Consider the following 67687-nt stretch of genomic DNA (forward strand, 5'->3'; position numbering starts at 1 on the left):
TACATAACCATAATTTTACCTTGAGTCTGTCAGCCTTTTTACATATCTGCCCTCATTACTCTTCTGATAATGTGGACTCTAACACTGTTCCCTTTAAGTCTCAGGCTCCTGACAGGAATGCTCAGGCTAGGAAAGCCCGGGCACCCCCTGCACCCCTGTGCTTGTGGACATTCCCACAGATGCTTCCCTGACCAGAGCCTCTGCTGTGGCTGCACCAGCCCTTGGGTTCTTACTGTGACTGCAAGACAGGCCTCAGCAGCACCGATCAGAGAACTCTAACAAAACCAGGTTTATTCCTTACAGGTCCTGGAGGGCACAGGGAATCCCAAAGGCCATTCAGGGAGGTCTCAGAAGGGTGAGAAAGACATTGAGAGGGAAAGAGAGAGTGGTGCGGAGGGATCTGTCTTTACTGGGAACATGGCCAGAGTGGTTAAGGATTTGTGGGTTTCATATTTTGTAGGACAATTTTATATGAGTAGAATTTGGGTGCTGAAGGGGAAAGCAGGGTCACTCACGTGTCCATATGGAGGTGACCCAGGTCTTTCTGAAGAGGTACTTCATGGCTGGGGCAGTCTCAGGGCTTATCTGGTAATAGTGTCCCACACCTGATAATATGTTTACTCAACATGGTTGTCTATGAAATGGATGCCTCAGAAATTCAAAGATTAAAGTCAGGCACCTACTCTATAAACATTCTCCTGTGTTTCCTGACTGGTCTCCTGATTTTATTCTGTGATTCAGCTCAGTGTCCTGAAAGACTATGGTAGCCACCAACAAACACTGATGAGCAAACATTTCTCTTCCAGTGGAGTCTACATGGAAAGGCAAATTTGAATAAACAGATCAACCTGATGTGTTCTAAGTGTCAGGATGACCACAAATACTAGGAAGGAAAATTTCAAGACACTCATTTTGTTACTAAACAAAATATTCCTTTTTTTCATTTTCTCTTCTTTCCCATCAAAGTTCATGCTTTGCCTCTATTTATTGAAGCATGGAAGGTTAGTGTCCACGACTGAGGGGGTTTATTTATTTATTGAGTTGAAGGGTCGGTTAGTGTCTTGTATGTTTCATCACTGAATCATCTTCCTTTCCTACTTGAAAACTTCCAATATTACCTGCTATTATGACTCAATTGTTCCACAAAATATCTCCTTTTTCCTAATATTTGTCACAAATGCTAAAGGATGGTGAATGAACAGTATCGGTATCATCCAACTCGTGCCTCCTTCCTGCTCAGAAATCTCTTCCCCCTGCATGATCAGAGGACACTTCACAGGAGAGCTTTATGTCTTGCTGGTCGTGTGGTTCAGAGTCACCAGTTCTTCTGCACAAACATCCTTCAAACTCTCCCAGTGACTCAGAAGGGAGCCCACATACAATCACTTGTTCATAACGTCAATGGAAAGAAACTTGAGTAACAGAACGATCACGACTGCTGTCCTCTTTTGTCAGATCATGTGCCACAAATAAAATGCAGCCCTTGTTTTAACTGCCTCATATCTGTTCATTTGGATTACTGTGTCAGTCACCTATGGTGCATAACAAGCTGTCCTTGTCAAATGGGACATCTCTATCATGTGGGTGGCCAAGTGCGAAGGTCAAGAGAGAATTCTTGAGACATTTTACGGTGCAAAGAAGTGCTTTTACTTTAGCATAAGGACAGGACCCATGGGCAGAGAGAGGTGCACCAGAATTGTCAGCAGTGACTGATTCTGTACTTTGGATTTTGTGGAGGGAGGGGCTGGAGATAATGTAAATTTCTAGGGAATTTCTGTCCATGACATTTACAGGACCTTGGGGGTTGGACTATTGTCAAGATAACATTGCTTTTCGTCTGATAAAACATGTACATTAAAGCAGCCATGAGTTCCTGGAGGAGTGTCACACTCTGCATGTCTCACGGTTTTATCAGGGGCTGCAGGTTGTAAGGAGATTGACTTTTAGCTACAGTTTCTCTTGTCTTTGTTCTCCTTATGAATAATTCCTTTACAATGAAATGGCATTGTATTCTGGGAAGCATTTCTGATCTCTGCTGGGCTCCATGGGTCTGGAGTCAGGAGTGAATCTCTATGTTGTATTTCTAAGGCTCATCAATGGTGTTGTATGAGGTGGTAGTGTTCTTCTGTCTCAGCTAATTCATGCTCTTATTACTACATTTCCATATGTAAGGTATTCTTCTATTTATAACTAAATGAACTTATGTGAATTATTTGAATTTCTTCCCACTGTTCCTACCTCCATGTAACACTTGCTTTCCTTCCCTGTTAAAAGAGCTCTCTCCCACACCTTCAATGGAGAGTCAGCCACCTGTGATCTAGATCCTTCCTTTAGCCATGCACCGTAGATATTTTCCTACCTAATTAAATCATTGGAGTATAATTACACACAATTAGCTGCAATTTTAATGTGTACAATTTGATGACTTATAGAAGCTACATGAAAATGAAGAGCACATGGTGCAAGTTCCTGTTTCTGTCTAATTAGAGGCTGTTACATAATGTTTATCTGCTTTGTTAGGTAATTGTTAAAAATTTCAGATCCCTGGATCTCTTTCCTTGTTTCTGAAAGCAGTGTGGAATTCTAAAAATAACTTCATATGAATATTGTAAGAAAATAATGAAATACATGGAAATTAATTTTTACTCCAAAGAAAACATACCAGTGTAGTGGTTGTGAAAAGAATGAATGGTCGAATCAACATGAAATAAAAGGATGCAAAATATGGGCACAAAATTGCAAATTACAATGGGTAGCCTTAATTTTGATCCTAAGCTCCTTTCCCATGTCACTGCTTCATAGGCCTCAGTGTCAGACCAGACATGCCATGAGGAATTCATGGCACCAGCTGATGGGGCAGAATATCTCCAAACCAATTCAATTCTCTTTTTCTTTTTTTTTTAAGATTTTATTTATTTATTTGACAGAGATAGAGACAGCCAGCGAGAGAGGGAACACAAGCAGGGGGAGTGGGAGAGGAAGAAGCAGGCTCATAGCAGAGGAGCCTGATGTGGGGCTCGATCCCAGAACGCCGGGATCACGCCCTGAGCCGAAGGCAGACGCTTAACCGCTCTGCCACCCAGGTGCCCCTCAATTCTCTTTTTCTATTTAATTGGGTTCCTTAAATGCAAATTGCCCTTCTCCAAGAGAAGCTGATGAGTGAATTGAGAGGTTTAAAGTCAGTGTCCTCGAATAGTTTGGTTGACTATGTCTATATGAGATGCCTCCTGCTGCTGTAAAATATCCCCACTAGTTGCTTGAAACAAACACGTATGTGATCTTATAGTTTTGGAGTCAGAAGCTTGGAAGGAGTCTCATTGGACTAATAGCAAGATGTCTGCAAGGTTGACGTCCTTCTTGAGGCTCAAGGGAGAATCTGTTTTCTTTCCAATTACAGTCTCTCTTGCTGGTCGCCTGATTCCTGGGCGCCTGGCTCGTCAACATTTGGAGGACCATTGTGATTACCTTCGTCCCACCTGGACAATGATAGGTAAGCTTTGTATGTTAACACAGCTGATTAGCAACCCTGTACAGTCTGCTACCTTAACCCTTCTTTGCTATAACAAATAACACAGTAAAGGCCCTGCAGATTAGGGCGGGGACATATTTGGGAGGGCCTTCCTCTGTCTACTACAAAGTCTTTATCATAAGTGTACTACTCTGTTCAGTTATGAAAGCAATAAACACGGAATTTACAGCCTCGAGAAGGAGTGAATATACTATTTCTTCAAAATTTCATGCCATGACAGTATTTGGTGACAAATGCCTAAAACTCCCCATACTTACCTCTAATGCAGGATCACAGCTTTGTTAATCAAAGAGTGGTCCATACACCAGTGTTACACGATTTCTATTCCCTTAGGTCCCCACAGTTCTTGGTCACACCACTTTGAAGAATGAAAAGGTAGACCAGATGAAGAGTGGTAGACAGCAAAGCAAAGTTTATTGAGCAACAGTATAAAGCTCCAGAGAGCGAGGGGGCCCAAGAGGCTGGGCCCCAGAGTTTCTAGGTTTAGGGGTTTGTATGACTCTTCTGCAGAACTATCTTAAGTAATCAGGGTGTAGTGAGTCATGCCAATCAGGCTTTGGTCATGTATCTGTCTACCTATTAGGTTAATGTCTCTATGATGATGGTCTTTTCTTTTTTTTTTTTTAACATTTTATGTATGTATGTATGTATGTATGTATGTACGTATGTATCTATGTATTTATGAGATAGAGAGATCGGGTCCCTGTGTACAAGCAGGGTGGGAAAGGACAGAGGAGACGGAGAATCTTAAAAAGATTCCACTCCCAGTACAGGACACAATCACAGGACCCTGAGATCATAACTTGAGCCAAAATCAAGAGTCAGATGCTTAAATGACTGAACCACCCAGGGACCACCAAAAGTCTGTATTTTAATTCATGGCCATTCCTTCTCACTGAACCCACGATAACCCTACATCATTGATGGAAAGAAATAAAATGCAGGCAATATTTATCAAGAACTTACAGTGTTCCAGGTCCTTGTATCAACCTCCCTCCCCCACCCCAGACAGAGGGAGACATTCTTTTCCTAATTTTGTAATTATAGAAGTACATTCAGCAATTTTAACTAAGCCACCCAACACCACACAATTAATAAGTAGCCAAAACAGTATTTGAACCTAGGTCACTCTGAATAAAAATTCATATTTGTTGAAAATACCCCTTTTTTTTTAAAGATTTTATTTATTTGACAGAGATAGAGACAGCCAGCGAGAGAGGGAACACAAGCAGGGGGAGTGGGAGAGGAAGAAGCAGGCCCATAGCAGAAGAGCCCGATGCGGGGCTCGATCCCAGATTGCCAGGATCACGCCCTGAGCCGAAGGCAGATGCTTAACCCTGTGCCACCCAGGCGCCCCTGAAAATACCCTTAATTGGAAAGGAAAATGTGAATCGCTCTCTCTCAATCTTTCTCTCTCCAACTCATTTCCTTTTCTGAAGTACTATCTTAGTATCAGCAGAATGCATATGGCATATACTAGAATTTGGAGTTTTAATTTTTATTTCTATTTTATTTAAATTCAACTAATTAACATAAAATGTATTATTAGTTTCAGAAGTACAGTTCAGTGATTCATCAGTCTTCTAAAAAACCCTGTGCTCATTACCTGACAAGCCCTTCTTAATGTCCATCAACTAGTTACCACAACACCCAACCACCTCCCCTCCAGCAACCCCCGGTTTGTTTCCTATACTTAAGAGTCTCTCATGATTTGTCTCCCTCTCTGATTTCATCTTGTTTTCTTTTCCCTCCTTTCCTCTATGCTCTTGTTCTGTTTCTTAAATTCCACATATGAGTGAGATCATATCATAACTGTCTTTCTCTGATTGAGATATTTGGCTTAGAATAATATCCTCTAGGTCCATCCATGTCATTGCAAATGGCAATAATTCTTTTTTTTTTTTTTTGATCGCTGAGTAGTATTCCATTGTATATATGTACCACCTCTTCTTTATCCATGCATCTGTCAATGGATATCTGGGCTCTTTCCATAGTTTGGCTGTTGTGGACTTTGCTGCTATAGACATTGGGGTACATGGGTCCCTGTGGATCACTTCATTTGTATCTTTGAGGTAAATCCCTAGTAGTAAAATTATTAGGTCATAGGGTAGCTCTGTTTTCACCTTTTAGAAACCTCCATACTGTCTTCCAGAGTGGCTGCACTGGTTTGCAGTCCCACCAACAGTGTAAGAAGGTTTCCCTTTCTTCGCATCCTTGCCAACATTTGATGTTTCCTGATTTATTAATTTTAGCAATTGTGACCAGTGTGGAGAGATATCTCATTATGGTTTTGATTTGTATTTCCCTGATGACAAGTGATGTGGAGCATTTTTTCATGTGTCTGTTGGCCATTTGTAGGTCTTCTTTGGAGAAGTGTCTGTTCATGTCTTCTGCCCATTTTTTTTTTGTTTTATTTTGTTTTTTTTTCTTATTTTTTATTTTTATTTTTATAATAATTTTTATTATATTATGTCAGTGACCATACAGTATATCCTTAGTTTTTGATGTAATGTTCCATGTTCATTATTTGCGTATAACACCCAGTGCACCATGCAATATGTGCCCTCCTTAATACCCATCACTGACCTGTCCCAGTCCCCCACCCCTCTCCCCTCTGAAGCCCTCAGTTTGTTTCCCAGAGTCCATAGTCTCTCATGGGTCATTCCCCCTTCTACTTACCCCCCCCTTCATTTGGTTTCTGCCCATTTCTTGACTGGATTATATGTTTTTTGGGTGTTCAGTATGATAAGTTCTTTATAGATCTTGGATACCAGCCCTTTATCTGTAGTGTCATTTGCAAATATATTCTCCCATTCTGTAGGTTGCCTTTAATTTTGTTAACTATTTCCTTTGCTGTGCAGAAGCTTTTTATCTTGATGAATTCCCAAAAGTTCATTTTTGCTTTTGTTTCCCTTGTCCTTAGGAATGCATCTTGCAAGAAGTTGCTGTGACTGAGGTCGAAGTGGTTACTGCCTGTGTTGTCCTCTGGAATTTTGATGGATTCCTGTCTCACACTGAGGTCTTTCATCCATTTAGAATCTATTTTTGTACATGGAATAAGAAAATGGTCCAGTTTCACTCTTCTGCATGTAGTTGTCCAATTTTCCCAATACCAGTTATTGAAAAGACGCCTTTTTCCATTGGAAATTCTTTCTTCTTTTGTTGAAGATCAGTTGACCATAAAGTTGAGGGTCCATTTCTGTGTTCTCTATTCTGTTTCAATGATTTATGTGTCTGTTTTTGTGCCAGTACCATGCTGTCTTGATGATGACAACTTTGTAATATAGCTTGAGGTCAGGCATTGCGATCTCCCAGCTTTGTTTTTCTTTTTCAACATTCCTCTGGCTACTCAGGATCTTTTCTGCTTCCATACAAATTTGAGGATTATTTGTTCCAGCTCCGTAAAAAACGAAAAAAAAAAGTTGATGGTATTTTGATAGGGATTGCATTGAATGTATAAATTACTCTAGGTAGCATAGACATTTTAATAATGTTTATTCTTCCAATCCATGAGCATGTAATGTTTATCCATTTCTCTGTGTCTTCCTCAATTTCTTTCATGACTGTTCTACGTTTTTTTGAGTACAGATTCTTTACTTTGTTGGTTAGGTTTATTACTAGGTATCTTACGGTTTTTGGTGCAACTCTAAATGGGATCAACCCCTTAATGTCTCTATCTTCTGTCTCATTGTTAGTGTATAGAAATTCAACTGATTTCTGTGCATTGATTTTATATCCTGCCACTTTGCTGAATTCCTGCATGAGTTTTAGGAATTTAGGGGTGGATGCATCCTTAGACACATATAAACTACCAAAACTGCAACAGGAAGAAATAGAAAACCTGAACACACCCATAAGCAATAAGGAAGTTGAAGCAATAATAAAAAATCTCCCAGCAAATGGGAGTCCACAGCTGGATGGCTTCCCAGGGGAATTCTACTAAACTTCTAAAGAACTATTACCTATTTTTCTGAAGCTGTTTCAAAATATAGAAATGGAAGGAAAAATTCCAAACTCTTCCTTGAGTCTAGCATTACCTTGATCCCAAAACCTGAACAAAGAACCCTCCAAAGAGGAGAATTACAGACCAAGATCCCTGATGAACATGGATGCAAAAATTCTCACCAAGCTATACTACAAAGGTGTGATCACCAAGAAATCTTGGTACCAGCACAAAAACAGACACATAGACCAATGGAACAGAATAGAGAACCCAGAAATGGACCCTCGACTTTATGGTTAACTAATCTTTGACAAAGCAGGAAAAAACATCCAGTGGAAAATTCTCTTCACTAAATGTTGCTGGGAAAATTGGACAGCTATATACAAAAGAATGAAACTTGACCACTCTCTCACACCATACACAAAGATAAATTGCAAATGCATGAAAGACCTCGATGTGAGACAGGAATCCATCAAAATCACAGAGGAGAACACAGGCTGTAACCTCCTCGACATTGGCCACAGCAACTTCTTTCATGACATGTCTCCAAAGGCAAGGGAAACAAAAGAAAAAATGAACTTTTGGGACTTCATCAGGATGAAAAGTTTCTGCACAGCAAAGGAAACAGTCATCAAGCAAAGAGGCAACCCACAGAATGGAAGAAGATATTTGCAAATTAAACTACAGATAAAAGGCTGGTATCCAGGATCTATAAGGAACTTCTCAAACTCAATACACGAGAAACAATAATCAAATTAAAAAAATGGGCAGAAGATAAGAACAGACACTTTTCCAATGAAGACATACAAATGCCTAAAAGACACATGAAAAAATGTTCAACATCATTAGCCATCAGGGAAATTCAAATGAAAACCACTTTGAGATACCACCTTACACCAGTTAGAATGGCAAAAGTTGACAAGGCAGGAAACAACAAACATTGGAGAGGATGCGGAGAAAGGGGATCCCTCCTACATTGTTGGTGGGAATGCAAGTTGGTACAGCCACTTTGGAAAACAGTGTGGAGGTCCCTTAAAAAGTTAAAAATTGAGCTATGATCTAGCAATTGCACTACTGGGTATTTACCTTAAAGATACAGATGTAGTGAAGAGAAGGGCCATATGCACCCCAATGTTCATAGCAGCATTGTCCACAATAGCTAAATCATGGAAGGAGCCGAGATGCCCTTGAACAGATGACTGGATTAAGAAGATGTGGTCCATATATGCAATGGAATATTACTCAGCCATCAGAAAGAACGATTATCCAACATTTGCAGCAACATGGATGGGACTGGAGGAGATTATGCTAAGTGAAATAAGTCAAACAGAGAAAGACAATTATCATATGGTTTCACTCATTTATGGAACATAGGGAATAGCAGGGAGATCGGTCAGAGTGGGAAGGGAAGAATGAAGGGGGGAATGAACCATGAGAGACTGTGGACTCTGGGAAACAAACTGAGGGCTTCAGAGGGGAGGGGCTGGGGGATTGGGATAGGCTGGTGATGGGTATTAAGGAGGGCACATATTGCATGGTGCACTGGATGTTATATGCAAGTAATGAATCATGGAACATTGCATCAAAAAGTAATGATGTACTGTGTGGTGACTAGCAAAACATAATAAAAAATTAAAAAGAAGTTCTCCCCAAGATACTAGCCAATAGGTTCCAATAGTACATTAAAAGGATTTTTCACCCTAACCATGTGGGATTTATTCCTGGGTGGCAAGGGTGGTTGAATATCTACAAATCAGTGTGATGACTATATTATTACAGAAAGGAACCATATGATCCTCTGAATAGATGCAGAAAAAGCATTTGAGAAAGTATAGCATTCTTTTTTTTTTTTATGAATGCATTCTTTATTTCTTGAGAGGCATGAACCCTCAAAGGCTCTGATAATACTTTTTTACACTCTGGAACAATTCATTGTATGCACTTTTTAATTGCAGGTATTTATTTTATGTGTGTGCTCTACTATCTTTTTTTTTTGGGGGGGGTCTTTCTCTGCTTGACTTATTTCACTCAGCATAATACCCTCCAGTTCCATCTGTGCCAATGCAAATGGGTGTTATATGCAACTAATGAATCATTGAACACTATACCAAAAACTAATGATGTACTTAGAGTGCCTAAATGAACATAATTTTAAAAAAGAGCATTCTTTCTTAATTAAAACTCTTCACAGTGTAAGGATAGAGGGAACATACCTTAATATCATAAAAGCCATATACAAAAAGCCCACAGCTAATATCATGCTCAATGGTGAAAAACAGAAGTTTTCCCGTAAAGTCAGGAACACATCAGAGATGTCCACTATCACCGCTGCTGTTCACACAGCACTAGAAGTACTGGCCTCAGCGATCAGACAGAAAAAGAAATGAAAGACATCCGAATCTGCAAAGAAGCAGTCAAATCCTCACTCTTTGCAGATGACATGATACTCTACATTGAAAACCCAAAAGATGGGGCTTTTTTCTTGCTGTCATCTGGGGCATATGGCCTAAGTGCCCCTTACCCGTGATATTGACAAATGCTTTGTGGTTAATTATCTTATTTAGGACATTTTGAAGAAGTTATTTCTGCAAGGGCTGCAAAGCAGAATGTCAGTGAGGTCCTGTCAACGCTGCAGAACAGGATCTGAGTGCTATTTTATTTTAGCTGTCTTGCTTTGAAAATAAAGAAACCTAATCCAGGCAGGTTACTGGGTTTTAGACTTTATAAAATTATAGCTTCGATCTAACGTAAGATACTAGGAGATTCACAGAGAAAGAAGAGAACAAGGTCAAGGAAGAGCTGTAAAAAAAAAAAAAAAAAAAAAAAACACCTGAAAGCTGGATTCACATGACCTCTAAACTAGTCTTTTGGGAACCAAATTCATTAGGAAAACATCCTTTCTGTCCAAAGAACTTTTCCACTTGGGAATCATGTGCATAGAGGCTGGAGTAACAAGAGGGAAATGAGCCTAATGAACAGATACAGGGAGCTACAAAAAGGTCCTTATCTCCAGTCCGTCAGCCTGTGCAACCTTGGACAGGAAGGGCCATGCTTCTTGTCTGTTTGTTCCAAGTCCTAATTCAGGCTGAGGGCCAATGCTTCTCCTGCTGCCTCGGCTGAGGACAGAGTTTAAGTCCCTATCATCTGCTGTCCAGGGAGGAATTCAGACTTCCACAGGACACCTTCCTGTCACACACCCAGCCAGGTGAGTCCAACACCCCAGTGGACCATGGATGACACGGTCAGAGAGAATGGAAGCCAAGAACATTGACTAGTCATCTCCTGAGAGCCAATTCAACTTAGCTCAGAGTGAGGGATCCCTATGTTTTTTGGTTTCCCTGATTAAGTTATTGATTTTTTTGGTAAGATCTGAGGTATTTCATATTCTTCCAGATAGATGTCCCTTATGCCATCATTTATTTAATAATTCGACCTTTTCCAATGAAATTGAAATACAACCTTGGCATGTCATAAATGTCCTTATACATTGAGACCTAATTTCTAACTCATTTAACAAATAAAAACTGAGAATTCTAGGAACATTATATATTATATTCTTTTATGTTTTTGACTTTGGTAATTTAATTATCAATCTATCTTGACATCATTAATGATTGCAATGTTTTATCCTATTTCAGTTCATTTTGGATTTTCATACAAATTTGCCTGGGACAGGTATTTTGAAACTACTCATTTTATGTTTTAACCAGGTTTTGTGATCCCTTCATACTTTCCATTCTATAACTTTTCATATTGTAGGTCTTTATATATTAAATGCATAAATCCACAGAACTTAGTGAAAACAACAAGTGTGAACAAAGAAGACAAAGTCCCTGCACTTTTGAATCATGAATCATACCAGTGAGGACAGAGAGCAATGCATTAAGTGTGTGTATGATATGTTGTCCACAGACAAAATGATATGAAGCAAATTATTGAGAACAAAAAGATAGAATTGTCATGGTGTGGGCAGGATTTACAGACCAATGTCTGGGGACGCCTTTGCACATTGGATGAAATCCAGAATGAGGGTTAGAGTGTGCCCATTGGGATTGTCAAAGGAGAGATCAATACACAAAGCCCAAGAATGTCAGTAAGTGATGCCGTGGAAGAAAAGGGAGGGGCTAACCTCACCTCCTGTCAGACCCCATAGAAATGAACCGGCCAAATAATGATGCAGGAGATACAGGAAAAATAAGTCTTCTATGTTGGATATAAAAATGCCCAACTTTTGTTGTATTGTGTATACTTTCTTTTGTGAAGTGTTGGTTAATCCATTTCTCATTTTCGGGGGTTTACACTATTAATACATATTTATTTATATATATATATATATATATATATATATATATAAAATTTATCCATGGGAGACTTAAGAATTGGCAATTCTGCACTTTGCAGGAGAAAGATCAGTGATCTGGCTACTTGGGTTAGATCCATTCCCAGCATAACCAGGATGGTGGGGCTGAGAAAGACAGGGGAATAACACCACATAGGGGGCCATGGTGTCCTGTGTGTGTGTGACTTTAGAGTGTAAGAAGTCCCCACAACAAGGTGCCAGGACTCATGAATCCCAAGGTGATACAACACAGGGGCCAGAACTTGATCAAGAGAGGCCACTCAAGAGGAGATCTGGTTCCATTCACGGGAGGCCTTTGCAACACAATGAACACAGAGGGAGAGGCAGTGTGGACAAGGAAGTCCCTGTGCCTTAAGGGTTCAGAGGTAGCAGAGAGGCCACTTCCCTCCTCAGCATGTCTGACAGTGTCTCTCCTCAGTCTCCCTCCTGTTCATTCCCCCTGCAGCACTGATTTTGCTTCTTTGAATTGAACCTTGGAAACAAGTACCTTCCTCAGGGCCTTTGCACTGGCCATTCCCTCTGCTGGGCACACACTTCCCCCATAATCCTTGATCTGCCTCCATCTCTTACTTGAGGTCTGTGTTCCAATGTCACAATGTTTGCAGAACTGGCCTCCACACCCATGAAAATAGCATGCCCCTTTCACTCTCTACTTTATCCCTGTTTTCATATTACCACCTGCCACATCACAAATGTAATTAATTTTCTTATTTGTTAATTTATTCTTTCTCTGTCATTGAGTGATAGGGATTTTTTTTTTCTCTAGCACCTTATACTCCTTGCCTATAGAATTCCTAAAACATTGCCAACACTCAATTTATATATCTGAAATTGGGAATAATATTTTTAATTAAAACTGAAGGATACATGGCCTTTTGGGGAAAAAAGGGGTTGGAAAAAAATCCATTACTCTCCTGATATATGGGATTCATTGAAGGGGACCAGATGCATGCACGACATATTAAAATGAACTTCTAGACTACAAAATTTAAAAAGTAGCATTGAAATCTGTGACTAATACAAGTTTGTGTTAGAATTAGTCATGCATTTTGCTTCCTTCCTTGAAGTCAACCCCACCACATGGGACCAGGCAATGGCACCCAAATTTCAGAGTTTCTTCTTCTGGGATTATCAGAGGAACCAGAACTGCAGCCCCTCCTATTTGGGCTTTTCCTCTCCATGTACCTGATCACTGTGTTTGGAAACCTGCTCATCATCCTGGCCGTCAGCGTGGACCCCAACCTCCACACCCCCATGTATTTCTTCCTGGCCAACCTGTCCTTTGTAGACATCTGTTTCACCTCTACCACCGTCCCCAAGATGCTGGTGAATATACAGACACAGAACAAAGTTATAACCTATGCAGGCTGCGTCACACAGATTTATTTCTTTATACTCTTTGCTGTTTCAGACTTTTTCATGCTGAGTGTGATGGCCTATGACCGGTTTGTGGCCATCTGTCACCCCCTGCACTACACGGTCATCATGAACCCCCAGCTCTGTGCACTGCTGGTTCTGGTGTCCTGGATAGTGTGTATCCTGAATTCCTTGTTACAAAGTTTAATGATGTTGCGGCTTTCCTTCTGTTCACACTTCCACATCCCCCACTTTTTTTGTGAACTCAATCAGATGATCCAACTTGCCTGTTCTGACACCTTTCTTAATAACTTGGTGATGTATTTTGCAGCTGTCCTGCTGGGTGGGGGTCCTTTTGCTGGGATCCTTTACTCTTATTCTAAGATTGTCTCCACCGTACATGGAATATCGTCAGCCCTGGGCAAGTATAAAGCATTTTCCACCTGTGCATCTCACCTCTCAGTTGTCTCCTTATTTTATTGCACAGTCCTGGTAGTGTACCTTAGCTCTGCTGCTCCCCAGAGCTCCCATGCAAGTGCAGTGGCCTCGGTGATGTACACGGTGGTCACCCCCATGCTGAACCCCTTCATCTACAGCCTGAGGAACACAGACATGAAAAGGGCTCTGAAAGCACTCTTTGGGAAGGAAACACTACATGACCAATTGTCAAAGGACTGAACACTTGCCTGCAATTGCTTAACCTCAGTTTCCTGAGCAAAATTTTATTGTATAGATGTTTGCATTCATTTCCTGCTACTACGTAAAATGATTATGTTAGTGTTTTAATACACATTTATGTTCTTAGCAGTCAGGGAATCAGGAGTCTGAAATGACACTCATCGGGCTAAAAACATTTCCATTTGCAAGACTTGGTTCATTCTGGAGGCTACCGGGAAGAAAGTACTTTACCATTCCAAGATCAAAATATAGTGCAAAATATGTCTAAATGTATTTCTTACTTTTTTTAAAGATTTTATTTATTTATTCAACAAAGATAGAGACAGCCAGTGAGAGGGAACACAAGCAGGGGGAGTGGGAGAGGAAGAAGCAGGCTCATAGCGGAGGAGCCTGATGTGGGGCTTGATCCCATAACACTGGGATCACGCCCTGAGCCGAAGGCAGACGCCCAAATGCCGTGCCACCCAGGCGCCCCTGTATTTCTTACTTTAACAAATGCTTCACAGGGAAGGACTAAATGACAGGTCTTAATTTACAAGAATGATATTCCTAATTGTTTGGCAAATGAGTGCTGCCGCTGAGGTAGGTAGTGGTTCAAGGTTCATACCAAATAAACAGTTGTCCTCATTGTTGGAAAGGAAAACAACAATTTTTGGTAGATAGCAGGGCAGTGTCTGCACCACAAATCAACATTTTGGAGATCTGAGGGGACTAATCCAGACAGCTTGCTCAGTCCTAGACTTTGGGGAATAGTTGAAGTCAGGGTTGGGGTAAGGTGCCAGGAGGTCTGAACTCTGGGAGCAGTGGAGTTCCCCAGGAAGGAGTAATTAACTCTGGATTCACTCAGCTATAACTGGTCTGTTGGGCACATACAATCTCCAGGATACTTTCCTTTGTGTCCACACCAGTGTCCCACGGGGAAATCATGTCCTTAGAGGTTGGGGGAGCAGGAGCAGGAGGGAAACGTGCCTCATGAACAGACAGAGGAAGCTGTAAATACCTCCTGTGCTGCAGTCCCTCTGCCTGTGCCACCTTGGGCTGGATGGGACCTGGTTGTTGCTTCTGGAGTCCTAAGGTTGGATGGATGACTTACAGCAGCCTCCTTCCTGCCGTCTTGTGTGGGGACAGAATTTAGTCACCTACATCCTCACCCAGGAGGAGCTCAGACTGCCACAAGGAGACTCCTCCTTCAGAGTTCCCATTCAGGTGAGCCCAAGAGCCCAGCAGGTCCTGCAGGAAAGGGTAAGAGACAATCCAAGCCAGGGGCATTGACCTGAGGTCACCTGACAATGACCAGCCTAGCCCAGAACCTAGAAGTCTCTATGCTCATTTGCTTGCCTGATGAGCTGATTAATGGAGTCATTGATGATGTTAAAGAAAGAAGAGAACATTGAGCTTAGCAGCGCATGGGTGATTGTTGGCAATGAAGTGAGGGGGCGGGAGGCATAAAGTACGTCCAGTAAAATTGAACACAACCAGTGAGTCTTGCAATTAAAGGGAGTAGGAATATTAGGGATGGCGGGATGTCCAATGAAGTCAGGGCATTTCATTTTGTCTTTAAATGTGGCATATTGGACTCTGTTTCCATACTGATGAGAAAGACTTAGACCAATGTATTGCTTGCAGATAGGACCTTGCAACAGTAATTCATGAAACATACTTTTCACAGCATCCCCTGTTACTCTGGGTATTCACATGAAAGCAATGATCTGACGAGGAAAACAATGTGAAGGAGCTTTGCTTTGCAATGATTTCATTACCTGAGAAGCTGAACATATTTGTGTATTAGTTATTCATTGGTTTTCTGTATTGTTCATTGTCTTTACCAGGTCTTTGCATTTGTACAGTGGGGTTAGGGGTTTTTTATTCCTGTTGTTGATTGCATTCATTCAAACAAGGAATTGAGCTGCTTTTTTTTTCTGTTTGTTTTTTTTTATTATAATAATATTTTTTATTATATTATGTTAGTCACCATACAGTACATCCCTGGTTTTTGATGTAAAGTTCCATGATTCATTCGTTGTGTGTAACACCCAGTGCACCATGCAATACGTGCCCTCCTTACTACCCATCAACAGCCCATCTCATTCCCCCACCCCCACCCCTCTGAAGCCCTCAGTTTGTTTCTCAGAGTCCATAGTCTCTCATGCTTCATTCCCCCTTCTGATTACCCCCTTTCTTTATCCCTTTCTTTCCCTACTGATCTTCCTAGTTCTTATGTTCCATAGATGAGAGAAAACATATGATAATTGTCTTTCTCTGGTTGATTTCACTTAGCATTATCTCCTCCAGTGTTTTTATTTTACCAGCTTTGCTGTTTCCATTAAGTTCTATTGTGTATGTATAGACGTAAATGTGGGGAATTGTGTATTAGTAGTGTGGGCTCAAATCAATCACTTGGTTATATGGTGTTTTCTTTATTGCTTTTTTGATTTATTATCAATCCTGAAAAATTGAGCTGTCACTAATATTCTTCACTTGCCAATCCTTGCAATAAACAAAATTGAAAATTAATGGTAACTTGTACCCTGAGTGCTAATAAATCCCCTGTATACGTATCTCCCATTTGTTTCTGCATCTCTGTCATTACCCAGGGGTCCTTTTGTCTCTGTGTGATGAGATCCATTTCTAACAGTTCCATCATCTTTGACCATCATCTCTTCTTTTCATTTGACTGAAGATACCACCTTTAGTTTCCATATTAGTCTTTATATCTTTATGTAAGAAAAAAATGATCACTTAGAGAGTGCTTGCTCCCAAGTTGTAAAAGTCATTCTCTCATATTCTTTTTATTCCAAGTCTTTGGACATTAAACTGGAAATAGTGACCCATCTTCATAGCACACAGTTATTCTTTTATGTGTTTATATACATTAGTTTTAGATTCTCATAGAATTTTGTTTCACACAGTTGTTTTGAAAACACTACACTTGACCTAATTTCATTCCTCCTGACAATCTTTATTCCTTAAGTTCTTAGTGTCTAAAACTTCTCTTCCTAGATGATGCACACATACCCATTCATCCACTGTACAAATGGATGAGTGGTATCCTGTGCTCATCATAAATGCTCTTTACCTTGTAGGGAAGTCTTTTTTTCTACCTGTTTCCATTCTTCTCTCTCAATAATATCTCATGGACTTGGCTCCAGTCAGCTAGAGATGAGCTGATTCCTCATTTCGGGGTCTGCATAGTATTTCATGATGTGGCCGTGCTACTCACACTGTGAAAGCATTTTCTTTCTTAATACATTGCTATTCTAACAATCTACAAAAATATTTAGAGATTATTACATTAAAAATCTGCTTCTCCACTGGAGGAAATATTGTTCTCTAGGGGGCACTGAAGAATGCGGAGTCCTATGAGAGCTGTCAGGAGAGGCCAGGGATGCTCTAAACATCCTACAAACCCAGGACACAGGCCACCACAGAGAATAGACTGGACCAGAATGTCAATAGTGTTGAGACGCAAACTTCTGAGCTGAAGAACATGTCTCTTTTCATGTTAATAGCTGTCTTTAGGTGTTTTCCCCATTGTAACAGTTCACATTTCTGACAACAGAATTTGAGAAAATTTTTTTGCTACCTGTTTAAAAATTCCAACCAAATCAGTGCTGGAGAAATTTCTGTGTCTCACAGGCTGATGAGTGTGCAATAGATCTCTTCTTGTTTTCTTAAACCATTACTAAACTGGAGAAAATATTTCTGCACTTGACCCCCATGTTCATTATTACATTCCCCTGATTATTATAAATCTACAATCTCTATGTCTATTCTGCAGCTCACAGCAATTCAAACGCAGTGACAAACTATAGTTTGTTGACTTTAGGTTGGATATATTCTCCATAAAAAGTTTTAAATTTTGTATAGGTAAATATGTCTGTCCATGGGAAGCTTGCAAATTTGAATGTCAGGTAGCATTTTACATTGTTTAGGGGAATGATCAGTGATCTGGACAGCCTGAGTTACTGCCGCTCCAGGTTCATCCTTGCGGCTGGGGATGAGGAGTCATGGTAGGAACACAGCCTAGGGAGCAATAAATTGGGGTGTGTGTACGTTTGTGTGTGTGTGTGTGTGTGTGCCCTGTGGAGTGAGAAGAGTCCAAGAGCTCGGGTTCATAGTCTAATATATTCCAAAATGACTCTTATAATACAAAGGTCAGAACTCAATCATCAGATGGTTCTGAGGAGGGGCTCTATTTCAATTTAAGGACACCTTTGCAAGTAGATTATAAAATACAAGAAGTATACAGTGTGGGTGAGTGACTCCTTTTTCTTGAAGTTTAACCAGCAACAAAGTGACCTACATCTTTGAAATTGCCTGACACCATTTCTCATCCCTTTTCTGCTTATTCCCCTTCGAACACTTGGTTCCATTTTTGGACTCAGTAGCTCAAAGTCGCTCAAAATAGCTCAATCCTCAGGGTCTCTGCAGACGGCATCCCCTCTGCCAGCACACACATCCCCAGACATGCTCGTGGCTCCTACCCTCTCTTGCCTAGGGTATCTGTTCAAATGTCATCTTGTTTACTGGTCTTGTCTGAACTCCAATTACAAAATGACGCTCATATCCCCTCTCTTCTTGATACCTACTCTTGTTTTCTTCATACCAATGACACCCTCTGATTTATTATTATTATTATTATTATTATTATTATTATTATTATTATTTTATGTTATGTTAGTCACCATACAGTACTTCATTAGTTTATGATGTAGTGTTCCATGATTCATTGTTTGCATATAACACCTAGTGTCCATGTAATGTGTGCCCTCCTTAATACCCATCAGCAGGATAACCCATCCCCCCAATCCCTTCCCCTCTGAAACCCTCAGCTTGTTTCCTGTAGTCCATAATCTCTCATGATTCATCTCCCCCTTTGATCTCCTCCCCTTCATTTTCCCCTTCCTTCTCCTAATGTCCTCCATGCTATTCTTTATGTTCCACATGTGAGTGAAACCATATGATAATTGTCTTTCTCTGCTTGACTTATTTCACGTAGCATAATCTCCTCCAGTTCCATCCACATTGATGCAAATGTTGGGTAATCATCCTTTCTGATGGCTGAGTAATATTCCTCAATTGTATATATGGACCACATCTTTATCCATTTATCTGTTGAAGGGCTTCTCAGCTCCTTCCACAATTTAGCTATTGTGGACAATCCTGCTATGAACATTGGGGTGCATATGGCCCTTCTTTTCACTATATCTCTATCTTCAGTGTAAATACCCAGTATTGCAATTGCTGGATCATATAACTGAGAATTCTAGGAAAATTATATATTATATTCTTTTGTGTTTATGACTTTGGTAATTTAATTATTAATCTATGTTGATATCACTAATGATTATAATTTTTTATCCGTTTTCAGTTCATTTTGGTTTTTCTTACAAATTTGCCTGGGACAGGTATTTTGAAACTGCTCATTTTATGTTTTAACCTGGTTTTGTGATCCCTTCATACTTTTCATTCTGTAACTTTTCATATTGTAGGTCTTTATATATTAAACACATATATCCACATAACTTCGTGAAAAAAACAAAAGGAACAAAGAAGACAAAGTCCCTGCACTTTTGAATCATGAATCCTAACAGTGAGGACAGAGCACAATGAAATAAATGTGTGTATGATATGTCCACAGATAGAATGATATGAATCAGATTACTGAGAACAAAAAGATAGAATTGTCAAGTGTGGGCACGATTTACAGACCAATATCTGGGGACGCCTTTGCACATTGGATGAAATCCAGAATGAGGGTTAGAGTGTGCCCATTGGGTTTGTCAAAGGAGAGATCAATACACAAAGCCCAAGAATGTCAGTAAGTGATGCCATGGAAGAAAATGTAGGGGCTAACCTCATCTCCTTTCAGACCCCATAGAAATGAATTGGCCAAATAATGATGCAGGAGATACAGGAAAAATAAGTCTTCTATGTTGGATATAAAAATGCCCAACTTTTGTTGTACTGTATATACTTTCTTTTGTGAAGTGTTGGTTAATCCATTTTCTCATCTGGGGGAGTGTACACTATTAATATATATTTCTTAACATATATATGTGTGTGTGTGTGTGTGTGTGTGTGTGTGTGTATTATGTATCCATGGGAGGCTTAAGAATTGGCATTTCTGCACTTTGCAGTGGAAAGATCAGTGATCTGGCTAATTGGGTTAGATCTATTCCTGGCATAATCATGATGGTGGGGCTGAGAAAGACAGGGGAATAACACAACACGGGGGGCCACGGTGTCCTCTGTGTGTGTGACTTTAGAATGTGAGCTGTCCCACAATAGAGTGCCAGGACTAATAAAGCCCAAGGTGATACAACACAGGGGCCAGAACTCAATCAAGAGAGGCCACTAAATGGATCTGGTTCAATTCCTGGGATGCCTTCGAACACAATGAACACAGAGGGAGAGGCAGTGTGGACAAGGTAGTCCCTGTGCCTTGAGGGTTCAGAGGTAGCAGAGAGGCCACTTCCCTCCTCAGCATGTCTGACAGCATCTCTCCTCAGTCCCTCTTGTTCATTCCACTTGCAGCATGGACTTTTCTTCTTTGACTTGAACATTGGAAAAAATACCTTCCTTGGGGCCATTGCATTGGCCCTTCCCTCTGCTGGGAACACACTCCCCCCATAATCCTTGAACTGACTCCATCTCTTACTTGAGGTCTGTGTTCTAATGTCACCTTGTTTGCAGAATTGACTTCCACACCCATGAAAATAACATGCCCCATTCACTCCCTGCTTTAACCCTGTTTTACTTTTCTTCATATTACCACCTGCCAGCATCACAAATGTAATTAATTTTATTATTTGTTAATTTATACTTTCTCCATCATTGAGTGATAGGGATTTTTTTCCCTAGCACCTTATACTCCTTGCCTATAAAATGCCTAAAACATTGCCAACACTCAATTTATATTTCTGAAATTGGGAATATTTTTCAAAAATTAAAACTGAATAATACATGGCCTTTTGGGGGGGGAAAGGATTGGAAGAAAAATCCATCACTCTCCTTATGCAGGGGATACCCTGAAGGGGATCAGATGCATGCACAACATAGTAAAATGAATTTCTAGACTATTAAATATAAAAAGTAGCATTTGAAATCTGTGACTGAAAATGTTTGTGTTATACACAAGTAATGAATCATGGAATTTTACATCAAAAACTAGGGCTGTACTGTATGGTGAATAACATAGCATAATAAAAATAATTATTAAAAAAAGAATTAATCATGCTATTTGCGTCTTTCCTTGAAGTTATCTCCACCACATGGAACCAGGCAATGTTTCACAAATTTCAGAGTTTCTTCTTCTGGGGTTATCAGATGACCGAGAACTGCAGCCTCTCTTACTTGGGCTTTTCCTCTCCATGTACCTGATCACTGTGTTTGGAAACCTGCTCATCATCCTGGCCGTCAGCATGGACTCGAACCTCCACACCCCCATGTACTTCTTCCTGGCCAACCTGTCCTTAGTAGACATCTGTTTCACCTCTACCACCGTCCCCAAGATGCTGGTGAATGTACAGACACAGAACAAAGTTATAACCTATGCAGGCTGCATCACACAGATTTATTTCTTTATACTCTTTGCTGTTTCAGACTTTTTCATGCTGAGTGTGATGGCCTATGACCGGTTTGTAGCCATCTGTCATCCTCTACACTACACAGTCATCATGAACCCCCAGCTCTGTGCACTGCTGGTTCTGGTGTCCTGGATCGTGTGTATCCTGAATTCCTTGTTACATAGTTTAATGATGTTGCGGTTGTCCTTCTGTTCACACGTCCAAATCCCCCACTTTTTTTGTGAACTCAATCAGATGATCCAACTCACCTGTTCTGACACCTTTCTTAATAATGTGGTGATGTATTTTGCAGCTGTCCTGCTGGGTGGTGGGCCTTTTGCTGGGATCCTTTACTCTTATTCTAAGATTGTTTCCACCATACTTGGAATATCGTCAGCTCAGGGCAAGTACAAAGCATTTTCCACCTGTGCATCTCACCTCTCCGTTGTCTCCTTATATTATTGTACGATGCTCAGTGTGTACCTTAGCTCTGCTGCTACCCAGAGCTCCCACGCAAGTGCCGTGGTCTCGGTGATGTACACGGTGGTCACCCCCATGCTGAACCCCTTCATCTACAGCCTGAGGAACACAGACATGAAAAGGGCTCTGAAAGCACTCTTTGTGACGGAGACACTACATAGGACTACATAGTTCATAGGACTAACATTTGCCTACAATTGCTTAATCTCAGTTTCTTGAGCAGAATTTTTTTGTATAGATATTTGCATTCATTTCCTGCTACTACGTAAAATGATTATGTTAGTTGTTTAATACTCATTTATGTTCTTAGCATTCAGGGGATCAGAAGCCTGAAATAGCTCTCATTGGGCTAAAAACATTTGCATTTGCAAGACATGGTTCATTCTGGAGGCTACCAGGAAGAATCTACTTTACCATTACAAGATCATATTACAGTGCAAAAAATATCTAAATGTATTTCTTATGGTTAAGAAATGCTTCACAATGAGGGACTAAATGACGGCTCTAAATTTGCTAGTAGGAAATTCATAATTGTTTGGCAAATGAGTCCTGCAGCTGAGGTAGGTAGTGGCTCAAGGTTCATATCAAATAAACAGTTCTTCTCACTGTTGGAAAGGAAAACAGCAATTTTTGGTAGATAGCAGGGCAGTGTCTGCACCACAAATCAACATTTTGGAGATCTGAGGGGACTAATCCAGACAGATTGCTCAGTCCTAGACTCAGGGAAAAGTTGAAGTCAGGGTTGGGGTAAGGTGCCAGGAGGTCTGAACTCTGGGAGCAGTGGAGTTCCCCAGGAAGGAGTAATTAACTCTGGATTCACTCTGTTATATGCTGGTCTGTTGGGCACATACAATCTCCAGGAAAACTTTCCTTTGTGTCCACACCAGTGTCCCATGGGGAAATCATGTGCTTAGAGGTTGGGGGAGCAGGAGCAGGAGGGAAACGTGCCTCATGAACAGAGGAAGGTCTAAATATCTCCTGTGTGGCAGTCCTTCTGCCTGTGCCACCTTGGGCTGGATGGGACGTGCTTGTTGCTTCTGGAGTCCTAAGGTTGGATGGATGACTTACAGCAGCCTCCTTCCTGCCGTCTTGTGTGGGGACAGAATTTAGTCACCTACATCCTCACCCAGGAGGAACTCAGACTGCCACAAGGAGACTCCTCCTTCAGAGTTCCCATTCAGGTGAGCCCAAGAGCCCAGCAGGTCCTGCAGGAAAGGGTAAGAGACAATCCAAGCCAGGGGCATTGACCTGAGGTCACCTGACAATGACCAGCCTAGCCCAGAACCTAGAAGTCTCTATGCTCATTTGCTTGCCTGATGAGCTGATTAATGGAGTCATTGATGATGTTAAAGAAAGAAGAGAACATTGAGCTTAGCAGCGCATGGGTGATTGTTGGCAATGAAGTGAGGGGGCGGGAGGCATAAAGTACGTCCAGTAAAATTGAACACAACCAGTGAGTTTTGCAATTAAAGGGAGTAGGAATATTAGGGATGGCGGGATGTCCAATGAAGTCAGGGCATTTCATTTTGTCTTTAAATGTGGCATATTGGACTCTGTTTCCATACTGATGAGAAAGACTTAGACCAATTTATTGCTTGCAGATAGGACCTTGCAACAGTAATTCATGAGGCATACCTTTTCACAGAGTCCCTGTTACTCTGGGTATTCGCATGAAAACAATGATCTGATGAGATCGGGCGCATTCTGGGTGATATGGCCATAGACAATGTGAAGGAGCTTTGCTTTGCAATGATTTCATTACCCAGGGAGCTGAATATATTTCTGGATGAGTTATTCATTGCTTTTCTGTATTGTACATTGTCTCTACCAGGTCTTTCCATTTGTACAGTAGAGTCAGGGTTTTTTTAATTCCCGTATTTTATTGCATTCTTTCAAACAATGAGTTGAGCTGGTTTTTGTTTTTATTTTACCAACTTTGCTGTTTGCATGAAGTTCTATTGTGTATGTATAGACGTAAATGTGGGGAATTGTGTATTAGTAGTGTGGGCTCAAATCAATCACTTGGTTATATGGTGTTTTCTTTATTGCTTTTTTGATTTATTATCAATCCTGAAAAACTGAGCTGTCACTATTATTCTTCACTTGTCAATCCTTGTGATAAAAAAATTGAAAATTAATGGCAACTTGTACCCTGAGTGCTAATAAATCACCTTGATACGTATTTCCCATTTGATTCTGCATCTCTGTCATTCCCCAGGGGTCTTTTTCTCTCTGTGTGTTGAGATCCATTTCTAACAGTTGCGTCATCTTTGACCATCATCTCTTCTTTTCATTTGACTGAAGATACCACCTTTAGTTTCCGTATTTTAGTCTTTATATATTTATGTAAGAAAAAAATGATCACTTAGAGAGTGCTTGCTCCCAAGTTGTAAAAGTCATTCTCTCATATTCTTTTTATTCCAAGTCTTTGGACATTAAATCTGGAATTAGTGACCCATCTTGATAGCACACAATTATTCCTTTATGTGTTTATATACATTAGTTATAGATTCTCATAGAATTTTGTTTCACACAGTTGTTTTGAAAACACTACACTTGACCTAATGTCATTCCTCCTGACAATCTTTTTTTTAATAAATTTTTTCATTTTCATTTTTTTTTCATGTAAATTTTCATGGTTCGTTAGTTGCGTATAACACCCAGTGCACAATGCAATATGTGCCCTCCTTACTACCCATCAGCAGCCTATCCCACTCCTGCTTTATTCCTTAAGTACTTAGTGTCTAAAACTTCTCTTCCTAGACGATGCACATGTACCCATTCATACACTGTACAAATGGATGAGTGGTATCCTGTGTTCATCATAAATGCTCTTTAAGTTTTAGGGAAGTCTTTTTTCCTACCTGTTTCCATTCTTCTCTCTCAATAATATCTCATGGCCTTGCCTCCAGTCTGCTAGAGAAGAGCTGATTCCTTATTTCAGGATCTGCATAGTATTTCATGATGTGGCCATGCTACTTACAATGTGAATGCATTTTCTTTCTTAATACATTGCTATTCTAACAATCTACAAAAATATTTAGAGATTATTATGTTAAAAACCTGTTTCTCCTTTGGAGGAAATATTGTTCTCCGGGGGGGCACTGAAGAATTCAGAGTCCTATGAGAGCTGTCAGGAGAGGCCAGGGATGCTCTAAACATCCTACAAACCCAGGACACAGGCCACCACAGAGAACAGACTGGACCAGAATGTCAATAGTGTTGAGACTGCGAATTTCTGAGCTGAAGAATATGTGTGTTTTCATGTTAATAGCTGTCTTTAGTTGTTTTCCCCATTGTAACAGTTCACATTTCTGACAACAGAATTTGAGAAAATTCTTTTGCTACCTGTTTAAAAATTCCAACCAAATCAGCGCTGGAGATCTTTCTGTATCTGACAGGCTGATAAGTGTGCAATAGATTTCTTGTCATTTTCTTATACCATTACTAAACTGGAGAAAATATTTCTGCACTTGACCACCATGTTCATTATTACATTCCCCTGATTATTATATATTTACAATCTCTATGTCTGTTCTGCAGCTTGCAGCAATTCAAACGCAGTGACAGACTATCGTTTATTGACTTTTGGTTGGATACATTGTCCATAAAAAGTTTTAAATTTTATATAGGTAAATATGTCTGTCCATGGGAAGCTTGCAAATTTGAATATCAGGTAGCATTTTACATTGTTTAGGGGAATGATCAGTGATCTGGACAGCCTGAGTTACTGCCGCTCCAGGTTCATCCTTGCGGCTGGGGATGAGGAGTCATGGTAGGAACACAGCCTAGGGAGCAATGAATTGGGGTGTGTGTAAGTTTTTGTGTGTGTGCATGTGTGTGTCTGTGTGTGTGTGTATGTGCATGTGTGTCTGCCTGTGGAGTGAGAAGAGTCCAAGAGCTTGGGTTCATAGTCTAATATATTCCAAAATGACTCTTATAATACAAAGGTCAGAACTCAATCATCAGATGGTTCTGAGGAGGGGCTCTATTTCAATTTATAGGACACCTTTGCAAGTAGATTATAAAATACAAGAAGTATACAGTGTGGGTGAGTGACTCCTTTTTCTTGAAGTTTAACCAGCAACAAAGTGACCTACATCTTTGAAATTGCCTGACACCATCTCTCATCTCTCTTCTGCTTATTCCCCTTCAAACATTTGGTTCCTTTTTTTGGACTCAATAGCTCAAAGTTGCTCAAAATAGCTCAATCCTCAGGGTCTCTGCAGACGGCATCCCCTCTGCCAGCACACACATCCCCAGACATGCTTGTGGCTCCTACCCTCTCTTGCCTAGGGTATCTGTTCAAATGTCATCTTGTTTACTGGTCTTGTCTGAACTCCAATTACACAATGACACTCATAGCCCTTCTCTCCTTGATACCTACTCTTCTTCTCTTCATACCAATGACACCTGTGATTTATTATTGTTGTTGTTGTTATTATTATTATTATCTTATGTTATGTTAGTCACCATACAGTACTTCATTAGTTTATGATGTAGTGTTCCATGATTCATTGTTTGCATATAACACCTAGTGTCCATGTAATGTGTGCCCTCCTTAATACCCATCAGCAGGATAACTCATCCCCCCAATCCCTTCCCCTCTGAAACCCTTAGCTTGTTTCCTAGAGTCCATAATCTCTCATGATTCATCTCCCCCTTTGATCTCCTCTCCTTCATTTTCCCCTTCCTTCTCCTAATGTCCTCCATGCTATTCTTTATGTTCCACATATGAGTGAAACCATACGATAATTGTCTTTCTCTGCTTGACTTATTTCACTTAGCATAATCTCCTCCAGTTCCATCCATGTTGATGCAAATGTTGGGTAATTATCCTTTCTGATGGCTGAGAAATATTCCTCCATTGTATGTATGGACCACATCTGTATCCATTCATCTGCTGAAGGGCATTGCAGCTCCTTTCACAGTTTGGCTATTGTGGACATTGCTGTTATGAACATTGGGGTGCATGTGGCCCTTCTTTTCACTACATCTTTATCTTTGGGGTAAATACCCAGTAGTTCAAGTGCTGGGTCATAGGGTAGCCCTGTTTTTAAGTTTTCAAGGAACATCCATACTATTTTCTCCAAACTCATTCTATGAGGCCAGCATTACCTTGATCCCAAAACCAAGCAATGACCCCATCTAAAAGGAGAATTACAGACCAATATCCCTGATGAATATGGATGCCAAACATCTCAATAGGATCTAACAGTACATTAAAAGGATTATCCATCATGACCAGGTAGGAACACTGAAATCAGTTGCTTTTCTATACACTAACAATGTAAGTGTAGAAAGAGAAATTAGGGAATTGATTCCATTTACAATAGCACCAAAAACCATAAGATACCTTGGAATAAACCTAACCAAAGATGTAAATGATCTATATTCTAGAAACTACAAAACACTTATGAAAGAAATTGAGGAAGACACCAGAAGACAGAAAAACATTCCATGCTCATGGAGTGGAAGAACAAATATTGTTAAAATGTCTATGCTGCCCAGAGCAATTTGTACTTCCAACGGCATCTTGGTCAAAATACCAATGGCATTTTTCAAAGAGTTGGAACAAATGATCCTAAAATTTGTATGGAACCAGAAAAGACTCTGAATCGCCAAGGAAATGTTGAAAAAGAAAAACAAAGTTGGGGGCATCGTGTTGCCTGATTTCAAGTTGTATTACAAAGCTGTGATCACCAAGAAAGCATGGTATTGGCACAAAAGCAAACACATAGACCAATGGAACAGAATAGGGAGACCAAATATGGACCCTGAACTCTATGATTAACTCATCTTAGACAAAGCAGGAAAAAAAAAAAAACATCCAATGGAAAAACGACAGACTCTTCAATAAATGGTCCTGGGAAAATTGGACAGGCATATACAGAAGAATGAAACTCAACCATTCTCTCACATCATACGTGAAGGTAAACTCTAAATGGATGAAAGACCTCAATGTGAGACAGGAATCCATCAAATTCCTAGAGAAGAATATAGGCAATTACCACTTCAACATTGACCGCAAAAACTTCTTTCAAGACATGTCTGCAAAGGCTATAGAAACAAAAGCAAACATGAACTTTGGGACTTCATCAAAATAAAAAGCTTCTGCACAGCAAAGGAAACAGTCAGCAAAACAAAGAGGCAACCCACGGAATGGGAGAAGATATTTGCAAATGACACTACAGATAAAGGGCTGGTATCTAAGATCTCTAAAGAACTTCTCAAACTCAACACCCAGAAAGCAAATAATCAAGTCAAAAAATGGACAGAAGATATGAAAAAAACACTTCAAAGAAGACAAACGAATGGCTAACAGACACATGAAAAAATGTTCAACATCGTTAGTCATCAGGGAAATTCAAATCAAAACCACATTGTGATACCACCTTACACCAGTCAGAATGGCAAAAATTGACAAGGCAAGAAACATCAAGTGGTGGAATGGATGTGGAGAAAGGGGAACTCTCTTATACTGTTGATGAGAATGCAATTTGGTACAGCTTCTGATATATTATTAATATTTTTATTCGTCACTGGTTTTCTCTATCATTGAATTATAGTGGCTTCTCATATTCAGGACCCTCTACTCATGGCTAGCCATGGCATGGCCTGTGTTTGACACTCAATACATATTCCTCAAATGCATGAAAGATATTCTTAATAAAACAGTAGAATACGTGACCTCTGTGGGGGAAGGCGGGAAATGAGACAGAAAGCCTAATCAGAGATGGAACAGGAGGGAATCTCTTCAAAGGGGACAGTCTGTACACAAGATACTGAAATTAAGTTCTTGATTCTAAAATATAAATTGTTGCATTTCAACCATGTGAGCAATGCTATTCATGAAAAATTGATGTTGTCTTTTTCCTCTTTCCTCATAGTCACTGCAACCACATGCAATCAGGCAATGATACAAAGATGTCAGAATTCATTCTTCATGGCTTATCAGAGGACCCAGAACTGCAGTCCCTCATATTTGGGCTGTTCCTCTCCATGTACCTGATCACTGTGTTTGGAAACCTGCTCCTCATCCTGATTGTTGTCTCTGACTCCCATCTCCACACCCCCATGTACTTCTTCCTGACCAACCTGTCCTTTGCTGACATCTGTTTCACTTCCACCACCGTCCCCAAGATGCTGTGGAACATCCAGACTCAGCGCAAAGTCATAACCTACGTTGGCTGCATCACACAGATGTACTTTCACCTACTCTTTGCAGGCTGGGATAACTTTCTCCTGGCTGTGATGGCCTATGACCGGTTTGTGGCCATCTGTCACCCCCTACAGTACATGGTCATCATGAATCCCCGGCTCTGTGGACTACTGGTTCTGATGTCCTGGATCACGAGTGTTTCTCATTCCTTGTTACAGACTTTAATGGTGTTGCGGCTGTCCTTCTGTACACACTTCCAAATCCCCCATTTTTTCTGTGAACTCAATCAGATGATCCAACTTGCCTGTTCTGATACCTTCCTTAATAACGTGGTGATGTATTTTGCAGCTATGCTGCTGGCTGGTGGTCCTCTCTCTGGGATCCTTTACTCTTATTCTAAAATTGTTTCCTCCATTCTTAGAATCTCCTCAGCTCAGGGCAAGTACAAAGCATTTTCCACCTGTGCATCTCACCTCTCTGTTGTCTCCTTATTTTTTTGTACCAGCCTAGGAGTGTACCTTAGCTCTGCTGCTACCCAGAGCTCCCACGCAAGTGCAGTGGCCTCGGTGATGTACACGGTGGTCTCACCCATGCTGAACCCCTTCATCTACAGCCTGAGGAACAGAGACATAAAGGGGGCTCTGAAAAGAATCATCGGGGTTCCAGTGATGTGAGGGCCAACCGTCCTGGGGTTGAAGAAGTGCCCATGATTGCAGGGCTCCCAGCCTCAGAGCCAGGAACTGCTATTCTTTGATCAGGCTGTGGAAGTAGAATCTGCTCCTTCTATTTATTTTCTGGTAATTCCATGTGTTTGAATTGAACTTCTCCATATGTTTAAGTACCTGGCTTTGTTAAGCTTCTGCTCTGTCTGATAAACTTCAGTAGTAGAGAAATCATGAATTCTGTCCCCATATATCAGTACAAATGCCTAGACTGGGAAAAAGTAGATTTTTATAATTTCTCTCAGTTCTGGTGGCTTTTATAATTGCATCTCTTCGCTAGGACTGCATAACTAGCCATTCTGAAAACACATGTCTTCATATAACATCTTTATTATTGAATGAGAGTGTCTGGTGGGCAGTTGTTCTGACCTATTCCGCACTACTTATCAGTCTCTACATTGCATTTCTAAAGGTCATCCACGACGTTGTGTGGAGTTGTAGTTCCCTTCTTTCTTCAACTAATACATGATATTTATTTCATTTATATATGTAGGTTAATCTTACAGTTTAGGGAAAAAATAATTTACCAAATGTAAATTACCTTAATTGAATTTTGCTATTTCTATGTCCATATGTGATACTTGGCTTTCTTTCCAGTTATAAGACATTTCTCCCACCCCTGTCAGGTGGGACTCAGCTATAGGTGCTTTTGATCCACTATGAGTTGTACACCATTAGAATTTTAAAATTCTCACTAATTTATTGGAATACAATTACATACAGTAAGCTGCACATATATTAAATGCACATTTTGCTGAAATAAAGGTGCCATAGTTGAATAAAGCATACCTACTTTATGGGTCTATCTGTAAGAACTCGAGATAAGGTCCAGGAATTTTAACCTGCATTTTTATGTTATTGTTACAAATGTTATTCACCTGGACATCCATTTCCTTATTTCTGAAGGTAATGTGGAACTTGAAATGAAAGTTGTGAGGAATAAATAAAATGTTGGGTACACTTTCTTGAGTCCATAGAAAAGATCTGAGAGTGAGGAGTGTGTGTATGTATGTGAGTGTGTGCACTCATGCACATCTTTCTTTCAAATAAACATGCTCACACACATGTGTGCACACATACACTGATTTATAATTCCAACTATTATGTTGAAAGAAAACTTGAGAGAAATTTGCAGAAGATCGAAATGAAAAGGAATGTTTGCATGAACATGAAATAGAAAGAATGTAGAAATTCTGACACAAAGATTTAAAGTAGAATGAGTGATTAGTGTAAAAAAAAAATCCTTTAGGATGGGGCGCCTAGGCGGCCCAGTCAGCAGTACATCCGACACCAGGATTCGGCTCAAGTCAAGATCTCCTGCTCGTGGGAAAGAGCCCCACACCAGTCTCCATGCTCAGTGTGGATTCTGCTTGTTTCTCTCTCCCACTCTCTGCCACTCCCTTCCCCCACTCTCTCTTGTTCTGTCTCTCAAATAAGTAAACAAATCTAAAAAAAAATTAGGGTGACAATTGTAATAATGGATTGCTTTTTTTATCTTAATGCCTCAAAGTCCTCAAAATTGTGAATAAGATAAATTAATAAAAAAATTTAAAAAGTATCAAAAAAGTAAATTATCAGGCAAAAAAAAAAAATCTGAACCATATTTACATTTATGCACTGGGAAATTCTCCATACCATCTGATGGGGCCAAATATCTCCAAATTAACTCCAATTTCTCTATGTAATGTGGGATTTCAACACAAAATGCCTTGGCCAAAGGCAAGCTAACTGAATTATTTGAGAGGCTCAAACTCAGTTCCTGCAAACAATATCTTATTGGATAAATATCTGTATTAGATTCCTTTCACTGTTGTTGCAAATTACCTCACTAGTGTCTAAAAACAAATAATTCTCTGAAAGTTTTAGAGATCAGAAGCATGAAAGGGATGCCATTGGGCTAAAATAATGATGTGCGTGGGCCAGAATCCTTCTGGATGCTCTGGAGGAGAACATCCTCTTTCCTGCTCCAGTGTCTAGTGGCCCCACGTTCCTTGGCTCATGGCCTTTCCTCCACCTGTGAAATCAGCACAACAGTAGTTTCAACTGTCTGTCTGACTCCATTCTTCTTGCTCGCTCTTCCACACTTAGAGGACCATTGTGATTGTGCTAGTCTGATGGATAATCCAGGTTTATCTTCCTAAGATTATGATTAGTAGCTTTATTCCATCTGCTATCTTAATTACCCTGCTGTATAAGCTAATATTTTCAAAAGTTCCTCACGATAACATCTTTTGGAGGCCCTTCTTTAGCCTAATACAAAATCTTTTTCATATATATGAATTGATACCCCTCAAGATCCCACCTTTTTTCCTTCCTTCCTCCCTCCCTCTTTCTTTCCTTCTTTCTTTCTTTCTTTCTTTCTTTCTTTCTTTCTTTCTTTCTTTCCTTTCTTTCTTTCTAAATTTTAATTTTTAAATTTTTATTTTGTTCAGCTAGCCAGCATATAGTATATCATAAGTTTTTGATGTAGTATTCAACGATTCATTAGTTGTGTATAACACCCAGTGCTCATCCCAACATGTGCCTTCCTTAATACCCATGGACAACATGGACGGCACTAGAGGAAATTATGCTAAGTGAAATAAGTCAAGCAGAGAAAGACAATTATCATATGATTTCTCTCATCTATGGAGCATAAGAACTAGGAAGATCGGTAGGGGAAGAAAGGGAAGAAGAAAGGGGGGGTACACAGAAGGGGGAATGAAGCATGAGAGACTATGGACTCTGAGAAACAAACTGAGGGCTTCAGAGGGGAAGGGGGTGGGGGAATGGGATAGGCTGGTGATGGGTAGTAAGGAGGGCACGTATTGCATGGTGCACTGGGTGTTACACGCAACTAATGAATCATCAAATTTTACATCAGAAACCAGGGATGTACTGTATGGTGACTAACATAATATAATAAAAAAATTTAAAAAAAAAAGAGCAAAGAAAAAAAAATCGAGCATAGAATTTTTCACCACCCAAAGAGTGAGTGAAAAACTATTCATTCAAAAATATGTGCAAGGAAGATTCGTTGGTGGAGAAGACCTAAAACTACCTACACGTGACTCTAATACAGGACCACAGCTTTGCTCTCAAACTGTGCCCCTCAGACCAGGACCTGCAGCATCTCCACCACCTGGGAGCTATTTAGAAATGCAGAGGCTCTAGGCTGACCTGGATGGCTCAGTCAGTTAAGCAACTGACTCTTGGATTTGGCTCAGATCATGATCTCAGAGTTGTGAGATCTATCCCTGTGTGGGGCTCCATGTTCAGGACAGATCCTGCTTGACATCCTCTCTATTCCTTTCCCTTTGCCCCTCTCCCTGATCATTGTCTCTATAAACAAACAAACAAAAACTTTAAAAAATGCAGTCTCTGGGCCCACTGGAGACCTGATGAGTCAGAATTTGCATTTGAACTACAAACCTTGGTGATTTGTATGCACATTGATGGTAGAGAAGAGCTGGTCTAGAATCCTGTTTCACACCTTCTCACTGTGGACACTGGGGCTGGATAATTCATTTTGCTGGGTGCTGGCCTGTGGGTTACGGGTGTTTGGGAGCAGGCCCCCAGACATGGCCAAATATCTCCAGTTGAGAACCACCATGCCACGATTTCAGAACTAAAAGCATTCTGACATAATTCTAATCAAAACTCCATCCCCTCCTTGCTTTATACATTAGAGCAGAACGTAAATCCCCCTGAGCCCCATTTCTACAATAGAGAATGGAGTTCATAAAAGTACTACTGCAGAGAATGAACATCTGTCAAAAATAAATGTGACATGCCCTATGAGGTGCTAAGCTAGGTCGTGGTGAATGAAATGTAAATGTATCTCTTCCAATTAATAAACACTTCATAATAAGGGGCTGAATGCCAGTTCTTAACCTGTGATCTAACTATGATATTCTTAATTGTTTTGGCTAAACTATCATGAAGCCAAGGAGTTCAGTAACCAAGATTTTAGAATAAAGGAACAAATGTCTCCCCTTTCTTGAAAAAGGAAATAGTAATTTTCTAAAGATACCAGGGATTGTGTCCCCACCATAATTTCAATGCTTTGAAGACACAAGGGAAATAGTCAGATGAATTCTTCAGTATTAGACTTTTGAGAAAACTTGAAGTCAGTGTTGTGATTAAGTGCTGGGAGGTTTAGACTTCTGGAAATGGGGTAATTATTGGAGAAAAGGTGACAAAAACTGAATTCACCTGGCATACAAAGTGGTCTCCTAGGAATAGAGACTCACCCAGAAATAACTCCATTCTGTCCAGACCAGTTTCCCCAGGAGAAATCATGCACTTATAGGTGGGAGTACCAAGAGAGAAATGTGCCTAATGAGCAGAGGTGGGGAGCTGTAAATCCCTTTTCTGCTACAGAACCTCAGTGTGGGCATTTTGGTTGGACAGAACATTGTTGTTGCTTTCAGAGTCCTACATCTGGCTGGGAGACCAATGCTTGATGCCCTCGTGCTGTCTTGTCAGCAGACAGAGTTTGATCTCCATCATCAACTATCCAGAGAGGAATTGTGACTTGCAAAGAGAAAGCTTGCTCTCTGAGTGCTCATGCAGGTGAGTTCAAGAGCCCAGCAGGCACTGCAGGAGAGGATGAGAGGGAACAGAAGCCAAGTCTTCTACCTAAGGTCACTGAGAATCCATCCAGCATAGCCAGGATGCCACAGATCACAGTAGTTGTTTGCTGGCTTTACCAATAAATGAATGTATTTATGTAGGATGCTAAAAAGAAAAGTGAACCTTGCAATCAGAAGTGCAAGTAGTAATGTTGATAATTAAATGGTATTAATGGAAGCCAATTAGAAGGAATTGAGAGGCATTAAGATGCTTCCAGTAAAAGTAGAATAGAAGTGCAAAAATCTTATTCATTAATGAGAGTCCACAGATAGGATATTAGCTGTGGAGAGATATAGAGTGAAGTGAGGGCATGTCCTCTTATTTTAAGATGGAGGATCTTAGACTATGCTTCCACATGGATGAGAAAGATCTTGACCAAGGGATGATTGCAAACACATCCTTATAATAGTGATGCATGAAACATACACACTTTTTCTTCTTTCATTCTGGGAATTGACATGAAAAAAATAGTATGTAATAGATGAAAATGGGTATGCTAATGAGCTTTACTTTGCATTGTTTTAGAACCTGTGAATCTGACCGTATTTGTGGGTTTGTTGGTCATTTGGTAGGTTCTCTGTTAAAAATTGTCTGTGCAAGTCCTTTGCTTTGGGTAGTGTTATAAGTGTGTTTTTATTCCTTTTAAAAATTTCATCTTTGGAGTGTCTTGCTGGATCAGTTGGTGGAGCCTGCGACTCTTGATCTTGGGGTTGTTAGTTTGAGGCCTACATTGGGTGCAGAGATTGCCTGATAGTAAAATCTTTAAAAAATAAAATAAAATAACATAACATAACATAAAATAAAATAAAAAAATATGATCCTTTCTACCAAGGAAGTGGAGTTTTTATATAAACTGACTGTTGGCCATTTAGTTCTTTTATATACGTAAAAATGTATTTCTGGAGAATGTATGAAAGTGTATGAATTTTGTGTGGTCAAATCTACCGGTCATTCATATTGGGCTCTCTCAATCGCATAATTGTTTTTATTGAGGTACATTGACACATAACATCCTATTAGTTTCGGGTGTACAACATAACAATTCTGTACTTGTATATCTTCCAAAATGATCACCTGTCCAGGGTGCTGAACATGCTACTGTGCACAGGGAGACCCACTACAGAGAAGGATCTGGCCGAGAATGTCAGTCAGCACAGAGATCGAGAAACCCTATTTTAAAGAATATCTGTATTTTTAATATTTATAGTTGCCTTCAGGTTGTTTCCCCATAATTCCACACTTCTCATTTCTGTCCCCCAAATTAGAAAGTGCCCCTTTCACTGCCAGTTAAGAAGTCCAGTCCCAATCAGCAAGGCAGCTCTTCCTGGGCTTTCCCCACTGCTGGGTGTGAGAGAGAAATCTTTCTTGTTGTTTTCTCAAACTATCACTCACCTTGAGCAAAGATTCATGTATTGGAACCTCATTCAGTTGTCCATCATTATAATTTGTCCATACATTTCATGCATATTTCCCACAGCTAGCTGCATTTCAAATGATTTTTACAAAGTTGTTATTCAACTGATTTTTGGTTGGGCATTTTTGACCTTAAAAATGTTAAGTTGGTAGAGTTAAATAGGTCTTCCTTTTTGCTTCTAATTTTCTCACTTTAATCAAGATGGTTTTGCCTGCCTATAGATTTTATCTGTACTTTTTTATATGTTCATTTGCAAAGCATTATTTACTTTTATGCTAGTGTCTTTAATCCCTCTGATTTTCTTAAAGGTGCGTAAGATCAGAAACCACTTCATTTCCTTCCAGACAGATAGCCATTTGTGCCAATTTTTATTCAACAATCCAGTCTGTTCCAATTGAAGTACAACCTCCCCATATGTTAAATGTCTGTGTCTACTGTGACCTAATTCCTGACTCTTTCAGAAAATAATTACAGAACATTTACTGTGTGTCAGAAAGTTCTAGATACATTTTACGATATATTCTCTTATGTCAAGGTCTTCACTAAATTAACTACTAATTGATGTTGATACTATTCAATGAGTGTGTGGTCTATCATGTTCAGTTCATTTTTAAAATTTTAAAATTATGTTCAGTAGCCAACATACAGTCCGTCATTAGTTTTTGACGTAGTGTTCAATGATTCATTATTTGCGTATGACACCCAGTTCTCACCACAACACGTTTTTTTTTTGTTTTTTTTTTTAAAGATTTTATTTATTTATGTGACAGAGAGACAGCCAGCGAGAGAGGGAACACAGCAGGGGGAGTGGGAGAGGAAGAAGCAGGCTCCCAGCGGAGGAGCCTGATGTGGGACTCGATCCCGGATCGCCAGGATCACGCCCTGAGCCGAAGGCAGACGCTTTAACGACTGCGCTACCCAGGCGCCCCCACAACACGTTTTTGATGTTCCTTTTGGTTTTGTTTAATACAGTTGGGTGAAGTCACCCACGTTAACAAGTTTCTTCACCTTTGCCATCCTTCTTATTCTATAGGTCTTTGATTTCTTCAATGTGTGTTTACATAAAGGCACATATACTCCCATAGCTTGGGAAAAACAAAGGGAACAAGGAACAATGAGCATCAAGTGTCTGCTCACTTGGTCCTGCACATACTGGCAAAGGCAGAGGGCAATAAAAGAAATGTGTGTGTGTGTGACATAATGTCCTCATGGAAAAATCACATGAAGAAGCTATCTTGAGTAAGGATGGATTATTATGGCAGGTGCAGGACATATAGAGCAGGATCTGGGGTGAAGATGGGGACCAGGACTAGAGAGTGTCCATTGGATTTGTGGAAAACATCAAAACCCCAAGGACAGGAATAACAAAGAAAAGATGTCACATAAGACAAGTGAGGAAGGGACTTGCTTGCCTGCCTCACCCCTCAACAAGCCAAATAAACAGCAGTTGGTCAAATAAATAGGGACTGGCCACCAGGAAAGGAAGCCTTCTGCTCCTTGATATTAAAACAGACCACCTGCTGTTCTACTTTGTATATTTCCTGCTGTGAAGTGTTGGTTTATACCTTTTGCTCATTTTCCTCTCAGAGCATCCCATCTATAACATGTTTCACATCATGAAAATATCACTATTTTCATCTTTTTGCTCCTTATTATTTTTGCCAGGCACCCTATATTCATTGCTCCAAACAGTGCCTGGAACACGTTTGACACCCAGTATCCATCCCTTAAAGGAGTGAAAAATATTCTCAATGAATCAAGAATCTACATTATGCTGAGGAAGAGACTGATTACAGAATTCCTAATGTGAATTTGTGCTAGGGATGCCCTAATGGGGATGAGACCACACACACATTTTGAAATTAATTTATTGGCTCTAAAATATAAGTGGTAGCACATATGTTAGGTTACAAAAACACTTGTTTGTGTGAAATTAGTCATTTATTTTTCTATATCCTGGTAGTTACCTCCAACCCATGGACCCAGGGAACCTTACAGGAGTTTCAGAGTTTCTTCTTCTGGGATTATCAGACGATCCAGAACTGCAGCCCCTCATATTTGGGCTTTTCCTCTCCATGTACCTGGTCACTGTGCTTGGAAACCTGCTCATCATCCTGGCAGTCAGCTCTGACTCCCACCTCCACACCCCCATGTACTTCTTCCTGGCCAACCTGTCCTTTGTAGACATCTGCTTCACCTCCACCACCATCCCCAAGATGCTGCTGAATATACAGACAGAGAGAAAAGTCATTACCTATGCAGGCTGCATCACCCAGATGTATTTTTTCCTACTCTTTGCAGGATTGGACAACTACATGCTGACCGTGATGGCCTATGACCGATTTTTGGCCATCTGTCACCCCCTGCACTACACTGTCATCATGAATCCCCAGCTCTGCAGACTACCGGTTCTGATGTCCTGGGTCATGAGTGTCCTGCACTCCTTGTTACAGTGCTTAATGGTGTTGCGGCTGTCCTTCTGCACAGTCTTGGAAATCCCCCACTTTTTCTGTGAAATTAAACAGTTGGTCCAACTTGCCTGTTCTGACACATTTCTTAATCATATGGTGATGTATTTTGGAGCTGGGCTGCTGGGTGGTGGTCCCCTTGCTGGGATCCTTTACACTTACTCTAAGATTGTTTCCACCATACTTGGAATATCATCAACTCAAGGCAAGTATAAATCATTTTCCACCTGTGCATCTCACCTCTCAGTTGTCTCCTTATTTTATTGTACGAGCCTAGGAGTGTACCTTAGCTCTGCTGCTCCCCAGAGCTCCCACGCAAGTGCAGTGGCCTCGGTGATGTACACGGTGGTCACCCCCATGCTGAACCCCTTCATCTACAGTCTGAGAAATAAAGACATAAAGAGGGCTCTGAAAAGATTCTTTGTAAAGGAAACTATAAAAAGGCCCATTGTCCTGGGGCTGAAAAAATGCAAGTGATAGCAGGACGCAAAGCCTGAGAGCCAGCAATGGTAATTCTTTGATCAGATTATGGACTCAGAATTTACTCTTTCTCTTGATTTCGTGGACTATCCCTTCCTGTGACATCAATTTCTCTGCCCAATTTGAGTAACCGTCTGTATTAACCTTTCTGCTCTCTGGTATCTCAGTGTTGTCCTTAGTTGTTTTCTTGCTCTCCTAAATTGATTCCCAATTTTGGACAAAATATTGGAAATTCTCTTGGGGTGCCTGGGTAGTTCAGTCAGTTAAGCATCTGCCTTTTTATCAGGTCATGATCCCAGAGTCCTGGGATCGAACCACACATCAGGCTCCTTGTTCAGTGGGAAGCCGCCTTCTCCCTCTGCCTGCCGCTCCTTCTGTTTGTGCTCTCTCTCTCCCCCTCTGTCAAATAAATAAATAAATAAATAAATAAATAAATAAATAAATAAACAAAATATTTTAAAAAACACAAAATATTGGAAATTCCCATTAATCTCATGAGATTCTATAGATTTGTTAAGGGTAATTTCTTCTGAAAGGAAATATATCATATTGAGGAGGTTTTCTTTTGCTTTCCCAGAAAACAATCATGAGTTGTTCTGCTCTAATGAAAAAACAACAACAACAACAACAACAACAACACACAATTGGAAGCAAAGCCATTTATAATTTCTTAAGAGAAGAAAGTCTGAGACCGCAGGTCACCACTTTTGTGCCCATAATTCCTTTAAATATCTGATCTTCCTGAAAATGTAACCTTAACATATACTGTGTTTTGTAACAAGCCATTGAGTTTTATTTTTCTCCTTAGGATCCTGTTCTCTTATTCATCTCAGTGTCCACATTACCTAGTCACTGAAAAAAACCGATAATCAAGCACACATCTCCGGTTGTAGTGCACATAGAAACACAAATTTCAATAAATAGTTAACATAATATGGCTGTAGAGTCAGAGATGAAGCAAAATTTTAGTCAGACATTTATTAATGTGCAAATAATATTTTCATGCTGCCCATCTGCTTATTGATGATGTGAGGCTGGCATCCATGTGTAAGGGGGTGTATCATTGGGATGAAGAAGAGCTTGCATAATTATGTTTTCTGTTTTGTATTCCTGCTACTGCCTGGAAACTTCCATGTCTCCCTACAAATATGATTCATTGAAGTGTAATTGCATACAACAAGATGCACACATTTAAAGTGTACGGTTTGATGGGGCACCTCGCTCAGTGGGTTGAGCATTTGACTCTTGGTTTTGGCTTGAGTCATGATCTCAGGGTCCTGGGACAGAGCTCCTTGTCAGGCTTGTGCTGAGCTGGGTGGGACTCAGCTTGGGGATTTCTCTCCCTCTCCCTCTGTTCCTCCCCCTGCTCACACACTCTCTCTCTCAAATAAATAAATAAATCTTAAAAAATAAATAAAGTATACAATTTGCTGAATTATGGGAGGCAGACAAAAATTAAGACTATAGGGGGACGCATAGGACTCTCGTCTCCAGTATGAGGGACGGACCTCCTACAGCAGACAATGCAGAAGGGGACCACCTGGGCCTCCGGGCCACTGCTCTCCCTTTGTCCTTACTGCAGATGCCCTCCTGGGAGGGGTCCCATGACCCACTTGGCAAGTGCCAAAGAGGACCAGGAAATGGAACTGGAAACATGACCTTCTGTTTATGCAGGAGAAGAAAGACTCTGGGAAGTAAGTCCAATTTCCTTTCAATACATCAGAGGTGAAAGTGGTGATCCTAGAGCCTTCTTAATAGAGATATTTTGGACAGAAGCATACCCCCAAACACTTCCAATCATAATTGTGAAAGCTTTTTTTTTTTTTTTTTTTTTTTTTTTTTTATGACCCTGGTATCATCAGCTGTAAAGCAGAGTGTATTAGCCAAGTTAGGGGAAGCAGTGGGAGGTAATCTCATCTCGTGACCCGAGGACCTACACGTCATTTGAATATGCCAAGGAGAGTAAAGAGCTGTTCATGGAGAATCAGCATCCCTTGAATGCTACTACAACCATAAGCAGTATCATCTCCATTGAAACTCCTAATATAGCCCCATCGAGTAAGGAAAAAAAGACAAAACAAAGCAAAACAAAAAACAAGAAACAAAACAAGTTTCAAAAACCCAGAAATGTAAGCCGGCAGAGAAAACAGATCACAAAGGAGAACTTCCCCAAGGATGGAACTGGGTTGATGTGGTGAAGCATTTAAGCAAAACTGGCTCTAAAGGTGATGAATTGTGCTTGGGACTGGACACAAGGGAAGAGCATCCTTTAAACAGTAAACTGGGTTCAAAATCCTTCATTACTCTTTTCTGGGATTGAGGTGGCTTTTTATAAAACATAATTTTTTTGTATGTTTCTTATGTAAAAATGTTTTAGGCTGAAAGTTCATGAAGAAATCTGGTTGTATTAAACCATTTTCACCAACTTGCTTTAAAAGGGGAAATCTTAAAAAAAAAGATTCCACATGAATCCATTTATGTAGAATTCAAAAAAGGTATGCAGTGAGTTTTAACTCCTTCGTTATGTTATTGATAAAATGGGATGAACGTGAGCCTCGATTTCCTTATTTCTAAACGTAGTGTTCGGGAAGGAGCCCTAACTTCAGAGAGATGGTGTGAGGAATACATGAAATGTGTACAATCACTTTGTTAAGTCCAAAGAAAACATTCAAGGCTAGGAATGTGAGTATGTATATGTGTGTACATCTGTATACACCTTTCTCTCATTAAACACATTCACACACATTTATGTAGAGACACAGAGACTTCGTTACATCCCATCTATTATGTTGAAAGGAAACCTGAAACACAAACTGAGGGCTTCAGAGGGGAGGGGGTGGGGGAATGGGATAGGCTGGTGATGGGTAGTAAGGAGGGCACGTATTGCATGGTGCACTGGGTGTTATATGCAACTAATGAATCATTGAACTTTACATCAGAAACCAGGGATGTACTGTATGGTGACTAACATAATATAGTAAAAATATTATTATGAAAACAATTTAAAAAATAAAAATAAAAAAATGAAAGGAAACCTGAAGTTGGAGGGGATACAAATGAATGAACACTTGAATGAGCCTAAAAAAAAAAGAATGTAGAATTTTGACACAAAGCATTCCTTATCTTTAACAATGAATTGTTATTAATCTTAAAACTTCAAAGGCATCAGTGTCAAAACCACATTTACATTTATGCAGCGGGAAATCACTGTCCAGCTAATGGGGCAGAATATCTCCAAACTGAAACGGATTTTCTCCTTCCAGTTAAGGTGGGATTTCAATACCAAATGCCTTTACCCAAGGGAAGTTCACTGAATGAGTTGAAAGGCTCAAACTCCATTCCTACAAACAATATTTTGTGAAAAAAGTCTGTATTTGATTCCTGCTGTTACAAATGACCACATGAGTGGCTGAAAACAAAGACTTATCTTGTATTTCTAGAAAGTCAGAAGCCTGAAATAGGTCTCACTGGGCTACAACTAAGAGGTCTCATGAGCATTGGGTGTTATATGCTACTAATGAATCACTGAACACTACATCAAATATAATGATGTACCATATGGTGGCTAAGTGAATTTAAAAAAAAAAAAAAAGAGGGCTACAGGGCTGTGATCCTTCTGGACACTCCAGAGGAGAATTCACTCCCTTTCTTATTTCACTTTTCAGTGGCTACCTGCCTTTTTTTTTCATTTTGAATTTATTTTTATTTTATTATGTTCAGTAAGCCAACATATAGTACATCATTAGTTTTTTTCTTTTACTTAATTTTTCTCTTTACTTCTCAGTTTTGTATTTTGTTTATTATTTATTTATTTATTATATTATATTATTATGTTCAGTTAGCCAACATATAGTACATCATTAGTTTTTGATGTAGTGTTCAATGATTCATTAGTTGCATATAACACCCAGTGCTCATCACAACATGTGCCCTCCTTAATACCCATCACTGGGCTAACCCATCTCCCCACCCCCCTCCCCTCTGAAGCCCTCAGTTTGTTTCCCAGAGTCCACAGTCTCTCATGGTTTGTCTCCCTCTCTGATTTCTTCCCATTCAGTTTTCCCTCCTTTCCCTTATGGTCTTCTGCACTATTCCTTATGTTCCACGTATGAGTGAAACTATATGATAATTGTTTTTCTCTGCTTGACTTATTTCTTTTTTAATAATAATAATTTTTATTATATTATGTTAGTCGCCATACAGTACATCCCTAGTTTTTGATATAAAGTTCCATGATTCATTACTTGTGTATAACACCCAGTGCACCATGCAATACGTGCCCTCCTTAATACCCATCACCAGCCTATCCCATTCCCCCACCCCTCCCCTCTGAAGCCCTCAGTTTGTTTCCCAGAGTCCATAGTCTCTCATGGTGCATTTCCTCTTCTGTAACCCCCCCTTTCTTCTCCTACTAATCTTCCTACTTCTTATGTTCCATAAATGAGTGAAACCATATGATAATTGTCTTCCTCTGCTTGACTTATTTCTCTTAGCATTATCTCCTCCAGTCCTGTCCATGTTGCAGCAAACGTGGAGGAATCGTTCTTTTTGATGGCTGAGTAATATTCCATTGTATATATGGACCACATCTTCTTAATCCAGTCATGTGTTGAAGGGCACCTCGGCTCCTGCCTTTCTTGTCTCCTGGCCCTTTTCCATCTTCAAAGCCTGCAGTCTAGAGTCTGAAAATATCTCTCAGATTCCAATTCTTTGTTCTCTCTTTTCCACTTTTAGAGGACCATTGAGATTATACTAGTCCCATATGCATAATCTTTTTATATTGAGATCACTGATTAGCAAGCTTATTCCATCTACTATCTGTACTCTCTATTTGCTGTCACCCAATAGCCCTTATATGGAAGACTTGATCAGAGAATTTATCAATACCGATAGAGTTATGTGAAAATCTTTTCTTTCAAAATTACAAACACTGAAGATTCCTGGTGGAGAAGACCTAAAGTTACCTACACATGATTCTAACACAGGAAGGGAGCCTTGCTCTCAAACTGTGCCCCACAGAACAGGACCTGCAGCATCACCACCACCTGGGAGCTGGTTAGAAATGCTGAGCCATACACAACTAATGAATCATCGAAAACTACGTCAAAAACTAATGATGTATACTATACAGTGGCTACCTGAACGTAATAAAAAATAAGAAGGAAAGAAAGGAAGGAAGGAAGGAAGGAAGGAAGGAAGGAAGGAAGGAAGAAAGAAAGAAAGAAAGAAAGAAAGAAAGAAAGAAAGAAAGAAAGAAAGAAATTCTGAGTCCCTGGGCCCACTGGACACCTAATGATTCAGAATTTGCATTTTAACTACAAACTTTGGTGATTTGTATGCACAATGAAGATAGAGAAGTGCTGGTCTAGAATCATATTTTTCACCTTCTCACTGTTGACACTTGGGGCTGGATAAAGATTTGTTTTGGGGATTATAAATGTTCAGCAAGATCCCTTCAGACATGGTCTAAATATCTCCAGGGGCAAAATCACGTCTGGTTGAGAACCACTGTGCCAGAGTTCGAGAACTGGAATCATGGTGACAGAATACCAATCAAGTCTTCTTCCAGTACTACACTTAAAACTGTGGTATTATACTTAAAAATGTGATTTATACTTAAAAATAATTGAGTCCCCAAGATATCAAATCCTGAGTCTTATCCACTTCTAAATGTAAGTTAATAATTTGAAAGTAAAATAATTAAGCATTTGCAAACTAATTATGAGAAAACACACAAAAGCTGATTGTTTTACTAATATTGAGAACTTACACAAATTACTCTATTTTATTATTAAAGGGTCTTTATCACTCTGTTTAGCATACCGATACAATTTCCCATCACTTAAAAAAATGTGTATATATATATATATATATATATATATATATATATACACACACACACACATTTGGTCTTCATCCCCATTTGTGGCACAGAGCTTCTAAAACTTCAAATTTTCTAAGTGATAAGAGCAATAAAGATGTCTTTTTGTAGGTTAATGAGGTGACTTTGGGAAAGTACCTATGGAGAGGGGCTGCTTGCTAGGACCAAACATGTGGTTAGAGGACTGGAACTTTAGGTCCCACCTCCTGACTTCTGGGACAGGAGAGGGGCTGGAGATGGAGTCTAATCACCAATGGACAATGATTTAATCAATTGTGTCCATATAATGAAGCTCCCATAAAACCCAAAAGATGGTTCAGAGAGCTTCCAGGTTGGTGAACACATGGAGATGGTAGAGTGGCACACCTGGAGAAGGCATGGAAGCTCCACACCCTTTCCCCTTACCTTGTCCTATGCATCTCTTCCATCTGGCTCCATCCCTCCCCTGAGGCAGCACAGCTCAAGAGGGAAATCCTCAAGAGGCAGCCATAAACTTGAACATGTGCAAGCTCACCTACTGAGTCCATCATGTGACCACCTAAGATCAGACCTGAGATGAGCCTGAGGATTCTTGGTAAAGAAGGTCTAGAAACAACTATCCCTGACTCAAACACTGAACCACAGCCTTAGTACTCAAAGACTGGTCCACAGACCTGAATTGGTGGTACCAGTATCAACTAGAAACAGTAACCATTATATGATCCCTCAGCTTCACCCACATCCTGCCAAATCAGAATCTGAATGTGAACAGGATCCCTAAGTGATTCAAATGCTTGTTAATGTTGGAGAAGTTCTGGTCTAGAATAGTGTTTCTCAACCTCTCCACTGCTGACATTTGTGCTAGATAATTCTTTGTGGTGGGGCCATCCTGTGCATTGTAGGAGAGGGAGAGCATCCCTGGCCTCAAGCCACTAGGTGCCAGTAGCACCTCCCTAGTTATGACAACCAGAGATTTCTCCATAACTGTCAAGTGTCTACTGGAGGCAAAATCACCCCTGGTTGAGAACTAATAATTTAAAGGAAGAGAACTGGAAATATCTTGGTGGATTTCCAGTCAAAACTCCTACTCCCTCAGCTCATAACTTGAGACAGCTCATTTCACATCTGAGCCCCACTTTTGCACGTTTGGATTAAGGTTCATTATTGTCCAGGCCTTACAGAGTGGACTTTTGTAAAAATGAAATGAAACAATCCACATAGGATTCTCAGCTCAGTATATGGGGCATAAAATGATGTAAATACCTCATAATAACACACTTTTTAAAATATAGCACTAAGTGGCAGCTCTTCATTGGTATTACTGGCATGAATCACCTGGATGGTTAGTCAAAAGCATCATGAAGACAACGGCACAGTATCCATATGTTTAGAGCAAATTAACATACCCCTCTCTTGTTGAAGAGGGGAGTAGTATTTTTCTAGAGATATCAGGAGATCTTCTGTGCCATAAGACAAACCTTTGGAGGTCGATGGGACCTGATTAAGTAGGTCCCTCAGTCTTAGATTTGGACAAAACACTAACTCAAAATTGTAATAACGATGGAAATAGGTTAGAGCTCTGGAAGCCAGGCAAGATCATGGAGAAGAAGAAAAACTGGATTCACCTGACTTCTCATCTGGTCTCCTGGGAATAGAGAATTGGCTGGAAAAAATTTCCTTTCTGGAAATTTGCAGACCAGTGGTCCATGGGGAAATAATATGCTCAGAGGTGGGAGTGACAAAAGAAACAGCGCCTAATGACCAGACACAGGGAGCTGTAAATATCTCCCCCACTGCAGTCCCTTACCATGGTGCATCCTTGTGCAGAACAGGACATGGTTGCTGCTTTTGGGTTCCTAAGTCTGGCTGGGGGACTCATGCTTCACTGTTTCCTGCTGTTCTGTCTGGGAACAGAGCTTGGGTCTCCATCATCAACCACCTACAGAGGAATTCAGAATTCCACTCGGTGACATTCATCTTACAGACCCCACCTAGGTGAGTCTGAGAGTTCAACAGGTGTTTCAGAAATGGATCAGAGAGAATGGAACCTGAGAACATTTCCCTGAAGTTACCTGAGAGCCTAACCAGCCTGTCCCAGAGCCAAGAGATTGTATGTTTGTTTGCTGGGTTGATTACAAAGGTTAAAAATAATTCATTTAAGAAAGGAAACATGAGAGACTACAGACTCTGGGAATCAAACTGGGGATTTTAGAGGGGGTGGGGGATGGGCTAGCCCAGTGAAGGGTAGTAAGGAGGGCACATATTGCATGGAGCACTGGGTGTTATACGCAAACAATGAATCATGGAACACTACAAAAACTAAGGATGTACTGTAGCAGTTCAATAAAATCTCAAAGGAATTAGAAAAAAAAAAGGGGGTGGCTGATGTTGGCAGCTTTACAAAGACATGCTGTAACACTGGTAAGTAAATAAACTTACATAATCCATAAAAATATTTCATTTAATATATTTTAAAAGAAGTGTTCATTGGACTCAGCAATACAGGGATCACAGTACGTGATGGGAATGGAAGTCCAGTTGGATGGGACAGAGGAAGGACTGGGGACATAAAGTGATTCCAGTGAAATTAGAACATATTCAAAGAGTTTTGCAGGTAAGAGGAGTAGGAAAACAGAGCATTAGGCTTGGAAGCGTGAGCACTGGAGCGAGGGTATTTAAAAAATTTTCGGATGGGGTGCACTTAGCTTACTCTGTATTTAGTAGAAGGATCCAGGTCCGTGGTGGTAAATAGTACCTTGTGACAGCAGTTTTTGAGACGTATATATCACAGTCGTCTCTCCCATTGGTATCCACCGGGGGGAAACTGTACTTAAGATGAATGAAGGGACATGCCAAGGAGCATTACTTTGCAACTATTTTAATACTAAGGAGGCCGAATATATTTTTGACTTCGTTAGCCATTTACTTCAGATATGCAAATTGTTTTTGCAAGTGCCTTGCTTTCATGCACTGGGATCTGTGTGTGTTTTGATTGTATTCTCATAAGCAAAGAATGGCGATTTTTTCACCAGGTTTGCTGTTGGCCACTTTTTCCATGTATTGTGTATAGATGTATGTGTAGGATCGAGCGAAAGCCTATGTGGTTTGAGTGGTTGAAATGATCAGTCGATGACATCATGTCCCCCTCATTACTTTGAAACACTGGAATTCTTCTGCATCCTTAGTAGTAAGAATTGCTTTTTACACATACTGCCATCTTATTGCATATCTAATTGTCCTTATTTCTACCATTTTGTGTTCTGAAATGAGATTTATTTAAAAAAAAATAATTTTATTATCTTTATATTGTATTATTACTATAGCATTACTTGAACTCCATGGGAATGAAGAGAAACAAAACCCACCAATCATACTACTCGTTATTCGTTAGAAAGTCCATTTTTCCTTCAAGTTTTTACATAACTAGTATTTTTGTAAAATAGTTAATTGTCACGATAGCACAGAAACAATTTGCATTCTGTGTTTACTTCCATTTCAATGGCTGTGTAATACTCCATTAAGTGGCTCAATGATATCATAGTTTACTTCAATATTGCCTCTTTGTAGGACATTTAAATGTTACAGTCTTTTGATACTATGAACAACCCAGGTAACATTTTTGGGCATGTGAGTTTTTCCTCCTCTGGGACTCACCTATTGCAAAGTATGACTCCTTTTTTTATTCATAATAATATTTTTATTATATTATGTTATTCACCATACAGTACATCTCCTGAGATTTCTTTAAGTAGCAATCACCTCCTGTTGTTATGTGAAACATGTTCTTTCCTATTCAACTAAAGATCCCCTGCATCTTTTTCATAAACATGATTGAGTCCATTTGTGGTCACGTACGATCAAACTATAATGAGCTACTGCTTCCTGCACTCTGTATTAAAAATTACATTTTCCTGTTCTTTTATTCCCAAGCTTTTAGCCATTTCTTCCTGAATTAGAGACCCATGTTGATGTGATTGTTGCTATTGTATATCTTTTCTATAAAGTGTTAGTATTAGATTATGGTTCAGTTTTGTTGACGACAGTTATTTGAATCCACCACATTTAACATGAGTTTCTTTTCCCCACCATTCTTTCTATGTAATGGATTTTCATTTCCTTAAAACTTGTTTCTATAAAAATGCACACCTTTGTGAACATAAAGATGTGAACAAAGCAGATGAGGGAAATAACTGCTCATATGACACCAGGTCTTCAAGGATAAATCATATACAGGAGGAGATAATGCTAAGTGAAATAAGTCAAGCAGAGAAAGATAATTATCATATGGTTTCACTCATTTATGGAACATAAGAAGTAGGAAGATCGGTAGGAGAAGAAAGGGAAGAATGAAGGGTGGTAAACAGAAGGGGGAATGAACCATGAGAGACTGTGGACTCTGGGAAACAAACTGAGGGCTTCAGAGGGGAGCGGGTGGGGGAATGGGATAGGCCGGTGATGGGTATTAAGGAGGGCACGTATTGCATGGAGTGCTGGGTGTTATATGCAAATAATGAATCATCGAACTTTACATAAAAAACTAGGGATATACTGTACGGTGACTAACATAACATAATAGAAAATATTATTAAAAAAGAAAGAAAGAAAGAAAGAGGATAGACCATCATGCAACATGTAAGATTTTACAGAGTATGATTTGGGAAGGTTTCTGCATGTCAGAGAAGGAACAGAGAAGCAGGACTGGTGTATATCCATTGGATTTTGTGTCAAACAAAGAGCAAACCCCAAAGCCCAAGGCAACAAAGGAATGAATGCCACCAAGGAAAGTCAGAGAAGAGCCAGTCTCATCCACTCTCTGGCCACATAAAAACAAGTGTGATCAAATAAACAGGGCATAGGGACAGGAATGACACTTAGATCAGGGGCCTGAGGTGGACCCCATGAGGAGGCCAGTGGAGCAGTCAGTACAGGCTCCTTGGATTCTGATGTAACATCAGCACCCACTCACTGCCTTTCCCCTCTGCAACTTGGTCTTCTGATGGACTCTTCATTCATACTGTTTTTCCACATGAACAGGCACCGGCTTCTGTTAAAACCACTTTTTTTTCCCCTTTACTGCAGTATATTCCAATTTTTTCATTGTCCATAGTAAGCGTGTGTTTATATTATGATCAAGTATGTGTGCACATGCAAACACACAAATCCGCATGCATGTACACACACACATACAAAGATGACTGAACAAAGAGAACAACCATTCATATACTAACAGGAAGGAACTATGCTCAACTTTTTACACATATGGACGCAATCTGTCGACCACCTGAGGAGGATGGTACCACTACCTCCACTATTCCAGCGAGAATAACATTTTAAAATGAATTGGTTGTCTCCCCAAATTCAAACAGCTAAGGTGTGGTAGATCTAAGGTTCAAAACTCATTCACTGATTCAAAAATTTTGCATTTAATATCATTTAGAAAAGTCTTTTACAATTTCATCTTGATAAATCCCCCCTATATTTGTGTGTTGTATATTTTCTGGGGTCAACTGTGGATTTGTTCCTTTTGCTCATATTTCTAGTGGATGTTCATACATTAAGGTGTCTTATAAACATAGCACTCCTTTCTCTTTTGGAGAAATTGCTTTTTGCTGTTTTATTAGTTATTCTTGGCATCAAGGGCATATACCTAGGGTTGAAATGCAGCCAGAAGCAGGGAAATTTTCTCATCATCACGGTATCTTGGGGACCACCTAGGCTTATTTGTCCTTTCTTCCCCCTCTTCCTTTTCTCTGTCTCCATTTAGGGTTTTTTGTTTTGTTTTGTTTTTTGTTTTACTTCTCTAAATACAAGACAAAATGGTCACATTAAAATTGAGCACCAAATTATGTGTTCATGGGATTCTTACCACCTGTAATTTGGGTACTTTTCTATATCATGAGGGTAATGATAATTTGATGTTGAGAGCTTAACTAGTATTACTTCTTTCCTAAATATTATTATTATTTTATAATAATTTTTTATTTTGTTATGTTAGTCACCATACAGTACATCCTTAGTTTTTGACGTAAAGTTCCATGATTCATTACTTGCCTATAACACCCAGTGCACCATGCAATATGTGCCCTCCTTAATACCCATCACCAGCCTATCCCAATCCCTCACCCCCTCCCCTCTGAAGCCCTCAGTTTATTTCCCAGAGTCCGTAGTCTCTCATGGTTCATTCCCCCTTCTGTTTACCCCCCTTCCTTCTTCCCTTCCTTCTCCTACTGATCTCCCTGCTATTTCTTATGTTCCATAAATGAATGAAACCATATGATAATTGTCTTTCTTTCCTAAATATTATAGCTGGGGGTGAGAAGTTCCTGGTAGGCAATGGTCCCAGAAGTCTGTAGTGTGCCAATATGGGACCATTAAAATAGATTCCAGGATGTAAACTAACACTTGGAAATAAGGAAGGGATCCATTTTTATTGAGGTGCAAGGAACATGATGTGAATGAAGGATTCCTTGTGTATTGAAGTCTCAGCTGCAGTGGGGAAGCCAACTCGTTCTTCAAGCTTCCCTGACACCACCTCTCATCATTCTCCTTCTTGAAGGTCTCCTGACCACATTGGCCCCATTTGAGTCCTGGATATCCAAAGAGAGTGCTTTCTCAGGGCCTTTGCACTGGATCTTTCTCCGACAGGGCACAGAAGTCACCAGATGACCTTACGTCTCCCATGAAGTCTTCTCTGATGTCTCACTGAAAATGTCACCTTCTGTTTAGGTCTTCCCAAACTCCCACGAAATAATACAACCCATGCAATTTCTTTTATGCTTCCCCCCCAAGTGGTAACTATAGCATTTCTGCCATGATACTAATGCCTAATTGTGTTAAAAATAATCATTTTCCCATAATTTCTAGTCATCATAACAACCACATGGGACCAGGCAATGGCACCTGCATTTCAGAATTTCTTCTTCTGGGATTATCAAATGATTCAGAGCTGCAGCCCCTCGTTTTGGGCTTTTCCTCTCCATGTATGTGATCACTGTGTTTGGAAACCTGCTCATCATCCTGGCCCTCAGCTCTGACTCCCACCTCCACACCCCCATGTACTTCTTCCTCACAAACCTGTCCTTTGTAGACATTTGTTTCACCTCTGCAATCATCCCAAAGATGCTGCTGAATATACAGACACAGAGCAAAGTTATAACCTATACAGGATGCATCAGCCAAATCTGTTTTTCCACACTCTTTGCAAGCTGGGACAACTTTCTTCTGGCTGTGATGGCCTATGACCGCTTTGTGGCCATCTGTCACCCCCTGCACTACACGGTCATCATGAACCCCCTCCTCTGTGGACTGCTGGTTCTGGTGTCCTGGATCATGAGTGTCCTGAATTCCTTGTTACAAAGCTTAATGGTGTTGCAGCTTTCCTTCTGTACAGAGGTGAAAATCCCCCACTTTTTCTGTGAACTCCATCAGATGATCCAACTTGCCTGTTCTGACACCTTTCTTAATGACACAGTGATGTACGTTTCAGCTGTGCTGCTGGCTGGTGGTCCTCTTGCTGGGATCCTTTACTCTTACTCTAAGATTATTTCCTCCATACATAGAATCTCATCAGCTCAGGGCAAGTATAAAGCATTTTCCACCTGTGCATCTCACCTCTCAGTTGTCTCCTTGTTTTATTGCACAGTCCTGGGAGTGTACCTTAGCTCTGCTGCTACCCAGAACTCCCACGCAGGTGCAGTGGCCTTGGTGATGTACACGGTGGTCTCACCCATGCTGAACCCCTTCATCTACAGCCTGAGGAACAGAGACATAAAGGAGGCTCTAATGAGATTCTTCAGGATGGCATCTATAAAAATGACAAGTGTCCTGGTGGTGAAGAAGTGCCCTTGACTGCAGGGCTCAAAGTCACGAATTTTGATCATTGTGAAATAGAATTTTCTCCTATGAATTTCCAAAAATGTCCATTTCTTAGAATTCAACTTCTATTTACAGTTTCAGAAAACTCTGTTTTCTAAGTTTTCTTCTCTGTCTGATATACATACAGTTTTTCCGTTTATCCATTTTCATACATTTCCACAGGTCTTCCCAACCTTGGAACAGAAATATTTGAAAATCTTCCTATCATTTACGGGACCACCTTGATTTCTCAAATATGATTTATTTTCAAAAGACATATATCATGCCACGTAAAATTTCCCTAGACTTCCTGAAGGAATAACCGTAGTTGTATTAGTCAGATTAATAAAACTGTACTTGGCGTCTAAGGACATTTATATAATTTCATCATACAGGAAAATACAAAACCACAGTTTTCACTTGGGTCTGTTGACATTCTTTTTTACTCCTTAATTGTTCTTCTGGAGGATGTAGACTTTATCATCGTCGCCTTTAAGCCTCAGCCAATGGATAGCCATGCTATAGGCTAAGAATGCCTGCAACCCTCACCTGGGCCCACAATAGTTGGGACTGAGCCCTGAGCCAATATTATGGATGAACTGTCCCTTGTCATTAATTTGTTTTTGTTGATGCTGTTAACATATAATTGATGTCACGTTGTATTAATTTCAAGTGTATAATGGAATGATTCGATATTTGTATGTATTGCAAAGTGATCAAAACAAGTCCAGTTAACATGTCACAATACACAGTTACAAACTTTCTTTCATGATGACAGTTGTCAAGATCCCCTCTCCTAGCTCCTTTCAAATCTACACTACAGTTTTGTTAGCTAGAGTCATCATGCTAGACATCACATCTCCATGACTTACTCATTTTATAACTGGAAATTTGTACCTTTGGATACTTTTGCCCATTTCACCCACTCCACACCCCCTAGCTCAAGCTACTACCAATATGTTCTGGATATCTACATTTTTGGTTTGATTTTGTTCTTGATTTTAAGATTCCACACAGAGGGGCGCCTGGGTGGCACAGCGGTTAAGCGTCTGCCTTCGGCTCAGGGCGTGATCCCGGCGTTATGGGATCGAGCCCCACATCAGGCTCTTCCGCTATGAGCCTGCTTCTTCCTCTCCCACTCCCCCTGCTTGTGTTCCCTCTCTCGCTGGCTGTCTCTATCTCTGTCGAATAAATAAATTAAAAAAATCTTAAAAAAAAAGATTCCACACAGAAGTGGGATCATATTGTATTTATCTTCCTATGTCTCACTTATTTCACTGAACTTAATGCCCTCAAGTTTCATCCATGCTATCACAAATGCCCCAAGTATTCATTTTATGCTGAGTACATTCCATTCTCTATCTATCTATCATCTATCTATCTATCTATCTATCTATCTATCTATCTATCTATCATCTATCTATCTATCTATCATCTATCTATCTATCTATCTATCTATCTATCTATCTATCATCTATCTACTATCTATCATCTATCATCATCTATCAAGAGACTAGTATGATTTCCCTAGACTTCCTATCCCGAGACTTCCTATATGGATATATGACAATTTCTGGTTTATTTGAATTCCAGCATAGTTAAGATCCGGTGTTACATTATTTTCAGGTGTACAATATGGTGATTCAACACTGCCATGCATCAGCTGGTACAGCACACTTTCTTTATCCATTTGACCATTGATGAGCATCTAGGTTGTTTCCATGTCTTGGCTTTCGTAATGATGCTGCAATGAAATGGAGGTGTTTACATCTTTTCAAATTTGTGTTTTTGTTTTATTCAGATAAATGCTCAGAAATGGAATTGCTGGATCATAGAGCATTTCTATTTTTAATGTCTCAAGGAACCCCACACTGTTCCACAGTGGTTGCCCCAATTTACATCCCTACCAACAGTGCACAGGGTTCCTTTTTCTCCACATCCCACCAACACTTGATTCTTGCGTTTTCAATACTGACCATTCCAAGATTCATGAGGTGATATCTCATTGTAATTCTGATTTGCATTTCACCGGTGAATAGCAATGTTGAGCACCTTTTCATGGACTCATTGGCCATCTGTATGTCTTCATTGGAAAAATTCAGACCCTCTGTCCATTGTTTATTCAGATCGTTTGTTTGTTTGTTGCTATTGAATTGTATGAGTTGTTTATATATTTGGGATATTTACCCCTTACCAGATACATGATTTGTAAATGTTTTTTTGTTTTGTTTTTGACATTTTTTTGACTTAGAAAATCGTCTAATTTTATTTTTTAATAATAATTTTTTATTATGTTATGTTAGTCACCATACAGTACATCCTTAGTTTTTGATATAGTGTTCCATGATTCATTATTTGCATATAACACCCAGTGCTCCATGCAATATGTGCCCTCGTTAATACCTATCACTGGCCTATCCCAATTCCCACCCCCCTTCCCCGAAGCCCTCAGTTTGTTTCCCAGAGTCCATAGTCTTTCGTGGTTCATTCTCCCTTCTGTTTACCCCCCCCTTCATTCTTCCCTTCCCTCTCCTACCGATCTTCCTGCTATTTCTTATGTTCCATAAATGAGTGAAACCATATGATAATTGTCTTTCTCTGCTCGACTTATTTCACTTAGCATAATCTCCTCCAGTCCTGTCTATGTTGCTGCAAATGTTGGGTAATCATTCTTTCTAATTGTCGAGTAATATTCCATTGTATATATGGACCATGTCTTCTTAATCCAGTCATCTGTTGAAGGGCATCTTGGCTCCTTCCACAACTTTGCTATTGTGGACAATGCTGCTATGAACATTGGGGTGCATATGGCCCTTCTCTTCACTATGTCTGTATCTTTGGGGTAAATACCCAGTAGTGCAATTGCTGTATCATAGGGTAGCTCAATTTTTAGCTTTTTAAGGGACCTCCACACTGTTTTCCAGAGTGGCTGTACCAACTTGCATTCCCACCAACAGTGTAAGAGGGATCCCCTTTCTCCACATCCTCTCCAAAATTTGTTGTTTCTTGTCTTGTCAATTTTTGCCATTCTAATTGTTTTCTGCCTTTCAGGAGGTGGCCTTTTCATTTTATTGATGGCTTCCTTTGCCAGGCAGAAATTTTTAGTTTGAAGTGACCCTGTGTATTTTTGCTTTTGTTCCCTTGCTTTTGGTGCAAATACTAAAAATCATTTTCAAGACCAATATATTTTTTCTAGGAGTTTTATGGCTTCAGGTCTTACATTCATGTCTGTAATCCATTTTGAGTTAATTTTTGCCTATGGTTTAAGATAATGTCTGATTTCATTCCTTTGTATGTGGCTGTCCAGTTTACCCAACACCATTTATTGAAGATACTGTTCTTTCCTTATTGCATATCTTGCCTTCTTTGTCATAAGCTAATTTTTAAATTAGCTTAATATAATAAAATTAAATTTTATTGCATGGAGCACTGGGTGTTATACACAAACAATGAATCATGGAACACTACATAAAAAAATTAAGGATGTACTGTATGGTGACTAACATAACATAATAAAAAAAATTAAAGATTTTATTTATTTATTTGATAGAAGGACAGTGAGAGAAGGAACACGAGCAGGGAGAGCGGAAGAGGGAGAAGCAGGTTTCCCACTGAGCAGGGAGCCCAATGCGGGGATCAATCCCAGGGACCCTGGGATCATGACTGAGCCGAACGCAGACACTTAATGACTGAGCCACCCAGGTGCCCCAGTTTGTCATAAGCTAATTAACCACATATCTGAATTTATTTCTGGGCTCTCTACTCTGTTCCACTGATGTGTGTGTGTGTGTGTGTGTGTGTGTGTGTGTATACGTGTGTGTGTGTGTGTGTGTGCACGGGTATGTGTGTGTGTTTATGCCAATATCATGATGTTTTGGTTACCATGATTTTGTAATATAAACTGCCTGCATTTTTGCTCTCCTTTTTCATGATTACTTTGGCTATTTGGCATCTTTGTGATTCCATAAAATTTGTAGGAGTGTCTGTTCTATTTTTGTAAAAAAAATGCCATTGGAATTTTGACAGAGATTACACTGAATTCACAGATTGCTTTTTGTAGTATGGACATTTTAGCAGTATTAATTCTTCCGATCAATGAACATGGAATATATGTCCATGCATTTGTGACAACTTCAATTTCTTTCAGCTGTGTCTTATAGTTTTCAGTGTATGGGTGTTTTTCCTCCTTGTTCAAAAATATTCTTAGGTGTTTTATTCTTGTTGATACAGTTCTAAATTGAATTGTTTTCTTTTCTTTTCTTTTTTTTAAAGATTTTATTTATTTGACAGAGATAGAGACAGCCAGCGAGAGAGGGAACACAAGCAGGGGGAGTGGGAGAGGAAGAAGCAGGCTCATAGCAGAAGAGCCTGATGTGGGGCTCGATCCCATAACGCCGGGATCATGCCCTGAGCCGAAGGCAGACGCTTAACCGCTGTGCCACCCAGGCGCCCCTCTTTTCTTTTTTAAAAAAAAATTTTTTTTTACAAATCCTTGCACATTAAAAAACCATTGTATATAATAGAATAACAGACTTTAGAACCCAGAGATATTAGATATCATTAGTTCAGTCTTCTCATGACTAAATAATATTGTGAGATTTCTTTCCCTGGAGATATTTTTGAATGTCTTTTACAATCGCAGGAAGTCAGAGTTGGAAGAGAACTGAGAACTGTGTGAGGCCAGCAATCTCATTCTACAGATGAGGAGCCTGAGACCCTGAGGACGCAAGTGGCTGGATCATGGTGCAGTGATAAGACCCCGGGTCTCTAGACTCTGCAATCTGGGGTCTCCGCTTGTATAGCCAAGGCTGCTTCTTACTTTAAATTTTGCTTCAGTATTGTTACCCTGGGACAGCTGGGAATTTCTCATAGAATCTGTGAATGTGCTTGTCATGAGACATTAATCTGTGCCAGAATTTAAGGTAACATAGAAATAGCCAAAATGTACTTTGGGCAAGAGCCATGAATCCCAATGGGAGTGGGCTGGGATAAGTAGTTATGTTAATAAAACCTTTCCACATCAAAAGTGTGAGTCAGGTTCAATATATGAATACCATCAAGAAGCTACACACAGAGGGAGTTTAATTTTAGTACAAATAAATCACCTGTTTGCATCTCTCTTCAGAAATAAAGGGGGTGGAAGTTGTTATGTCTTTCAAATTAGATTGATTACTAAAAAAGGGAAAACAATCTGGAGGACAGTTGTTTTCCTTGTGGACTCCTGTCCTGTGTACCATCTATTTTTAGTGAAGCTTGAACTTCCAGTTTAAAAGCAGGTGGAAATGGAGACTGTGCCTTTACTCCCCTTTACCTTAGCTGCATTCAGGAAATTCCATGCCTGCCCCTTTCCCCTGCAGGCACCTGCCACAGCTCTTTTCTGAGGCATATTTCTCTGGGCTGGTCTACAGTCCAGCAAGGATGGCGGTGGATGTGGGGCCAGAGGAAGATTCCTGTGATGGTTTACAAAGCTTTTCTTAAGGAGAATGGAAGCCAAAGGAGTCAGCCATCCTCCTGATACTTTGAGCTCCCCTCTTCTGCTCATATTTCTCTAAGAAGCCCTAAGGGAAGAAAAGAGGCTAAGAGATGTACCTTGTGGAGTTCAGAAATTATTCTGCCCACCGTATTCTGGTTTGCTCCTGCCCCTTCCATGTCACCTCCACCTCTCCTTCTGATCCTTAAGGTCCCAAGCAGGGGAGTTTGTGGGTGAATGGAGAGGAGGGAGTGGGTGGGGGGTTGTTACAACCTCCCCTGGACTTTGTGTCTAACAACAGTAAGGACCCTGTCAGAGGGAGTCTTATGGGGAGAGCACATTCCCTTCTTGGGAAGCTCCCCATCTAAGCAGAGACACTTCCGAGAGTTTGTGATTTGAGTATACAAATGCAACCGATTTTTGTCTCTTGACTTTATATCATGCTGAATACGTTGAGGAAGTTATAACAGTTTTTTTCTTTTAAACACTTTCTTGATATATAATGACATTGAAGAAGAGGCAGAAGAGTAGGGGACCTTGTTTCAGTTGGTCCATTAAATTTAGCTAGATAACTCGAATCATTCTGAACACCCATGAATTCAATCAGAGATGTAAGAAAAGAGTATCTGGAACTCTAGATGTAGAAAAGTGAACATTTTTTGCAAGGTAGGATGTGCATAAAAGTGATTCGGAGGGGATATATCAAAAGACAAATGGGGGGGAGGTGCAGTCTAAATTGGATGATCTAACAGCTAGGATAAATGTGGCAGAAGAGAGAGTAAGGGACATAGAAGACAAGTTGGTGAAAAGGAAAAGAGAGGAAAACAACTAATGGACCATGAGGGGAGGCTTTGAGAAAACAGCAATGTCATAAGATGAAATAATATCAGAATTATTGGAGTGCCTGAGGGAGAAAAAAGAGAGAGAGGGCCAGAAGGAATATTTGAGCAAATCAGAGCTGAGAACTATCCTGGTCTGGATGTCCAAGAGGTAGAGAGGACCCCTCTCAAAATCAATAAAAATAGATCAATGCCCCAACATATCATAGTGAAGCTTGCAAATTTCAGAGATAAAGAGAAAATCCTGTCAGCAGCTTGATACAAGAGGTTCCTAACTTACAGGGGTAGGAATATTAGATTGACATCAGAACTATCCACAGAGACTTGGCACGTCAGAAAGGGCTGGCATGATATAGTCAGGGTACCAAATGAGAAAAACATGCAGCCAAGAACACTTTATCCAGCAAGGCTGTCATTCAGAATGGCAGGAGAGATAAAGAGCTTCTGGGACAATCAGAAACTGAAAGAATATGTGACCACCAAGGCAGCCCTGCAAGAAATATTAAGGGGGATTCTGTAAGCAAAGAGAGGCCAAGATTAACATAAACCAGAAAGAAACAGAGACAATCTACAGAAACAGGACTTTACAGGTAGTACAATGGAACTAAATTCATATCTTATAGTTACTTCAAATGTAAATGGGCTAAATGGTCCAATTGGAAAGTGAGGTGGTGGAGAACCATTTACCATGCTAATGGCACTCAAAAGAAAGCTGGGGTAGCAATCCTCATATCAGACAAATGAGATTTTAAACCAAAGACTGTAGTAAGAGGGAAAGAGGGACACTCATACTTAAAAGGTCTATCCAACAAGAAGATCTAACAATTATAAATATTCATGCTTCTAATTTGGGAGCAGCCAATTATATGAACCAATTAATAACCAAGTAGAGAAATACATTGATAATACACTAATAGTTGGGAACTTCAACTTGCCACTTACAACAGATCATCTAAGCAGAAGAACAACAAGGAAAAAACTGCTTTAAATGAAACACTGGAAAAGATGGGCTTCACAGACACATTTAGAGTATTCCATCCTAAAGCAGCAGAATACACATTCTTTTTGAGTGCACACAGAACTTTCTCCAGGATAGATCACATACTGTGTCACAAATCAGGTCATAACCAATATGAAAAGTTTGGGATTATTCCCTGCATATTTTCAGACTTCAATGCTTTCAATCACAAGAGGAAATTTGCAGAGAACTCAAACACTTGGCAGTTAAAGATCATCCTACTAAGAATGAATGGGTCAACCAGGACATTAAAGAATTAACAAAATTCATAGAAAGCAATGGAAATGAAAACACAGCTGTTCAAAACCTTTGGGATACAGCAAAGGCAGTCCTAAGAGGAAGTACATTGCAATATAACCCTCTCTCAAAAAATTTTAAAAAATCTCAAATCTCTACCCTAAAATTGCTAGAACTCATACAGCAATTCAGCAACGTGACAGGATACAAAATCAATGCACAGAAATCAGTTGGAGTTCTATACACAAACTATGAGACAGAAGAAAGGGACATTAAGGAATTCATCCCATTTACAATTGCACCAAAACCCATAAAAAAACTAAAAATAAACCTCACTAAAGACGTAAATGATCTGTACTCTCAAAACTACAAAACACTTATGAAAAAAAACCGAGGACGATAAAAACAATGGAAAAGCATCCCATGCTCATGGATTTTAAGAATAAACATTGGCAAAATGTCTGTGCTGCCCAGATCAATCTACACATTCATTGCATTCCTTATCAAAATACCATCAACATTTTTAGCAAAGCTGGAACAAATAATCCTAAAATTTGTATGGAACCAGAAAAGACCACGAACAGCCATAAGAAAGCTAGTGGCATCACCAGACTCAAGCTCTATTACAAAGCTGTGATCATCAAGACAGCATGGTATTGAGACAAAAGTAGGCACACAGACCAATGGAATACACTAGACAACCCAGAAATGGACCCACAACTCTGTGGTCAACTAATCTTCAACAAAGCAGGAAAGGACATCCAATGCAAAAACAGACAGCCTCTTCAATAAATGGTGTTGGGAATATTTAACAGCAGAAGAAGGAAATTGGACCATTCTGTACACCAGACACAAAGATAAACTAATTTTTATGGAGGAAAGTCCTAAATATGAGGCAGGAATCCATCAGTATACTAGAGGAGAACACAGGCAGCAACTCTGTGACCTTGGCTGCAGGAATTTATTGTTAGACATGTCTCTTACAGGAAGGGAAATAAAAGCAACTATGAACTACTGGGACTTCATCAAGATAAAAAGCTTCTGCACAACAAAGGAAACAGTCAACAAAACTAAAAGGCAAGCTATGGAATTGGAGAAGATATTTGCAAATGACATATCAGATAAAGGGCTAGTATCCAAGATCTATAAAAACTTCTCAATCTCAACACACAAAAAACAAAGAATCCACTCCAGAAATGGCCAGAAGGCATGAACAGACATTCCTTCAAAGAAGACATCCAAATAGCCAACAGACACATAGAAAAATGCACAACATCACTTGTTATCAGGGTAATAGAAACCAAAACCACAAAGAAATACCACCTCACACCAGTTAGAATGGCAAAAAATTACAAGACAGGAAACAACAAATGTTCCCAAGGTAAGGAGAAAGGCGAACCTCCCACACTGTTGGTGGGAATGCAAGCTGGTAGAGTCACTCTGGAAAACAGTACAGAGGTTCCTCAGGAAGTTCCAAACAGAGCTACGCTATGATCTACCAATTGCACTACTAATTATTTACCCCAAAGTTATAAATACAGTGATCTGAAGTGACACCTGCACCCCAATGTTCATAGCAGCAATGTCCACCATAGCCAAACAGTGGAAAGAGCCAAGATGCCCTTCAACAAATGAATGGATAAAGAAGATATGGTTCATATACACAATGGAATATTACTCAGCCATCAGAAAGGATGAATACCTGCCATTTGCATCATCATGGGTGGAACTGGAGGGGATTATGCTGAGTGAAATAAATCAAGCAGAGAAAAACAATACTCATATGGTTTCACTCATACTTGGAACATAAGGAATAATGTGGAGGACCACAGTGGAAGGGAAGAAAAACTGAACGGGAAGAAATTAGAGAGGGAGAGAAAATATGAGAGGCTCTGGACTCCAGAAAACAAATTGAGGGTTACAGAAGGGAGGAGGGTGGAGAGATGGGGTAAGTGGTGATGAATATTAAGGAGGGCACATGTTGTGATGAACACTAGGTGTTATACGCAATTTATGAATTGTTGAACACTACATCAAAAAGAAATTATATATTGGTTAATTGAAAAAAAAAAGTCATGCCTTCCCCCCACTGAGCCAGCCATGCACCCTGAGCGGCAACTCTTGATCTCTGGGTCATGAGTTCAAGCTGCACATTGGGCATTGAGATTTCTTAAAACAAAGTAGCTTAAGTAAGTAAGTAAATAAATTTAAATACATATATTCATAAAGTCATATTTATATTTTAGCAATGGGGAATTAACTTCTCCCATTCCATTTATGTTTCAGCCATGGAACAGAAGCTCCACACTGACTTTATTTATTTACTTTCTGCTAACAATTAGAGTTGGATTTCACAACAAAATGCCCTTACTCAAGAGAAGAGCAAAGAAGTAATAGACTGACATTCGCTTTCCTCCAAAACAATCATATTGGATAAATGTCTATATTATATTACTATTTCTGCTGTAAGAAATTACCAAGAAACAAATTTATGCTCTTACTGTTTTGGAGGTCAGAAGCCTGACCTAAGTCTCAGTGGGGTAAAATCAAGATGTCTGCAGTGTCTGGTTCCTTGTGGATGTTCCAGGAGAGACTATCCTTTCCTTTTGCAGTTTCTTGTAGCAAGGAGTTTTTGGCTCATCATCCCTTATCCACCTTCAAAGTCATTGATGTGGCATCTTCACATTTCTCTCTGATCCAACTACTCTGCCTTCCTCTCCCACATTTAGAGGAACATGGTGATTATATTAGTTCCCTCTGCATAATCTTGGCCAGTCTTAGTTAAAAGTCAGCTCATTAACAGCCTTATTCCATTTGCTACCTTAAACTCCCTCTTCCTATACACATAGCATAGTCAAAGTTTGTAGGTATTAGAATGTGGGCAACTTCAGGAGGCTCTTATTCTGCCTACTAGAAAGTCTTTTCCAAAAGTATTGCATTTAGTGCTACTCAAGGGTCCTTACATAAAAGAAACAAACAGAAATTTATCAGAGCCCATAGAATGAGTGCATACACTTGTCTCTCAAAACTTTATGCAAACATGTGTGTGTGCGTGTGCGTGTGCGTGTGTGTGTGTGTGTGAAGAACCACCTGCACCTTACTCTAACACAGGGCCACAGGCTTGCTACTCAGAGAGTGGTCCACAGACCATGACCTGCAGCATCAACGTCACTCAGGAGCTTGTTAGAAACGCTGAACTCCTGGGCCCACCAGCATCTTCTAAAGCAGAATCTGCATCTGAGCCAGAATCCTAGGTGATTCACACGCACTTTGAAGTTAAAGAAGTGCTGGTCTAGAGTGCATTATCTCACACTCTCAATCTGACCTTTGAGGCAGGGTCATTATCTTTGTTGGGAGCTGTCCTGCTTAGTGGAGGTGTTTAGCAGCATCCCTAAGACATTGCCAGTTGTGCCCAGGGGAAAAAGACCACCTCTTGTTGGGACAACTGGCACAGAGTTTAAAAACTGGAACCATCCTGACAATTCAATCAACACCTATCCCTTTCTGCAATGATAATTTTGAGGATCTCACTAAATTCTTCAAGCCTTCTGTCTCTATAGGGAATGGAATTCACACTAGTGCTTCCCCACAGAATGGACTTTTATAAAAATTACATCAGAAAATTGCTATAAAGTACTAAACTTGGATTATGATGAATAAAATATCTAAATATATCTCTTACGATTAACAAAAAATTTATAGTGACATTTTAATTCCTAGCTCTGAATTTGTGATAGAAAAAAAAAAAAGAAGTGTGAAATTCCCAATTGTTTTGACAAAATGGTCATGAAGCCAAGGAATGTAAGGCCAGAGTTTATATTAAAAGAACAAACTTATCGTCTTTGTTGAAAAAGGGGAAAGTGACAAAGCAGGAAAAAACATCCAGTGGAAAAAAGACAGTCTCTTCAATAAATGGTGCTGGGAAAATTGGACAGCTACATGCAAAAGAATGAAACTTGACCACTCTCTCACACCATACACAAAGATAAACTCCAAACGGATGAAAGACCTTGATGTGAGACAGGAATCCATCAAAATCCTAGAGGAGAACATAGGCATCAACCTCTACGACATCGGCCACAGCAACCTTTTTCATGACACATCTCCATAAGCATGAGAAACAAAAGAAAAAATGAACTTGTGGGACTTCATCAAGGTAAAAAGCTTCTGCACAGCCAAGGAAACAGTCAAAAAAACTAAGAGGCAGTCCACGGAATGGGAGAAGATATCTGCAAATGACACTACAGATAAAAGACTGGTATCCAAGATCTACAAAGAACTTCTCAAACTCAATACACGAGAAACAAATAAACAAATCATAAAATGGGCAGAAGATATGAACAGACACTTTTCCATTGAAGACATACAAATGGCTAACAGACACATGAAAAATGTTCAACGTTATTAGCCATCAGGGAAATACAAATCAAAACCACACTGAGATACCACCTTACGCCAGTTAGAATGGCAAAAATTGACAAGGCAGGAAACAACGATTGTTGGAGAGGATGTGGAGAAAGGGGATCCCTCCTACATTGTTGGTGGGAATGCAAGTTGGTATAGTAACTCTGGAAAACAGTGTGGAGGTCCTTTAAAAAGTTAAAAATTGAGCTACCCTATGATCCAGCAGTTGCACTACTGGTTATTTACCCTAAAGATACAGACGTAGTGAAGAAAAGGGCCATATGCACCCCAATGCTCATAGCAGCATTGTCCACAATAGCTAAATCATGGAACGAGCCGAGATGCCCTTCAACAGATGACCGGATTAAGAAGATGTGGTCCATATATACAATGGAATATTACTCACCCATCAAAAAGAACAATGTCTCACAATTTGCTACAACATGGACGGCACTGGAGGAGATAATGCAAAGGGAAATAAGTCAAGCAGACAAAGACAATTATCATATGGTTTCACTCATTTATGGAACATAAGAAGTAGGAAGATCGGTAGGAGCAGAAAGGGAAGAAGAAAGGGGGGTACACAGAAGAGGGAATGAAGCATGAGAGACTATGGACTCTGGGAAACTGAGGGCTTCGGGGAGAAATGGGATAGGCTGGTGATGGGTATTATGGAGGGCACGTATTGCATGGTGCACTGGGTGTTAATGCAAATAATGAATCATGGAACTTTACATCAAAAACTAGGGAGGTACTCTATGGTGACTAACATAATATAATAAAAAATATCATTATTTAAAAAAAAGAAAAAAAGGGGGGGAAGTAACTTCCTAGAGATATCAGAAGTGTTTCTCCAGCCCAAGTCAATTCCTTGAAGGACTGAAGGGACCTAGTCAGGATCAATTCCTCAGTCTTAATCAGGAAAAAATGTTCACTCAAGAATGAGATAAAGTTCTGGGAGTTTAGATCTCTGTAAGGCAGAAGAAATAGAAAAAGAGTAAGAAAAACTGACTTCACCTGGTCTATCACCCGGTCTCCTGTGAACAGTAATTCAACAGGAAAATTTTCCTTTCTGTCCACACTAGTGTCCTGCAGGGAAATCATGTGCCTACAGGTGGGAGGAACAGAGGGAAATGTGCCTAATGAGCAGACTGAACCAGCTGTAAATACTTCCTCTGTTGCAGTCCCACAGCACAGGCAACCTCAGGCTGGACAAGACTGGGTCGTCTCTTGTGCAGTCCTGAGTCTGGATGGGGCACTGAAGTCTGATTCATTCCTGCTCTCTTGTCTGGGGACAGAGCTCTGTCCTCCATCATCTACCAACCAGACAGGTATTTTGATGTCCAGGTAGAAACCTTCTTCTCTGAGACCCCATGTAGATGAGTTTTACTGCCCAGTAGGGAACGCAGGAGAAGGTCAAGAGAATGAAAGTCAAGAGCATTTAGCTGAGGTCATCTGAGGACCAATCCAGCCCAATCCAGAGCTGAGAGTTTGCTGTGGCTGTTTGCTGGCTTGATTAAGAAATGCATTGATGAATTCATTTACGTATTTCTGATGCTAAAAACAGAAGTGAATATTGAACTCAGAAATGCAAGGTTCAAACTTAACTACTAAAGTGCTAATAACGGAAACTCAATCAGACAGTGGATAGGATGCATAAAAGTAGGACATGAGACCAGGGATCATTGCAGCTAACCAGAGTAGAAAAGTCAAGTATGAACTGTGGAGGGTTATAGAGTGAAGGAGTATAAGTCTTTTCTCTTTTAAGATGGGACATATTAGACTACGTTTCCATACCGAGCAGAAAGATCAAGAGGCAAGAATTTTTGCAGGTACTTCCTCGCAAGAGCAGTACATGAAACCTACATATCACAGTACCTCCTCTCTCTCGTGTATTCAAATGTAATGTTTTACATGGATTATGTGAAAAAGAGTATGCTAAGGAGCTTCCTTTACAATTACCTCATTACCTGTGAGCCTGAATATGGTCTGGGTTAGCTAGCCACTCTTTTTTGGTTGAAAATTATCTGTGGGATTCCTTGGTGTTTGCATAGTGGGGTCAGAGTAGTTTTATTCCTTTTTTTATTACATTATTTTGAGCAAAGAACTGCTGTATATTTAATCAATTTAACTACTTGCCATTTTGGTTTTTCATGTACGTGTAGATGTATTTTTCAGAATGTGTGAGAGTGTATAACCTTTGTGTGGTAAAGTCTGAGTTAATCATATATTCACGCCACTGCTTTTTCTAGGATTTTTTTTTTTCTGAAAAAGTTGATCTGTCACATTAATATTCTTCACTTGTGAATACCATGTTTCCAAAAAATGAAAGTGAATGTCCTTCTGCATACTTACTGCTCACAAATCACCCATTTTAAATATTTCCAACTAGTGTTCACATCTCTGTAGTCCTTATTGTTCCTTGTGGCCTTTATTATTGGATCTATTTGTAAAATAAAATGCCATCACTTGGAAGGGATTCTTCTTGTTATGTTTGACCATGAATCACAGTTCCCTTCCATAAGCACACTTGTCCCATGTGTCTTTATGTGAGATGAAACTAAAACTTTAGATACTGTTTTCTCTTCACATTAAAAGACTTTTTCATATTCTTTTATTCCTGAGTCATTCGCAATCCAACGTAGATTTGGACCCATGTGAAATTCACTAAATTATTACTCTTCTATTTTTTTATACTTATCTTATTTCATGTAAATTCAATCAGTAAACAAATAGTGCATCATTAGTTTCAGAAGTAGAGTTCAGCGATTCATCAGTTGCGTACAACACCCAGTGCTCATCACATCACGTGTCCTCCTTAATGCCCATCACCCAGTTACCCCAACCCCACCCACCTCTTTTAAATCTTTTTGTTCAGAAGCTAGTTTTGGGTCTCCCTTCAATTTCATTTCAGACAGCTATTTTGAGCCACTCTGCTTCACCTAAGTGCATTTTCACTGTTCTTCTTTCTTCAAAAGGACTTCATTTCTCTTAAAACTATTTTGTGCTAAGCACACATACACATTCACAAACTTTCAATTTAAATGCATACAAAGACACCTATGCATATCATAAGTACTCGTTATGTTCTGGCACAATCTTTTTTCTAGCTTTTCTCCCTCAGTCCTTCTGACTCAGGAGTACTGGCTACAAGACTGTCTAATCAGCCAGTGTAATGCTGATTCATTATTTCAAAGTCTCCATCACATTTCATGGTGTGGTTCTGCCACT

At 39.9% G+C, this 67687-nt stretch overlaps 3 protein-coding genes and 3 pseudogenes across 3 annotated transcripts; all 6 read left to right on the top strand.

The window, feature by feature from the left end:
- The first annotated feature begins 12912 nt into the window (after positions 1 to 12912).
- On the top strand, positions 12913 to 13866 carry LOC113249197 (olfactory receptor-like protein OLF4). The gene has a single exon (XM_044380882.2). It carries the CDS (start codon positions 12913 to 12915, stop codon positions 13864 to 13866), a length of 954 nt encoding a protein of 317 aa, XP_044236817.2.
- A 7471-nt stretch (positions 13867 to 21337) lies between these two features.
- LOC113248945 (olfactory receptor 7A10-like) lies at positions 21338 to 22085 on the top strand (annotated as a pseudogene).
- Positions 22086 to 28817: 6732 nt separating this feature from the next.
- Positions 28818 to 29750, top strand: LOC125283773 (olfactory receptor-like protein OLF4). The gene has a single exon (XM_048226986.1). The coding sequence runs from the start codon at positions 28818 to 28820 to the stop codon at positions 29748 to 29750; it is 933 nt and encodes a 310-aa protein (XP_048082943.1).
- Positions 29751 to 37802: 8052 nt separating this feature from the next.
- Positions 37803 to 38771, top strand: LOC113249195 (olfactory receptor-like protein OLF4). The gene has a single exon (XM_048211718.1). It carries the CDS (start codon positions 37803 to 37805, stop codon positions 38769 to 38771), a length of 969 nt encoding a protein of 322 aa, XP_048067675.1.
- Positions 38772 to 40378: 1607 nt separating this feature from the next.
- On the top strand, positions 40379 to 41094 carry LOC113249193 (RWD domain-containing protein 4-like; annotated as a pseudogene).
- Positions 41095 to 51514: 10420 nt separating this feature from the next.
- On the top strand, positions 51515 to 52482 carry LOC125280942 (olfactory receptor 7A10-like; annotated as a pseudogene).
- The last annotated feature ends 15205 nt before the right edge of the window (positions 52483 to 67687 follow it).

This window comes from Ursus arctos, unplaced genomic scaffold (genome assembly GCF_023065955.2).
Source record: "Ursus arctos isolate Adak ecotype North America unplaced genomic scaffold, UrsArc2.0 scaffold_14, whole genome shotgun sequence".
In the NCBI taxonomy this organism is placed as follows: Eukaryota; Metazoa; Chordata; class Mammalia; order Carnivora; family Ursidae; genus Ursus; species Ursus arctos.

Coding starts and splice junctions, on each gene's coding strand:
- LOC113249197 (XM_044380882.2), top strand. CDS start 12,913: ATGGGACCAGGCAATGGCACCCAAATTTCAGAGTTTCTTCTTCTGGGA.
- LOC125283773 (XM_048226986.1), top strand. CDS start 28,818: ATGCAATCAGGCAATGATACAAAGATGTCAGAATTCATTCTTCATGGC.
- LOC113249195 (XM_048211718.1), top strand. CDS start 37,803: ATGGACCCAGGGAACCTTACAGGAGTTTCAGAGTTTCTTCTTCTGGGA.